Source organism: Anastrepha ludens, chromosome 5 (genome assembly GCF_028408465.1).
Source record: "Anastrepha ludens isolate Willacy chromosome 5, idAnaLude1.1, whole genome shotgun sequence".
NCBI lineage: Eukaryota > Metazoa > Arthropoda > Insecta > Diptera > Tephritidae > Anastrepha > Anastrepha ludens.
In genome coordinates this window covers 60,588,917-60,661,005 of record NC_071501.1, presented here as the reverse complement: position 1 = coordinate 60,661,005, position 72,089 = coordinate 60,588,917, and the positions used below count along the sequence as shown (strand labels likewise).

Sequence of the window (72,089 nt, the reverse complement as noted above, 5' to 3'; positions counted from 1 at the left end):
TATCGCGCGCTTCTTCCATTTTATGGTCAGTTTAATCGACCCACTGAAGCGGCTATTCGAGCTATTGTGACTAAATTTAGAACTAAATTTGCATTATCACATGGACATCAAACCACCAACACGCTTACGTAGAGTGCGAACTGAAGAAAATATCGCAGCTGTATCGGCCAGTGTTAATGATGACCATCAATTATCGATTCGTCGCCGTTCGCAGCAATTGGGCCTCTGTTCCTCAACAACGTGGAAAATTTTGCGAAAGGATTTAGGTGTGAAGACTTTCGAAATACAGCTGGTGCAAGAATTGAAGCCGAACGACCTACCGCAACGCAGAATTTTTGATGAATGGGCTCTTGGAAAGTTGGCGACGAAGCTCATTTTTGGATCAATGGGTACGTAAATAAGCAGAATTGTCGATTTTGAAGTGAAGATCAGCCAGAAGAATTGCAAGAGCTACCAATGTACCCAGAAAAGGTCACAGTTTGGTGCGGTTTATGGGCTGGAGGTATCATTGGACCGCACTTCTTCAAAGATGCAAAGTTACGTAACGTAACTGTGAATGGTGAGCGCTACCGTGAAATGATATCCAAATTTGTTTGCCCAAAATGCAAGAGCTTGACTTGCATGACATGTGGTTTCAGCAAGACGGTGTCACATGCCACATAGCACGCGTAACAATGGACTTGTTGAGAGGCGAGTTCGGTGAACATTTTATTTCACGTTCCCGTGAACATTTTATATTTTCGGCAACATTAAAGCATTTATATGTATATATGTGAGATACCGGTCGAAACATTGGAAAGAGTATGTCAAAATTGAACTAAGCGGATGGACCATTTGAAGCGCAGTAGAGGTAAACATTTGCATGAAATAATCTTCAAACATTAAATTATATGGAATGTAGTATCGATTTAAATAAACATTTCATGCGGTTTTCTGAATTTTACGTGTTTTTTTTTTTGGATAAAATTATCAATTATCTCAAAACTACTTTTTTCGGCCTGGTGTTGTCAAAAAAAAACAAAACTGTTCAATCGAATTACCGAGAAGATGTGAACGACGAAAAGCGTGCCGGACGCCCGAGCACTTCAACAACAGACGAAAAAATTGATGAAGTGAAGAAAATGGTATTGGCCAATCGTCGAATCACCGTTAGAGAAGTTGCTGAGGACCTAGACAAATGGCTCGTGCCATTCGATTTTTTTTTCAATGATTTGGGCATGAGACGGGTCGCCGCAAAATTCGTACCAAAACTGCTAAATTTCGACCAAAAGCAGCATCGCATGAGCATTGCTAATGAGATGTTGGACTCTGTCCGCGACGACCCAAATTTGCTCCAAAGGGTCGTAACTGGTGACGGATCGTGGGTTTTTGGTTATGACATGGAAGCCAAAGCTCAGTGATCTCAATGGAAGCTGCTTCACGAACCAAGACCGAAAAAGTGCGCCAAGTTCGGTCGAATGTAAAAGTGTTGCTTACCGTTTTATTCGATTGCAGGGGCGTTGTGCATTAGAAGTTCTTGCCACAGGGTAAAACGGTCAATTAGGAATATTACCTGCAAGTTATGCGCAATTTGCGTGAAGCAATCCGCCAAAAACGCCCGGATTTGTGGAAGAACAAAAATTGGCTCTTGCATCACGATAACGCCCCTGCTCACACATCGTTGCCTGTGCGCGACTTTTTGGCCAAAATCAACACACTAATGATGCCACAGCTACCGTATTCTCCAGATCTGGCCCCCTGTGACTTTTTCTTGTTCCCGAAACTGAAGAGGTCCATGAAAGGACGACGCTACGTTACGACGATATAAAGACGGCATCGAAGCAGGAGCTGAGCAAGATAAAAAAATGAGTTTTTGATTGGGAAAAACGTTGGCACAAGTGCATAATACGTCATGCGGATTTCTTTGGAGGAAACAAAATAAATATTAATGAATAAACAAAAAAATTTTGAAAAAACACAACATTCGCGATACTTTTTGAACACACCTCGTATTGTAGAAGAAGACTCAGACAATGATTAGCGTTATGCAAATAAGCCTCAAGTATTTTTCATTTCTGTTTACAAAGAACCATTCTGCTTACGCATTCAAACAGAATTTTATTTCATGATTAAAATGAAGACATCGCGATTTTTACACTCTACGGGCTTGCTTTCACTTTCAACTCGAAACAATTGATCGATAGCCGTCTAGTGGAAGTGAATAGAAAAAGGAATGATGAAATGAAGACAATTCACCAGAGGTATTCATTTTCCCTTCACCACTTGTAATTTTAAATATTTCATCCGTTTTTTGAGAATTTGACGTGCATAACGGCTGCCTCGTGTAAGTTTCCCAGATATTTGCTAAATGTGTGCAACGGTATTTATCTGCTTTATGCGTTTTGCCGCCATTCTTGATTTCTGCCAAATGTGTGTTTCTCATTTACGGATTGTGTTGTGGTTTTGTGGTTTTATTTCCTGGTATTTCTGCGGGGAACTATGAGAAAACAATCAAATACCATCAAGCGAAAGGAGCGAAAAAGGGTAGTTTTTCGATTATGCGGTTGCCCAAACAAATAACTCATACATTGAAATTGAATATTCATCACCTTCGAATGGTAATATATACATATATATAAATGTGTGTGTATAAGATGGTCTATACGTATTACTATAAATGTATATGAGTATAGATATTGGCGGGGACATCGTTTCTTAGGTATTTGACCGACCTTCTCCCCTAGTTGCGTGCAACACAATTGTTGTTGCTTCACAAATGCAGGTGCCTTCAGTTTTAGGTCGAGATATTGTACATTTTTGTTTTCTTTTTTTGAGGAAAATTGTTCATGGCACAGTGGGCATCGAACTATGAGCCCACCCGTCCGTCTACCGGTGCCGTGCTATATATATTACAAGCATTTTATATTCGGAAATCTGTTTAAAATAAAACGCATACGCAAATTAAAAAATAACATTATTGAATTTGAAACCCACAGAATAAAATTATTCGGCAGCGAATGAGAAAAAATTAATGTAAATGCTAAGTTACATAGGTCACCTTGCTGAACAAAAAATGTACCAAGGCAGCAGCAACTGTACGAGTAATAGAAAGTGCGTAATTAAACACAACACAAAGGTTATTTTTGTATTATTACACTTATGTATGCAAGAGATGGCCATTTGGGCAGTAACTTTAGATGCAATATCTAAAGTAACAGACTGAATATTTGGCGAAAAATGGCGAGGAACTAAAAACAACCTAGTATTTTCTGAAAAGGCCTGACAGAGTGGTAATAAAAGTCTTTTCCACAGAGAGGAAGTTATTTACGAGCCCTGATTGAGTTTATTAAGGAACACAATCCATGGCGACGGTATATTGTCTGCATGAGCATCGTCGACAATGAACTGTGAGCGTCTTGTTTGAGGGTGAGGATAGTACATAATATGTTCTCTGTCGCTGGCTTGGCATTCGGCAGACTTAGATTGTACACTTTTGGGTCGGATGCATTACGAATGGACCAATAACTAAGAAGAAAAGCGATTCATTGGGAATGCCACTACGAGAAAGTCAACTTCTCTCATTATGAAGGACCAAACTCTATAATAAATGCTTTTATAAGTCCTGATTACTTCTTTCTGTATCCAAAAATAGATTTAAACGATGCACTAAAAAATGCGAAAGCAGGTTTTCACTTTGTTTCCATACATAATTGAAACAGTTAATTAGAACTCCTCGCATTTGGCATACAAGGAGGTAACTGCATCTTATGTACTTATAGTTCATACGAATTCGAGTCCGACGAAGCTCTAAAACAAGATGGAATTCAAACTGAGCCGGCAAATGTATCCTACTATAATTAGCCGATAAAGCCAAATTACAATCAGAAGCAAAATTATTTGTAGGGAAACTGACTTGGATTACACCTGTCCCTTTTCTGCAAAGAACATTTAAGGACAAGGAGTTAAAACCCAAATCAGCTGATTCTATCAAATTCCCTCAGAAATAAATAACGGTTTGTTATTGAGCCCACCTTCTCAATTCTTTTCGCCATGCAAATGATTTTTTAATGAATTATGTAAAATATGCAATACGGCATTTTGAAAAGCCAAAAATACTGTTAGGAGACATTTTTATCTAATATATTTTTGCGAAAAATCTTTTATTGCTTACTAACTGTGATGAGTATTTTAAACTAAATTTAAGCCTGCAAAATTGGGCTTTTAATCTTAATTTAACTGGAAAGTATAGTTAAACGTTAAGCTCATACAGCTCATTGTTCCATCGCCTACAATACTCGCCGTTACCAACGTGCAAAGGTCAAAAAATCTTTTGCAGAATCTTTCTCTCGAGCACTCCAAGTGACGCCTCGTCGAATATTGTCATCGCCCAAGATTCTGCGCCATACGTTAGAACGTCGAGAGGGAACTTTACTACTCAATTCCCTACTTAGTCCAAAGTAGCACTTTTTGGCAAGAGAGATTCTACGTTTTATTTCAAGGCTGACAATGTTATCGGTGTTAATGCGGTTGTTGAAGCCTATGATGTCAATATCATCGGCACACGCCAACAATTGCACGCTATTATAAAAAATTATGCCTGAACGATTTTTTTCCAGCATCAGGTTAAAGAAATCACTCGACAGAGAATCACCCTGTCTGAAACCTCGTTTGGTATCAAGCGGCTCGGAGGGGTCCTTCCCAATAATGGCGGCGCTGCTGGTACTGAGCAGCCTTTTATTTCTAATATACAACATAAAAACTCGTTGAAAATTATGTAGCGAAGCAAAAAGTGAATATACTGATTTGTAAAAAATATGTATTTATAAATATAATATGAATTGGTTGTATTAAACATTCGATTTGTTTGGCATAGAAGGCGGGAACAAAGCTTTAATAGCCTCTAGTAGGCGTTTGGTGCGATAAGCTAATAAGTATCCACACGAAAATATTATTCTTGCAGCAGTTAAACCGGAATCTTAACCAAATTGATGGGCTGAAAATTTCATTATTATTAAACATACTTACCTAATATACATACAAAGACGCATAGGTAAATATAGAGCATTAACTGTCAATTACTAAATAATAAATTGTTGCTTTTAAAGACTTATAAGCATAAACAGATGTATATATGCATGAAATACTTACTCACATATAAGCACATATATCATAATTATAAAACCGATAAACGTTCCCTAAATTTCAGGCGGAAATTACCAAATCCCTGGTGAAAGTCGCTTGATGATTTGCGAAAATCCGACGATTTGCAATGAGCTGAAAGTAAATGGGAAATTAATGAATCCCAACAATAATATGTAGACACACATAAAATGTATGTGTGTATAAGCGCGACCAAATGCGAACCATATTTGCACACTTTAAACAAGACATCCTTACTCAATAATGAAATTAATTTAATTTTACTCCTCAAACATCATTCAAACTCTCAAAGGATGAATCGGCTAACAGAATTATTTAGTGTAAAGTGGATTGAATGTGTCAGAAATAAAGTATATTTTTGAAATGGGATTATTGTGCTGGAACAGGTAAGTCGAACAAGAAAAAAAGAAGCTGATTAGAGTAAATAGTACATCGGCCATGTTGTTTTATTTATTTGTATGTATTTACGTACATACTTATGGAAATCTGGTGGCAATCAAGACAGAGCTGAGGGGAAAATATTTGAATTTAATTAAGAGCATAAAGAAAATTATTTGAAATTTCTCAAAGGCAATTTTAGGGTTATACGTAAAACATAGTAATTTTAACAGGACTCTTGATTGTTGATATAGTTATTACATTAAAATGGAATAGCTTACAGTTATATAAGCCCTTCTGAGTGATAGTGAAATTTTGTTAAAAGCTTTGAATGCAGCAATAAATTCGGTTATTTGTTATTGAGCGCTGAAAAGCGATCCCAATTATCAGGGCTATATTTAAGTCATTAGCACAGGCGCCGAAGGTACCAAATTATGCACAACAAGAAACATCTTGTAATGAAATTCGGTTCTTATAAACTTTCTTAGTTGGCATTTTTTTATTTTTTATTAATTTTTTCCGTGTTCACTTCACTCGGGAGCATAGGGCCTCGACAAGACTCAGTCTTGCATTGGTTTCGTTAATCTATTTTGTTTTCTGACAGGGTAGGTGATTAGCCTGCCGCTACCTCTCAGATGGTATAAATGAAATAAAATTCATATGATAATAATAAATTCAACGATTACTCTCCTTCCATCCAGCCGACAGGAGAAGAAAGATCTCATTGTGAACGGTTTTTTTTTGTTTTGAGAGTTTGTTAAGCACCAACATCTGAAATTGGAAAAATTCTTCTGGTTAATACTATAAAAAGTAGTATACCATCGGCAATCATTCACTGAGTGAGGCCATTATCGTTTTCTTCGTGGGTCAAAGTGAGTCAAAGGTTCCTAAAAAGCATATAGAATATACAGCGATCCAATGCCTTTTAAAGAAATATTTGATACAAAATGTACACTGGTTATTTAAAATAGTAGAAAGGGTTTTTTTTAATAGAGGAAATTAGTATAATAGTATTTTTTTTAATTAACGATTTTTAATAACTTTTTAGGAGCGTTGTGAAATGGCACCTCGTATATAGAAAAGGATACTAATAAGCAATTTTCAATCTATAATTTTACTTGTTTTAAGAAACATTTTACAATATAATCGTTATTCGCTCTCCATAAGGTATGCTACCATTACTACGTTTTAATCGTCTTTGAGAAGAATTCAACCGATGAAAGCTGGATGCTGCATCGTTGACATTATTTTTTAGTCGCTGTTTGTGAGCTACTGCAAATTGCTGTGTTACTTCAGTCAGAGTTGGTATGCCAAGATTACGGCGAATGTCGCTATTCCTTAATAGTATGGCGCGTTTACTATGCTCTGAGGGATCTTGTTTTGCAGACGTTGGATAGAGGTGACGTACTTATGGCTGGCGCATCCCCAAAATTGTATACCGTAAGTCCAAACCGGTCTAAGTGCTTGTGTGTAAATAATTAATTTCTTGCAGATAGATAAGCTTGAGTGACTACTAATATAGCATATATCATTTCAAGTCAAGCTCGTCTTGTTTTTTTTTTTTGACTTGAGCTTTCCAGCGCAGTTTGAAATCAAGTGTTATGCCCAGATATTAGGCCTCGTCGACGTACTATATGGTATATTATCGACGCAGCAATGAAGATTTTGCTTTTTTTAAGGTGCTGTGTGCTGGCTTACTTTTTTTTAGCCATGTAGGAATAAAGTTCACGGCTTTTTGTAGCTTATTCGTTGCGATTTGGATAGTATTATGAACTGCAAGTATGCCAGTGTCATCCGCAAATGTTGCAGTTACTTGCTGATTTGTTGATGGTAGGTCGTGGGTATAATTATACAGGCGAAATGTAAAGGACCCAAACTGCTTTCTTGTGGGTTTATATTTTTTAGAGATGAATATGCATTTTTGTGTCTTATGCGAAAGTACATATCGTTAAGATATGACAAGAGCACGTCGCAGTATTGTATGGACTTGAACTTTTGAGGCATTCCTTGGTGCTATACTTTGCGGAAAGCTTGCGGCTAAATACACTTTTTTTCTTTTCCATAGCACTTTCTATGGTGCTTACGACTATATAGAGGTGTTTACGATTAGTGGAACAATAACGAGACGCACACCACAAATAAAAGGAGAAGCTCGGTCACACACCTGAGAGAAGTGTACCGGCCAAAGTATTGAGAGCAGATATGAAATGAAACTAATTTTTTTATTCAATATAGTCTCCCTTAATTTGGTGCACTTATTCCACTGGCCCTTTAATAATCTTAGACGGTACATGTAAGGATATTCAGAAAGTTCTGCAAAATACTCTTCTACAGCTGCAAGAATATCATATGCAACTATCGGAGGTATTTTTACGATTAACGGGTACTGTAGTGCATCGTAAAATATAGGAACTCTGCCTCAATGAAGACAATTCCATAATACGAACAAGTTTAATTAGTAACTCGAATCTGCACAAAAAACAATACCAAATGTAAACCTTCAATGCCCATCTGAAAGAACTAATTAATTGCTTCTATTTGTTTGAAGAACTTTACGCACCGGTGATGCGTTAAGAATACATTTATGGAGAAGAATACATTTAACGGACAATTACGAGCGTGAGCATAGACAACAAAAGCTGGTTTAACCACACACAATAATTCAAACAATGAAAACAAAAAAAATCATAGGAGCGGGTGGTCCATCGTCCTACTACAGTGGTTGGTAAAGCGAAAGCGTTTAGTACCGTGTCGACATTAGGTCAACGAGTTGCGGTTAACCCAGCCAAATGGCTTGTGCGGCTTGCGTGAAGGATTATTCAAATTCGGGCATGAATAATTCACTCGCTTGCAAAGGCGATGAAAGAGAAAGGAAAAAGTGCTCGAAAGCAGTGCAAAATGTGTAAGTGAAGGCGGTGCTTAAGTTGCCAGAGAAAGCGTACCGGAAATATTCTTACGGCTTGCAAGTGTTTATATTCAAGTGTACGATTCATTCCTTCGTTTTCTTTGTAAAAACATTCATAAATATTTTTAATTATTTGTTGCATTACATTTATTTAAAAGTGCCACATTATATTCGGAAATATTCAACGCTAGGATAATTTCTTTTTTTCATGCATATCAGCGTTTTGGTTTTCTTAATTTCAACTTTGAAACTTACATCTCTTAAGCTAAAATATTTAGTAACCTGATTTTGAATTAAATTGCTAACAAAAGTGAGAGGTGACCATTAAGTTGGAGAGTTGGAGAGGCAGTAACAAATGAACGGCTGCACTTCGTCATCCTTTGAAGTTAAATACTGAATAGTTTTAGGCTGTATGTATAGAGAGACTAAACTCTTTAAAAGTGTGCAATCTCATTCAACTTGTACGGGTTCCGGGCCACAATGGCATAGCAAAATAATTTCCTATTGGAATTTTTTTCGCAATTTTTTTTACAGATCACGCGTGATTACTGTCAAACTAAATACATAAATTTTTTCCGTATTCAAGAGACTTGCGTCTCAATAAAGTTTGTTGTTGTTGTTGTTGAAGTGGTTGAAATAATCCTAATTAGTGACCAGCACCGTTTTACTACCACTGTCCTCGTGTGATGATGTCGTTTTTTTTTTGTTTTTGTTTTTTTTTTGTCCTTCCAAGTCAAGCTAGATACATTTAGTGAGGTCCAAGTATAACAGCAAATCCTTTATCTCGACGTCTGAGATCTCATTAATTTGCTGCAAGGAAGGCTTACGGTAAGAGGAAGTCGTGCCCTAGCTAGCCCTGGACATTCACATAAGTAGTGGAAAAGACTATCCTTCACTCCTTCCGCTTGACAGCTTCTGCAGATGGGATTGAAGGGGAGATTGAGTCTGGCTGCATCATCCCCTACTTTCCAACGACCTGTAACGGTAGCAGTGATGCGTGAGATGTTTGGTCGAGAACATCCTAACAGGTGATTCGTCCTTTGGATTTTGTATGACGGACATGTGTTTTTGGTTGTAACACATGTAGTTAATTGTTTCCATCTTCTTTCGGCTAAAGCATGATGGTGTGAAGCAATGGATGCTTTTATTGCGTTCAGTTGGGTGGAGACTGCCAGGAGACTGGAGTTGGAGTCTAAAGCCTTGATAGCTGCTTGACTGTCTGAGAAGATAGCTACTCTTGCATCAACTTCCTTGTAGAGTTTTAGTGATTTGCATGCTTCACTGATCGCTAAAAGTTCTACCTGGAACACGCAGGTATAGTCAGGAAGTCGTATTGACTGAGATAGGCCCCGAATAGAAGCCAGCTCCCACACCACAGTTCATCTTAGAACCGTCAGTATAGATTTCGATATCGTCTCTTTCAATCACCTTCCCTTTTCTGCATTCGGCTCTCCGTGGAAAACGTACTGTAAAGTCTTTCTTGAAGTTAAGGTCGGGGACTGTGTAGTCTGATCTATTTTTGAGCAGCGAGGGTCCCTGTAGAAGGATCTTACTGTGACCATACGACCTTGTTGTCAACAAAGTTTACAAATCGTACAATTGCATTATGAAAATCGAAGCTCTGTGAAATGTGTTCATCGCGCGCTCAGGCCAACGTCAAAAAGCAAAATTGCCGTATTTGGGCTGAAGTCAGACCAAAGTCATTCAAGAACAGCCGTTATATATATAAGTATAATTGTCACTTACACCCTTTTCGGGTGTTTGGCCGAGCTCCGCCTCCAAATGGATGAAAGGATTCTGCCGATGAGGAGCTTTTTCATGACAGAAATACATTCGGAGGTTTTCCATTGCCTGCCGAGTAGCGACCGCTATTAGAAAAACTTTTTACTTCAATTGGTGTTTCGTACTGGAGATTTTGAAGTGCTGTGCACTTCCGGAAGGTAGTCATGCATCAAACCATTCGGCTACGGTGGTCCCCTAAACAGTTGTCTCCTAAACAGTATAAGCAATAGGCATCAAATAAAATAAAAATATCATGTCTTTGAGCTCACAAATTGCTTTTATGTAGCCCCTCTGGGCTGAAGCCCGTATACTAAACTATAAGAGCAATCAGAAAATAATTGAAAAGGTACAAGGGCCCGCAAATCTTGAGTAATAAATCTTAAATTTTTAAGAATTAAAGGGGAAGACATGTTCAAATCGGAACTGAATTGGGCGCTGACAGGTTTTATGTTTCAACGGTTTCCAAGCAACGGATTGAACCCGGTTTCCAAATTAAACTACGTTAAAATACGTATAAAGTAAAGTAAACCTTAGAATATGTTGAACTAAATCGTTCCATATTTTTATTATGTCTCCTCGGTAATAATTTTAGAACCAACCGTTATATGAACTTATTTACAATAAGCCATTGTTGGTATTGTAACAGCATACGCAAATTTTTCATAAATTTCCAGTGAATGCTGTTAAAGCGACATCCCTATACCGGGTGTAAACCCTGTCCTAGTGTACAAGACCCTAAAAAAGAGAAATTCTTAATTAGGTAAATTATGCTTGAAATTCTAGTATTGATTGTTTCCGTTGTACAATCAGTGGTCAAATAGATTCAAATACGCGGTCAGTAAGCGAAGCGCGATTGTAATTTATATGGGTATAACGATTGCATCGTCTATTAATTAACAGAATCAGCAATTTTTATACATACACAGGTATGAGCATAACGGTCAAATGATCTTTATTAACTGTAAAAAATCTAATTACAATGGCCCTTTAATATAAAATTTGTAAAAGGCTTCGGCGCAGAAAGGTCTGCATAGAATTTGTACAACACAATGGCTTACACAACACCTACTTGCATACATAAACATAAGCCCGTTAAGGTATACAAAATCACATTACAGTGACTCTCAAGCACGTTGGACATCAAGGCGAAAAAAATCTATAGTTTTTAAAATTCAAATTTATAATTTATTTAAGTCATTTATTAAAGAACAATGTAAAAATTATTTAACTGAAAATTAATAAACCACTTTACGATATTTTATTCGAACCACTGTATGTGTGCATTTATAAATGTGAGTATCTACCTGTAAACATCAGAGTTTACTTGCACAAGGTAAATATTATGCTGGAAAATGTTACATAAATATTTTCGTTCACAAAGCTTCTAAATTGGCTCTTGACTGAGATGGGTTGCTCATACGCCCCTACAACTGCTTATGGCAAGCACACAATAACCATGCGTGTGTATTGAAGCGAGCCTTTTCACGTACGTGCAAATATGTGTGCATGCATACGAGTACAAGCGTGTGTGTATGTATATGCTGCAGCAAAGCACGTGCTTCCTTGGCCTTTCTTGTGCACACTTAAGCCTTTCATCTAGAAATGTGCAATAAGTCTTTAGAAAATCGATTTTTTGCCACTTTTACTGGTTGTAGGTTAAGGGCAGTGCCCCTTACTGGTACAAATCAGCAAAGGTAAGCAGTAATCAAGGTTCAGTGGTTTAGTAATTTAACTTCAATGATGCACGGTTGTAACAAGAAGCCAATTTACATGCGAGCGGTTTTGCTTGGTGCTAAGTATCAGAGGTTATATGAGAATATGTAAATACATACATATATAAGTTTGTGTATATAACTGTAGTTACTGCGGAAAATATATTAAGCATTAGGGGAATCTATTGTATCATAATATCATACAAATTGTAAAGGTAAATACATTAGCCTCTAAAGAAACCATCGCCACTCCAAATAAACCAAATACCTAGAATGAATAAATTCCTGCTTGTTAATTATCTCAGGCTTTTGAGAATCTGCTTACTTTTAATTCAAATATTATGTATTCAAAAAGATGTATAGTATCAGTCTCTTTTCTGCATATTGTTAATTAAAGCTATTTCTCATATATAGTATATGTATCGGGTATTTTTTAAGCACTTGAGAACTGAAAGTTACAATATGAAACAGAAATATTGTTGGAATGAATTTTTTTATTACAATGTATTGATAATTTCATAGCATTTATTTTTTGAATACAATGCCCGGCATATATCTACCACGGCTATATGGATCAATTTTTGACTACTTTTTCCAATAAATCTGAATAATAATCAGCAAAACGATGGTTTCGACGCAAACGATGGTCATTTGGCTTAAATTCTTGCACGATCCTTACGTATAATTTTCCATGTAGTCGAAGGGCAAAGGCCAACAAGTTGAGAATGACAACGAATCGACATTTCCACAATTGGAAGCGTTGTTCTGGTGTTAAACAATTCATGATGACTTGCCACACGTACGCATGCTTACAAACAAAAGCTAAGATAAGCGCTCGTTGTAATTTTGTCTTTTTATGTTATCACTCTTTCACATTCACATACAACCATAACCATTACCATGAGCTTAATATTATTAAGTCATGTTCTAAAGCGTTTTGGCATTTGATAAAATCCACCAAGACCTGGCCAGTGTACCAACTGCTACTCAGTTTTTTCAATCAAACTTTATTCGTGACAATGGTGACTCTACTGGGGACATCTCAGATGGAATTTTAGCCTTGAAGCCCTCATTTCAGCCTGATGTGGAAGGTCTTTCGGTACTTCTCTTTGAGAACAATATCTAAAATCAGCATTTTCGACGCCTGGTCTTCTTTGCTTCTCATCGTGGTAGATATCTTAGGCGAGTCTAAAGCATCGAAACGGTTTGCAAAGTTCAAAAATAGCGGATCTTGCCTCCTGTCAAACCATATGAAGGGCGTTACCTTCTATAACCAAGAGGCCGTTAAAAACTGGCTCAGCAACATCTTTGACACCAGACCAGGCGATTTTTGGCGTAACGGCATCAACAAATTGGTCGAGAGGTGGAAAGAGGTTATAAACACCAACGGCGAATATATAATTGATTAACTTATTGCTATAATTACTGTTTTTGTTTAAATAGAAGGCTTCGGTAAAAACGCTACAAACTTATTCCCCAACCTAATACGTTGCCGTAAATCGATGTACATATGGTATAATGATTTTCACTTATTAATGTTAATTCTTCTTTTAGTGCCCATTTAGTAACACTCACATTTGCGATTCATTTTCACTCTATCTAATTTTATTTTAACAGCTTCGCCGAGAATGAATTTTCCCACCTATTTCTCTGTTGCTAATGATTCTCACCTTTACACCGCATACATACACATGTTTATACTACATACAAGCATGAATAAGAGTCATTTGTTAGAGTTTATTTTATTGCGGCAATTATTTTCGTCACAGTAAATTTATCACCATTTCATTCAGATTTTATTGGGTAGTAAACCGAAAGTTATACTCAATATGAAAAGTATTCAAATGTTTGTATGTGTGTGTGTGCATGTAACTGTTATCTAAGGGAATCAAAAACATCTTATTCGCACCTATTATTAAACTTCGAGAACAAAATAGCTTTAATATCTGCTCAAAAAATTAATTTTAATGTTCCCTTTCGCATTTTCCATTGTAATGATCTGTTTGTTGTGGGTATTGCTAAAACTTTTTATAGGATGGGATTTATGCTAGATCGAGCTAACTTTATTCCTCAATAAATAATCCTTGATCACTTTTAAATTAAGACTGTGATAGGGAAGGACGTTTTCAGCCACCACGAATCCTGCCATAGCCAAGGTAATCCTCGCGATTATAATTATGCACATATACACACAACAGAGTATATAAGCACAGCACATATCCATATATTTTCATTTTCAATAAAATGCTAATCTATTGCTTTCAATATCTTTTTTCTTTCATACACAAAGAACATTGGGGCGACCGCGAGAACCTGATCAACGTTTTCGTAGCCAGTGAACATCGATAATTGAAGAGATATATTTATTTTGTTGTTATAAATAACCTATCGTTTTCTATAAATATACTGTAATGTATTTTACAACATTTCATTATTAAGTGAACATTGATATCTCAATCAAAATCTGAAAAAGTTCTTTCGCGGAGTGTTATTTCCTACAGCATAAAGCAACGAGAGGGAACGAGTTTTTTGTCCAACAGAGAATTTCCTTACTTCCCTAAACAAAACAATATGCGCTCAATTTTTACCTAGTCTTGACTGCCCATCCAACTAACCCTCCTTCCTAGCTTCATCCGAACATCTTAAATAAAACATTTCTAATTTCATTTTAATGGCGGGGCATACATAAAGTTGAATGTCGACAATGGCAAACTTCATCAGTCTCCTAACGAAAATATTATTTCAATTTAAGTCATATCTTATTTCGCAAGTTTAGAATTGTCTCTCTGTGCCCATTTTATGAGAGGGTGAGGTGGAATCATCTCAGTATCTTCTTCTCAGCTATACTGCTCTCCCGCTGTTAAATTTTAGTTATATTGGCTATCACTCCTTTTCGGCGCCTGCAAATATTGCACGCCTATATATTAACACGTTCCCTCCGGCATGTACCACTAGTGCTACATTGAGGCCTGTCCCATTGGATGGCTTGCACCACTGGTGGTACATACGCAATTGCCGCGGTTTTCTGAGAATGCTGGTAACGGATTTCTGACCAAAAATGAGAGAAATATGATAGTTTACATTAGGGATGGGCAGCAGAGCGTGTTAGCAAAGTGCTAGATGGGGGGGCGACAAACTTACATCAGAAGGGTAAGCAATAGGCGTGTACGTATATTAATCACGTCTGAGCAATGCATATGTGTTTGTAAAAAAGAGAGTGAAGCTTTGCCAATAGCAAAGTTACCAGATAAGGGGACTTCATTCCATGTTAGGGGATTTCGAAGTGTTGATCGTTCATATTAAATAATAAAATGCTTTTGGTTTTTTTTTATTGGAAACGCTTCTTTGAATATTAGCATCATCTTTGCAAATTTCTATTTTATTTACTTTTATAATTTTTGTAATCAAGAAGCATTGGCGATTTTATAATCAAGAAGTTTGAACATTCGCATGTCAAAGTTTCATAGTTGCTAAACTATGTTGAGAAAAATGTGTACTGACAAATCGGTGTATATTTTTCTGAATGAAAAAAATGTCTTCGTTTACATATAGGTATATATGTATATCGTATGTTTTTATGTTAGTGCATTTTTTTAAAGAATGCTGGTCACAACAGCGAACAGTAATCTCAACCAGCCTTGTTTTATTTAAACAATGCATGTTATAAATTTTATGTTGTTAAAAAGGACAATTTATACATGTTTCCACTAAAAAAATAGAGGTTTTTTTTCAAAAAATATTGAGGAAATTATCATAGCAGAGTGGGTATTCTTGGTGAGTACTTAGATGCTCTCAAATTCAAATCACACGCATATGGCAATGCGCACAGTATGACAAAGTACACAAAAATGATTAGAGAAATTTGTTTGCATCCGCGCATGGATTTCGCACCATTGGTCATTAATACATTGAAATAAATCTTCACCTTTAGTCGTCCCTTTCATTGGAATAATGTCCAAAAGTTATTCACATATATTTAGGTGGGCATCAACTCCTCGGATAAAAATCGCTAATTGAGCTATGTCGGATATATCTGTACTTTTGTCAATTGCCAATGAAATCGCTGTGAATGATTTTATACGCTCTGTTAACTGCGATTCTGTAATTTCCGCCATTTCATCTACTCGTCTGCTTATAGTTCTACGAGATAAGGGGACAAAATTCCTACTGCTTTTAATATACAAGACTTCACCAATTTGCCATCCGAAAATGCACGATTCTCACGAACAAGGTTTAACGCGATTTCATAAGTTGCACGCTTTGCATCTACAACGTAATCTTTGCTTTCCTAAGAAATTAAAAAAAAAATTAATAATTTGAATTCTTCCGATCTTCTGTAATTTGGCACATCGAATCGGGCTCTTCGTTTAGACTTAAGGATTTGTATATACTTTTCCTTTCTTCTCCTACACATTCATCATATTCACTCCTGTGCAGCTCATAATGTCTCTTTATGTTAAAAACCTTACACACCACACGTTTTTCACATACAAGGCATTGTGATTCTCCGTCTACATATTTGTATAAAAAAGTTACACTCCACTTCGGATTAAAATTTAACAATGTTCTTTTATTTGAGGTCATGCTGGACCAAATGTTTTATATTTAATATTTTATTTAAAAGTTAAAACAGAGTAATATATTACACATTAGAAATAAATTTATGTTTTTGTCGGCAGTTGAACACTGTGCACTTTGTTTTGACGTTCGCCGTTTCAAATTTTCAAATAGAATTTTCATCACTTTTACTGCATCCACACCATACAAACACACTTAATATTAGTGGTTTTTTATGCGACAATAATATGTAACTTACGGTCTCAAAAAATATCGTCGAAAAATGAAGAAATCACGAAAAAACTGATTTTATTTATGAAATGTCAAAACTTATGAGTAAGAGTTGCCGCAGTTGTTAAATGTGGGAATCAATTTTGGAAATTGTTGATTTTATTATTCATGATTTATATACATAAGTACATACTATTGGTTATTTATTTTTATTTGCAGTTGTGCATATCAGAGTGTATTGGATTTAGATGGGCGAAATTATTACACTTTTTATGAAAAATATAAAAAAAATGGTATCATATAGTAGCTAAAAATTCTGAAACATTTGACAAACTTCGGTAGCTGAAGAGAGTTTGCAGTTTTATAAAATAATTTGCTAAAAAATTTGATTTTCTGGATTTCTTAGCTCAATTCAAAAAACATCAATTTAAGAAAATATATCCGATCTCAAAAACCATTTAAGTAATCATAAGATAAGTGTGAATAGTTTACAGATTCCTCAGTATATGCAGTGATCAATATTATTGAAGATTTAACTGTCATTGCTTTCCAATACGAAAGATTTTAATTTAATCTCAAATTAAATATTTTCAGAGGTCTTAATCTTCTTTACATCTAGCAATTAAAAAACAGTATTACGCGAACTTTGGAAATGTTTAATTGCTTGTTTATTGTTGTTCATTATCTTAATTCATTATTATAATAGAAAGTGTAATATGTATTAAATTTAGCTATTGAAGAAAAATCTACTAAAAAAACCTATTTTTTAGAAATTTGTTGAGATGAAGTTAAAAGTTGGCATCCCTGGTAAGAATTCATGAATAATTGCTTTCTCATTCAGGATACAAACACAGACACAACTCGCTCAATTTTTCTGTTTCTTCCCTGTGCTTTGCTATCCCCCTTCACCTAGCACTTTTACGCACGCAGAAGCACACGCTGCTGCACAGTGCAAATGTGCTGAATTTGCCCATCACTAGTTTACATCTAACGCAAGCATAGTCAGCAGCTCTCACTGAGCGATATACAATTACGGTTACAACAGCGCCGTCAAATGAAACAATCTTGGAGATACAGAGCCGCCAGATGCCGAGAACAACAAATTCGGTCGCCGGCGGGTATGTGTTAACCGCCTGATTAATACCATCAGCAACATGAGGTGGTTGACACAACCGTGATTAATCATCGTTTGGTTTTTTGTTTTTCATAACCCTCAATCCTCCTTCCCCTTCTTATCTTCGATATGTAGGTAAGTTTGACAGCCGATCGTCAAACCAACTCCAAACGTTGCAGATCCATTGTGATACCTATTTAAACCATTTTATTTTAAGTGTAAACCCATTGGTCTGGCTGAAACTTATATCCCTAAGGTCATCAATATCATTCAAGAACGAAGAACTAAAGTATCTAAACCTCGTGGCATGCCACATGGGACCGTAACAGAGAAGATGTCTGACGGACTCTTCCTCCTCATCATTCTTGCAGCTTCTGAAATAGTCGAAATGAGTTACGTTCAATCTTTGAGCATGTCAACATGGGAGACAGTGGACTGTGATCAAAGCTACTAGCGCAGAGACGTTTTTCCTTTTTGTAGCACTACATGTCAGACGATCAACCCATCTCGTGTTGGCTAAAGTGACAAATGTTACTTGTACCACGCAGTTTGTTGATTGAAAAGGGTATACCTACAATCAGCATACCAAGAGAGAGGCAAGTGGTGGTGCCACCAAATAAACTTTGTATGTCCACCAAATAAACTTTGTCTGTGGACAAAGTAAACTATTAAAATATGCTGAGTCCAATATCTAAAGTGTACCATTGATTAGTTGCGGCAAGCCGAGCAGCAGTATTACCTACATTTGTTTACCAACCACATCTAGGGGAGGTAAGAAGAAAAGAGTATTCAGAGCATCACAGGTTGTGGTTCTAAGAGCGCCGCTGATACATATGTACATATGAACGTCATACGTTGAACTTTCTCAAGCTTGTTTCTAATCGTGGTTTTGTAGAGAGCCATCCACCGGACTAGAATCCCGTAAAGGAGGTTAAATCTGATAACGATCATATACAGCCAGTGAGTGTTATTCAAAGAAATACCCTTCCTTTTTGCATGAAAATAGAGCTACAGTAGCTTTCCTTACCTTGTCTTCTTCATTCATGTTCCAATTTAGTTGCTTGTCGAGAATCATACCTAAATATTTGGTCTTACATCCTCCTCCTAGCTTTGCACCATTAAATGATGGCTTCACAAGTTGTGAAATTTTATATTTTATTTTTCCTTATCTCTCTTTCCTGTTATTTCTCATGGGCAACCATAGAACCTAACCTACCTAACTAAGTTAAAGTTTGAAATACTCGCACTTAATTGCTTAATGACTACTTTCCTATTTACGCTTTTAGATCAAAACACGGAGCCAAAAGCATTCGCTTACTTTCTTAGAATGTTTTTCCAGCATGTTTCATAAACACACATACCTGTATAGATAAATATGTGCACAAGTATGTATGAGCTATGTTTTTGTATTTCATACTCACATTCTGCTACTTAGTTACAGATGGTTGAACTTATGTGCAAAACATTTACATTGGCATTCATAGAATGCTAATAAGCTTACGTGCACATATGTGCATATGTATCTATGTAGGTGTATGTATGTATGTACGAGCACCACATGCACAAATGTTTAAACTAAAATTTACCATTCAAAGCAACTGGTTAAAATTAAGTTGAGATCTACATATGAATAAAATCACGTGTGAATTGAAAATAAATGTAATGCATTACTGGATTGCAATTGATTTCATTTGTTTGTGTAGGTGCAGTGAAAGGTTGGCTCGATTGGAACCTATTTTAAAAGCAAAATAGCAAAATGAATGAGTTTAATGCATGCAAATGACTGTGGCTGCGAATTTGAAGCACGTTTTTGCACACATTGAATGATTAAAAATGAAGTAAACCAAATCAAATAATCGAAACAAACTCAACATGCTGTTTTTAAAGAAAGCGGAAACTGAATGCTTTACTGCAATTGACGCTTTGCCTACTCTTAATGCCTTCAGGCAGAAAAAAACTGCAACATTTTTAATCAGTGCTTAGCCCTCAAAGGGTGATGAGGAAAAGCAAAAATTCAAAACATACCAACTTCACCGAGTTGTTACGTGCAGTGAAGTATTTTTCCATTTATTTACTATTTATGCTGCAATTGAAAATGGACTCATTCATTTTTTTATTTGCAACATTACTCACAAAGTAAGGGCGTGTAATTGTTTGCTTTAATACAGGCAGCTTTTAACATTTAGCCATACATATGTATTAGTTTGGAGAAGAGAAATCCATTATTTTTAAGCAAAAGATTTAAAGATGGGCGATGCTACAACCACTAACATGCCGGTGAACTTCGATTATTTCAGTGGTTTTATTGAAATTTACGACATAACCGACATTTTCTTCAACATCAAAAATGCCTGAACGGAATGGACGAAACCAAAATTGCACGTAATTAGCTGTTACAGTATCGGCATCATAAACACCATTCACAATTTCAGTGGTCTGGCTTGCATTTTCGCCTCTAACAAGAAAAAACTGTAAAATGTACCGAATTTTCTCTTTGTTAACTTCCATTGTTAACACCCTGTCACTCACAACTAAATGGAGCAAACAAAAAAGAGCAAAAAAAATGTTGTTAGTGTGAAATGTCACCTTGACAACGAGCATAAACTTTAAATTTGTCGATCGATACTTTATGAGATACCGATCACTACAGCTAGTAAATAATGGATTTCTCCAACCTAATATATTAGAGAAGTAAAAAGTTCTGGTCGTTTTCTTCAGTTTATTTCGATAATAAATTTTGCATAGTTAGAGTTGTTCGACGTAGTGGTACTCAGAAATGTATCGAATTTCTATTTTGCTTTGGAAGGCTGTGAGACACAACTGGCTTCACCTAACACAAAACTGTGATTTTTGCTCGCTGAGAGCACTTTTCAATTGGCCTCTGGTGACGATACAGCATGCTTGACTGCGCTTTGTATGTGTTAGTGCAGTCGGGTGGCGTCGTGTCACACATACTTGTTGTCGGTAAAAATCAAAAATTTTAGATATTAGCGTCAAGCACCCGACACGCACACATATAAAGTTCTTGTCAAACAATGCTTGACCGTCACCAGAGGCCAAATAAGACGATTTACAGGAGCAGTGACAGTGGCCTATGTAACAAGCCAGAATTCGAGCTGTGTAAAAATATCATCGGGAATTGAAAAATAAAGAGAGGCATTTTTTACGTAGTAAAGAAGAAGAAGTGCATTTGAAAGATGCTGGTTGACGGGAAAAGCGCCCGAAAGGTTCGGAAAGTATAAACTATAAAAGGTGTTCTTTACTCAATGCCCATTACGTGGAACATAAATAGCTGAGAAGAATTTCACCAGAAACGTAATATTGCAATCAGCGGCCGCATCCTCGATATTAGCTAAAAGTAACCTCCAACTCTGGCGAACATCCTTGCCTATTTTTTATCCGTTTACCAATTGTGTTATTGAGTTCTTTGTCGCTTCAAAATCATTTTAATGTTGTGAAATGGCATGTAACTGATTTGGTCAATCAGCTGCTTTGGTCATAACAGTATTATTTTGGACTACCACTGAACCATCCTGATATTCACAGACAATAGATTCTTTGTCGATTTTAAAGCCATTGTTACTACTTAAAAATATCCACAAAATACATTCGGAATGTAAACTAGTACAACCAGAATTCGGAACCATGCCCGGAGTCATTAGATATCACCACAGCTTCTATGAAGAACATTGAAAATACTGTAAATTTATTAGTCGACAGTTTGCAGCATAAGATGAAAGCGGGAAAATTAAGGGGGTTAAGAATAAAATGAAGGAATTTTCTTTGAGCCCCTTCGATTCACGAAATATCCATTAGGCTCAAGTTGATTGACGCATATTTTAATTTTGAACGTACTAATGAGTTAAAAATAATTTTTCTACAATAGTATAAGGGAGGAAATTTCTCAAGGACAGGGTAGCATTTTTAGGCAGTTAACACCGAATTTCCCCGAACTCCGTACAAATCTCTCTATCCGCAAACTGAAATTTGAGGGTCGTGCCAGAGCAATCTTTCCAAGTAGGCGGGATTGGAACGAGGAGAAAGTCTGTACCTATGCTGGTACTGCTGTCTTCACTGACAGTTCCAAGATGAAACTGAGAGTCAGAAAAGTAGTTTTCGCTAAATCAGTCAATTTATCTATTTCCTTTAAACTGCCGAATACTGCTAGTGTTTTTCAGCAGTCTTTGCAATTCTGCAGGCATGCAGAATGCTTAAGGAACATAGGAACGAGGAAGATATCAACATTTTTTCAAATAGTCAAGCTGAAATCAAAACACTGACGACGCCATGGTACAGATCCCAGCTGATCAACTCCTGTAAGGCGGAGATCAAATCTCCTGGGTGTGCAGGTAACATTTCTCTGCACTGAGTTCCAAGACATAGGAACATAGAGAGAAATGTAATTGCTGATGAGCATGCCAGAAAGGGGTCGACTGAATTGGTGTCAGAGGTCTCCTCCCCGGTCATCGCCATCCTCCTTATTGTTGTTAAAGGTACAAAGTACACAACTTATTTCTCAGAAAAGTGCAGAACAGATGGAGCTCCATTTCTTCGTGTGCTATTTCGAATACCCTTTAAAAAAAAAATAAATAATTAATTGGCGCGTACACTTCTGTTAGGTGCTTGGCCGAGCTCCTCCTCCTATTTGTGGTGTGCGTGTTGATGTTGTTCCACAAATGGAGGGACCTACAGTTTCAAGCCGACTCCGAACGGCAGATATTTTTATGAGGAGCTTTTTCATGGCAGAAATACACTCGGAGGTTTGCCATTGCCTGCCGAGGGGCGACCGCTATTAGAAAAATGTTTTTGTTAATTTTGCTTTCACCGAGATTCGAACCAACGATCTCTCTGTGAATTCCGAATGGTGATCGAATACCCTTTAGCCCCAGTAAAATAGGCGCAGAAAGTTCTGGGGACTCCTTGCATTCAATTTCCAAACTCATAGCTGTTTTTACCGATCATTGGACGATCGGGACACACGCAGAAAAGCTAGGTGTACACTAGGTTGAACACTTTCTCTGTAAATGTCTGTGTTTGGCAGCTGGACGATTAAGGTCACTGGGTGCTCCTTTATTCGACACCCTGGCGTAGTGCTCCAATCTAGATCCCATCAACCTTATTCATTACATCAACAGTTCTGGCTGGATGTAAATATCTGCCTATTGGATGTCTCAAAACGGCGCTTCAGTGCTATTGGGGAGCGCCAGACTGGTTCTTCAACGATTTTATCTACCTACCTATAGAGCCAATAATGTTCTTCATGCAATACAAGGAGTTATGTATTATATTTCGTAGAATATTATGCCCTATCTGACATATGTATTTCCTTTAAACAATTTTCATCTATTATCAGTGGTTCTCTATAGAAACTTATTTCCATCAACCTCGCCAATATTATTCAAGTTTGAATACCAAAAACACAGATTCTTTATAATTCTTCAAATATCTTAGGAAATCCTTCATCTAATCCGTTCACTATCAGGATATATCGCTGTGCAGCCGCTGTTCTCGTATCACTCGAACACTATATAGACGTAACTCTGGAAAGCTACGGGGTCAAATTCGAAATACATTTAACGAAAATCGTATTGCGCATTGTGGAACAAGACCAAGCGCAAGGAATTGAAATACCAAACTAACCCTTTACAATTTCTCATACGAGTATCTTCACAAAACACATATTGGCTAAATAACGAAGCAACCCAAAGCAAATGTTATTTTTATTTTGAACGAATTGTGTTGTTAGTTTGCCTCTCAAGTCAACTCCTTGCAATGTTTATTCGCGTATATGTACATATGCGTTTATGTATGTATGTACATCCTTGTTGTTGCAAGTGCTGACATTCATGTTCATGTCCGTATTCACACATTGCATAGATTAGAAAGACAGTGAGTAAAAAAGTTTTGCCATTGTGAGTTTTTACAATATTCACAATTTGTATAAAAATATGCAGGGTGGCTCAATCAACCTATCGGAAGGTCTTATAATTTTTGCAAATGGCGTCGTATGTCAATCATATTTGCCACGTGGGAACTAGACAGCTACAGCATACAGCGAGAGAGCAATAATCCGCAAATGCGTGCAATAATTGGGTATATTTTTTTAACTTATGTATTATCGGTCGGTGGTGCTGGCGCAACGTGAATAAAGACGTCGATTTTCTAATCGTATCGCGTCAACTGGGCAAAAATTCCAGCGCTTACCTACTCGACTCGAACAAACTGGAACCACACGAGGCCTTGCAGGGCGTGACCAGACTGGTCGCTTGGACGAGAATATCGTGGCTGTACCTGTTGACGTCGCTGAGAACGAAGAAACATGAATCAGATGACTGGCAACGCATTTGGGCATAACCAGACGGACCCCATAGCCAATCTTAGTGAAAGGCTTACAAATGTTACGGTACAAAGAGCAAACAGTGCATCAGTTAATGCCTGCCTCAGTCTCAACAACGAAGGGGCAATTCTGTGTCGAAAATCATCATGAACGACAAGGCGCATTTTCGCTTGAGCGGTTACGTCAATAAGGAAAACTTTCATTGCGCCGTGCTTCTCCTCCAATTTGTCGAGTGCGTTTTGATGTTGTTTCACAAATGGAGGAACTTATTGTACTTTTTTACGCCACCTCCAAAAGCCAGATATTTTCATCGTTACGCTTTTTCATGGCGCAAACCTTCGAACGCCATTTTCTGCGGTGGACTGACCGTTATTAGAAAAAGTATTTTATATCATTCCGTATTTCATGCTCATGGCTTTCGAAAATATAAAAAAATTAAGAATTCGAATTCTGATGCAAATTTCATGAATTTTCTTCAAAGCTGAATAAAATTTACATCTTTAAAATAGGTTGCTTATTATGAACTATATTTTTAAACTGAGCTAACAAAAAAATTGGCATGAAGAACTTTGAGAATATTGTAAAAACTCTCAGTGTATAAAATTCCTTTGACTCACTGTATCCGTACGCTTTTATATTTGCTCATGTGCAAAACGTTTTGTCCCAGGAAGAGAAGAATAAAAATTTGTATGTTTTGGACCTACACGCAAAGGCAGACAGCGAAGGACTTAACAAAATATTTTTGTCCATTTATATACTGACACAATAACATGTAAAACACATTCAGTTGTGTCTGTTCTTATGTGCATAAAGGCACATGCCTAATATGTATTACAAAACAGTGAATAAATGGCAACACTTAACGTGAATTTCATATGCATGGGACAACAAACCTCATATACCCTAAAGAATAATATCCAGATTTCGAAATGTGATGAGAGATCTCGAAATGAATTCTACTTCACACGAATTTTCCAGTGCTCCTCAAACTGTCAAAATTGTGAAAATCGGTTGTAAAACAAGCAAACTATGAAGTAGCGAAAGCACTTAATAATTTCGATTTTCCCTGGATGACCATGACTTCCATCGATAAAAGGGCTATTACTCATCCAATTTTGCTCAAACTTCTGGCACAAGATAGAAAATTTTCCAGTGCAGGAGATAGTGAATTTTTCACTGCTTCTCAATCTGTTAAAGTTATGAAAATCGGAGCTAAAAGAACAACACTACGAAGTAGCAAAAGTACTCAATAATTTCGACTTTCCCTGGATGACCATGACTTCCATCGATAAAAATGCTATTACTCAATAAATTTTGCTCAAACTTTTTGCACAAGTGCACGCGATAGCGAATTTTTCAGTGCTCCTCAAACTGTCAAAATTATGGAACTCGCTGGTAAAGCAACAATACTATGAAGTAGCGAAAACACTTGTGCATTACTCACTCAATGTTCCCCTGATTTTGTTCAACTTTTTGGCAGAAGACAGTAAATTTTCCATGCACGTGACAGTAAGTTTTCCAGTGCATCTCACAGTGTCAAAATTATGCCAATCGGTGGTAAACTAACAAAACTATGAAGTAGCGAAACACTCGATAAATTCGTTTTCCCTGGATCACCATGACTATCATCGATTAAAATGCTGTTACTCACTCAATTTTGCTCGGATTTTGATCAAACCTTTAGCACAAGATAATCCAGTTTCTAGTGCACGAGATAGAGAATTTTCTAGTGCTTCTAAAACTTTTAAAAGCTATGAAAATCGGTGCTAAACCAGAAAAACTATGAAATAGTGAAACACCCAATTATCTTAATTTTCTTTGGATGGATGACCATGACCTCCATCAATAAAATTTTGCCCTGATTTTGTTCAATTTTTTTAACAGATCAAGTTCGAATGTCTTCTATGATACATGTATAATTTTCATTTTTCCTCTCATTTTAGCCTATTCCCGACCCTTTCGGACGAAATTTTTTTTATCAAGATTTTTAAAATTTTGTGTATCTTTCCCTACTACACTTAAACATGCAATGTTTCTTATAGGGAATTGTGTCAAAACTGGTACCTGCTCAGATCAAGTTTGTATGCTTCTGAATATGTAATTTTCATTTTTTCTCTCATTCTAGCCTATTCCCGACTCATTTGGACCACTTTTTTAATCGAGATTTTCAAGATTTTGGGTATCTTTTTGAAGAAAGTGAGAACGTGGCTTTCCCTTCGTCACCAATCGTAGAAAACGTAAAACAAATCGGTGCGTACTGCGAAGCTTTTCCCCAAGTACTAAATCTGTTTACATCTGGAGTTATTTCTGTGGTCATAACCAATGAGTTGTTAGCGAAATTCATGTGCTGTAGAACCTCCACTGTCTCTTCGCCATGATCTGGAAATTGCATAACTGGCCAGCTTGACTCTCGTTCTCGTAGGAATTCAGGTCCACTGAACCAGCGTTGGTTGTCGTCGAATTCCCGGTTGCTGCTCCATTTAGTTCTTTTGTCCGCAATATTTTCATCAGATGGCAGCCACCTCCACTACCTAATAGTAGAACTCTCGAGGATCTCTCCGATTCTCAGCGCCACGAATTGATGATATTTTCTCGTGTTCGAACGCTGTCAAAACAACATCTTTTTGGAGTCTGTCCAGAATACTCTGCGATTTACTGTGATGGACACTTCCTAGCTGAGAACATTCTCCAGCCTAAGTCCCAAAACAACAGCTAACAGCTCCAGCCTGGGTATGGAAATGGGCTTCAATGGCGCACCCGAGTTTTCGAAGCCAAAAGTGAACAGGATATTTGCGAGCCTGATGTAGGCTACCGCAACGTAGGGTTTTATACTTGCATCTACAAAAACGTGCAACTGATTGTTTTGGTATTCGCAGGAAAGTGAAAAACAACGAGGAATCTCTATGCCGTTGATCGCAGGAATACGTTTCACCCAACAAAATCAGATGTAAGGTTTTTCTTCTTTAATCGGTTCATCATAACCTACTCCGGAGCGCCAGACATCTTGTAAAATGATTTTCGCCTGTATAATGACAAGACCGAGCAAACCATAGGATCAAAAATCGTCATTATTGTGCGCAGATTTTGTTGCTTCGACAATTCCCAAAATGATGGTCAAATCATAATAAATTTTCCAACAGAAAATTCAACAGCTGATGCACCAGGTCATGACAGAATGAAGCCACTTCCTTGTAGTGATGACGATGATCAGCAGACAAATTCGTTCAGTGATAGTATGGGGAGTCATGAATAAGTCAGCGCAGAGGAGTCAGGACTGGTACACAGCCCTGGTATGACAGGGCGTCCAAAGAAATATTACAATATCATATACGCAGTACAAACTAAAGAGATACAGTTTCCGCAAACATTTGGTGAGGCATGTAACAGTACTCACGGTTCATATTGGCAGGCAGACATGGAGGCACTGGTGACGTTTGTACAGCTTATCTTAATAGCGAGTTAAAAGATCTAGTCTATATGAGGCAGCCGGAGGAGTATGCAAACAAGACTTTTTTTGTTTTTTTTTGCAGAGGAGGTTAAAATCGAAAATGTCAGAAACACCGTCACACCAGTGGTATGTGGGGCATGCTCCCACTAACCCTATAACATTCCCCCCCTCTCGCCTGATTTCACCCCGGGACTGCTAAAAGCAATTTCAGACGCCTCCCGTTACTATGTATCTTTTTGGGCTTTATTCTGTACTGTAAAACAGGACTCGCCGGCTTAGATAGCTGCTAGTGATACGAATCAGATAACGCGGGATTGCGAAGCTTCTGAGTGCGGAGAGGATGCTCTTCCAGTTGGCAGAGTTCAAGGCATTTTTTACGTCGAGGGTAATTACTGCGCATTTTTCCGCATTTAGGACGGCCGCGGAAGAGAGAAGGGAATTTGTCTCCTTTGTTCTTCTTATTCGTATTTCTTATCTTAAATCCTATCTTTCCTTGACAATAGCTTCATTCGTTTTCTTCTTTTGGGGGAGAAAGTCCTGAGTTCTATGTTGGTTTTCAATCAAGCGGAAGATATCAACGATGACAAACATCCGAACGCTGCTTGGGAAATGCAGGATTATTTGCTAGTAAAGTCGGTTTAATTTATAAAAGTTATGGGACATGTTTACGTTGAATTCTAATTTTTCCCCTGATTTCTAGATACTCAAGCTAATTTTAAGTTAATTATTTATATGAAGTATTTTTAATTTAATTTTTTTTTTATTTAAGTGCAAAAATGTATATACATATATAAATAAAAAAAAATAGAAAGTTATTTATTATTTAACCAGTTTGCATTCCTCATTGAAATATTCAAGAAACTGTTGTCGAACGCTCTCTGCTTTACATGTAAGCGGGTTCTAGAATATATCCGAACCAGACAATGCTAAAGTATTAAATGTCAAAATGTTGCCGAAAACAAATTTGCACGTGTGACCGCGAATAAAAAATTAAAAGAGAATTTCCAGTGTCTCCCTTCCAGATGTCTCGGCACTAACAGATTGTCCTCTACCATTGTCGAATGTGTGACTACCGGATCGTTCAGAAGTACCATATTCATGCTCGCGAATGCTTCTTCAGTAGCCCTTCCTTTTGCGTTGGTGTGTTTACTTCCCCATGTGGTAGACCAAGCGTTGAAGTCTTCAGTAATTATTATTGGTCGTTTTCCGCTTAGCTCTGTTTCTATAAGTTAAAGCATTCTTTCAAATTGTTCCATTCCTCCATTCCTACCTAGAGGTTTTGTACCTTAACCCAGGTGAAAACCTCGCACTCTGCCGTCATCCTATATTGAGCACTTTTGCCTCCGGTTACCCAGATCACAGCAAAGTTCTTTTTATCTGCCGTCCAATTACACGTATTTTCAGGTGCTACCTGCTCCGATAACAGCACCGCATCAATCCTTATCTCCGTCAACAATTGGTCTAAGAGGCCCTGTGCCGTTTTGCAGTGGTTGATATTAAGCTGCATGTGTTTCATGGTCTTCGTGTTCTCACAGCCTCTTGGTAAAGCGGACACTTTCCACTTCCGGCTGCATGTGCGCCTTTGCATAATGCACATTTCTGTTTTTTGCTGCAGTCTACGGCTTTGTGACCTCCTTCACCGCACCTTCTGGACTGTTTAATGTGGCAACGTGTCCATATCCCCAACATCTATAACAGTGCTTAGGCGGCACTACTTCCGATACTCGACATCTTATCAAGCCAACTCTTAAATGCCCCAGAGCAAGGGGTCCTCTTAGCATCTTCTGCCGAAAGCTGTATGTAAACGGCGTGCGTACTAAAGAGTACCAGTGCACCTTGGTCTGGCCTCTTAATATGCGCTTGCCAATAATTCGTCTGTGACCACACTGTGACCATGTGGGTACGCAGATCGACCATAGCCACGTTCGCGAGAGTTTTTTCAATTACTGACTAATATTTGGAGGCATTGGTTTCACTTCGGCGCTTTAGCTCTATACGGAGTCGTCCTTTCTGTGTTGGCCGAATCGTTCTCACCTCTTCGCTAAATTCCTTGAGCTCAGAGTTGGATTTGACTGCCTTCAATATGTCCGCGTAGGAAATACCGTGAGACTTTTTTGCGATTATAAAGGCATCTGCCCTTGGTTTTATTGCTGTTGCTTTTTTGTCCTTCTTCTGTCTGCGAACTTTCGTCCACTCTTGCTCCTTTTGTGTTACCTTACCAATTACTGTTGTTTCTCCGCTGAGACTGCAGCTCTCCTTCTTTTGCCTGCGGAGTCTTCTCAGGGTCTTGCGAGTTTTCCTTGGGACTTGAGCCCTGAATCATTTACCGCTTTGGGGTAGACTTTGTGTGGCTATGACACGGCTGTTGTTTGGACTTCCACCGTCTTGCTCATGGGAACAGAACATAATGTCTTCTGCTCTGCCTCGACTTGCACAACTAGCTCCGTATGCCAGCGCTTAATTATGCTGCACCGTTTCTTGATACCGCCATGCACGTGGTGCCGCGGTTCACAGAAACGGATGAGCCCATCTATTTCAGAACCCAACTTGCCGACGAGATCTCTGAGCTTCTTATTTTGCGTTGGTAGTACCAGACAAGACCTGTGCCAAAAAGTATTGAGGTTGAGTGAAGCGATTTATGGTTTAAAACAAGTAGGAAGGGAGTGGAACTCCAAGCTGAATGCAGCGCTACTTGAAATTGGGTTCACTCAGTGTCAGAACGAGCCATGCTTGTACAGCAGGGAATAAAAGGTAGTCTTTGTTTAATACTAATTTATATAGATGATATATTTATAACATACAAAAAGAAGAAGACAGTTTTGATACAAATCAAAGCAATGTTTTCAACAAAGTTTGAATGCAGCGATAAGGCCCATTTGGAGATGTTCTTGACTATGCAGATCCAGCGCGATGGCGATGTGGCGACATATCGATGAACCAGTCACTTTATATCAAAGATATTTTACACCGTCACAGCATGCAGCAATGTAGGGTCGCAGCAACGCCATTAGACGCAGGGTATCAAGTAGCATGTGACAGTGAAAGATGCGTGGTAGAAGATCCAACGGCATATCAATCAGCGACCGGTGAGTTAATGTGGCTAGCTTTGACTTCCAGACCAGATATTTATCATTCAGCTCTGAAGTTACCACACATGAACAAGAATACACATAGTGAACATGTCGCAGGTGTGAAGCATGTAATTCGATACCTAGCAGCTACAATAGATTTGAAGCTGAATTATCGTGCATGTGGGCATGCGCGTGATATAAGTAATCGCAGATCATACACGGGATATGTGTTTTTTCTGGCCGGTGAACCAATTTCGTGGAAGTCCGAGAAACAGGGATCCGTGGCCTTGAGTAGCACGGAGGCTGATTACATGACATTGTCATCAGCTGTGAAGGAAGCGATGCATTTGAGACGCTTAATGATTGAAATTGACTGTGGTAAAGCTAATACACCAATTGTCCGCTCAAAGCCTAGCTAAAAATCCAGTATACCATGCTAGATCAAAGCACATCGACATCAGACAGCACTTCGTCCGAGAGGTTGTTTTGTTCAGCATGGCGATATAAAATTAAAATACATTTCAACTGAGAACATGATAGCTGATGTACTAACTAAAAATTGGTCGAAAGCAAAGCACTCTGACTTTGTAAAATTATTGAATTTATATTAACAACTGTCGAATTTTAATGTAAACAGATTCACATTGAGGAAGGGTGTTGAAAATAAATCAGATTCCAATGCGACTCTGCAGTAAAGAGAGAATAAAAATTGTTTGTGAACATATACACTAACATATATGTATTCAAATCCATATTGTCTTAACTTAAATAAAGCGATTTGAACTAAATTCAACACGTGACTAAATTTTAAACTGATTTCACCTGCATTAAAGAGTATACATATTTAACCATGTTCATGCATTTAGACAAATTAATAAAATGACGGCAATAAGCAAATTACTTACAACGAATATATAACCTGATTTACTAGAAGAATATCGAGGTTTGCAAAAAGGGCCCTAGCAATACCAAAACGCTTATGTAATACACTTATGCAGCATTATATATTTTAAAGATCTTCCAGATTATATACAAATGTAGGCATTATTCGCGTTCAATTTGCTTTTGCTAGTTCTTTCATGCGGTTAAGTGCGCTACCCGCCTTAAACCAACCAATTTGCAAATCATTTAACGAATGATTGAGCTTGATTTTTTCGACCTTACTGCCGGTTTTGATTTCGCAGTCGATGGGCTTTCCAGGCGCCAAACTATCTAGTCCAAGTATGGAAATTTTACTTTCAGGTTGGATCTATAAACAATGTAAATTAATTCATTAAAATTCAAACTGCTTATAAACATATACCTTGTCATAATCAGCTGGATTCGCAAATGTTAAAGGTAACAATCCTTGCTTTTTTAAATTCGTTTCGTGTATGCGAGCAAAAGACTTTACTATAATTGCTCTACCGCCCAGATGACGTGGTTCTAATGCTGCATGTTCACGAGATGATCCTTCTCCGTAGTTTTCGTCACCGACAGCAACCCATTTAATACCATTGGCTTTGTAATATCGTGCAACATCAGGAACACCTCCCCATTCGCCAGTTTTTTGATTTTTTATCTTATTCATCTCGCTATTTTCTGAGTTAACAGCTCCAATAAACATGTTATTTGAAATGTTATCTAAATGCCCTCTGTATTTAAGCCAAGGTCCAGCAGCAGATATGTGGTCCGTTGTGCATTTTCCTTTTACTTTAATAAGAACGGTCATATCTACCAAGTCTTTACCATTCCATTTATCAAAGGGCTCTAAAATTTGAAGGCGTTGACTCTTAGGATCCACTTCCACTTTCACAGCTTCCCCACTCTGGAATATTATTTTATTTTAAAACGATTTTTATTATTTTATTTTTTGGATAATGTGGAAAATATACCTTTGGTGGTGCGTCAAATGTATCCATTCCAGGGTCAAATCCTTTCGAAGGTAATTCATCACCAAAGGGGGCTGCCAATTTAAATTTCTTCCCATCAGACCCGGTAAGTTCATCGGTTAATGGATTAAAGTCTAATCGACCAGCAATAGATAAAGCGGTGACTAATTCAGGGCTAAAAATATACAAATGTCAATCAATATGCTCAGTGGGAAGTACTTTTAGTAGAATGTACAAGCAGCAAAAAATTAAAAGAAAATAAAAAATTAGAGAATTCAATTCATAAATTTTGTTGGATTTGGGGTGTATTTGAAGTGAGAAACCTTTATCTTATTTTGATTCATATATTATATTAACAGAGCAAAATACCATCTGAAATCTATTGTTTGTGTGCCGATAGTGGTTTGTAAAAAAGTTTAAGAGCCTACGGGCTCTATCACACAAGTCATGTTGACCAAGCCATATAGCCACAAGTTCAAAAATTCATTTCTCGAGAAAAAAAAACATATCTTATAATTATAGAATTTTGTAATGAAAAGTTAATTTCAGCAGGACTACATTTTATGATATAACATCGGATTCTAGCAATGTTGACCACTTGTTTCTCATCACCAATAAAAAGAAAATATTGATCGAGCAAAAACTTACATAAAAAGTTTTCAATTACGAGGTTTATTTGTTCTTTTTCCAGTGAGTTGGAAAATTCACAAAAGATGGAATTAACTCATTAAAATATTCGCTCTTGAAAATTTTTATGCGATGATTTATTAAGATTTTCGACGTAGATTATCGAGACAGGCGTGCATCGATCAACTTACTTACAACACTCGGCATTAAAGCACCTCTCTTAGCCACTGTGAAATGCTGGTATGAGTTCCAACGTGGCTGTCGATCCTTGCAGTACGAATTTCGTGAAGCCCGTTCAAAAACAGTTGTTGTATAGAAACAATCGATGTTGTGCGTCAATTGATAAAGCCAGATCGTCATGTGACATATCACGATGTAATGGCATCTTTGGCCGCTAGTGGGATCAGCATAAATTTAATATTGCATCAAAATTTTGTCGCCCCGAAGATTTGTTCTTCTTAGATAATTTATAATTTAACAATTGCCCAAAAATGGACTTGTTGTTTTGTTGTTGTTGTAGCAGCATAAGCATTCCCCATACTTACATACCGGTAATGCTGCTGGAGTGACAGTCCTTGACCGGATACCGGGTCGTTTCGGCAACATAGAACCGACTGTCGTGGAAACGCGTGGACTCGTGTCGATTAGTGTAAAACATTTTGAAGAAATTCAGCCGCGGTGGTTCAAAAAGCACGTTTCTGAATCGTGGATCTATCCATATGAGCCACAAACAAAACAGCAATGGAGAGTATGAGTGTTCCCCGACGAGCATAATCCAACAAAAGTTGTTCACGTTAGAAGCACCTCAAAGCCTGTCTTTACAGAAAATCTGTCATGGCACAACAGTACCTCTAGTGAAACTTAAAACAATCAATTCTAAATGGTACACAGCCAGAATAAAGGAAAACCAATCACCGAAGTAGAATCATTCTTCACCAAGACGATTCGAGCACTGACGTATCGGCCCACACAAGAAAGCTTTTGAGCACTCAGAACATCGGCGTAATGGGTTATCCGCCCTACAGTCATGCAAAAAAAGAAGAAGGCCTAAAATTCCGGATAACATGGAAACCGCTGCTCTCGTTATCACACTGAAAAAAGGTTTGCATGGGATAAGGCAAATTCAGAAGGGTATTGGGCAAACGTAGTGATCACGATTGAATAATTAAATGTTACTTTTGGGTTGCATACGTAGATCCTGGTTAACTGCTGATAATCGACACCTTCAAGGAACTGTTAAGCATTCAGTTAAGGTTGATGTTTGAGGCTGCTTCTCTGAAAAGGAACATAGTTTTGGCGAATAAAATTTACCAAAAAACATTATTACGTCAGCCGTGAAGATGTTTGGAAGCCAGCCAATCTTGAATTAGCCAACCTTGAATTTTACAAGAAGACAACCATCCCAAGCATCAAAGCAGAAGTTGTATAAGAGTGGAAATAGGAAAATGGGATTGAAATGTTGGGTTGGTCTTCACAGTCGACAGATGCCAACCGTATTCAAAATGGTTGGGCATTAGTTAAGGCCGGCGGGCCAATTAGATGTCCTAAATTCAGTAGTTTTCGCGAAGCGTTGTAGGATGAGAAAAAAAACAATTAGCCAAATGAAGTTTTGGGGATAGTTTAATATATATTTGAACTAAAAAAAAAAAATTTGTACAATCTCCAACAATATATTGTAAGCCGAGTTATCAATAGATTCCCAGAGCGCCTTGCCACTGAAGTATCCAACTTCTGTACAAGATACAACTTGCAATTTTCATCTGAAAACAAAAAAAAAAAAGATTATTAATTTTGATGTAATTATCTTCGATGTGAACTAAGGAAATTGGGAGAAACACGTAAAATTCGAATTTTTGGGGAAGGTAGAAAAAAAGTGGTTTTTCAAAGTAAAAAAGTCGCTTAAAAAAAGTTTTTGGATGTTTTTTTTAGTTCACATAGAGAGAAAACAATACTGAAGATAACGCATTTTGAATGAAATGAATAGCTCGCTTAGTTTTTTTGCAATCGTGTACATAAATTAGGTAAAATCGTGAAAATGAAAAGCCGAGAAAACGCGCTTCAAAGTTTTCGATACACTACAACAATAAGCGCACGGTTGCTCGGCGCCGCACTACGCTCGGCTCTGTAGCTCTGCAAATACTTGGAATTTAACTCTGAAAATTTGTGTCTAATGTTCTTGAATATCTAAGCTATTGATTTCAGGAAAAAAAAAATCGCTTTTTTTGACCTTTTAATTGGCCCGCCGGCCTTAAGCGGAAACTCAAAGGAAAACAAATGAAGACGGTAAAACAATTTTAGTTATCAAGACAAATTCGGCTAATTTAGAGCTGATTACTTTCACAACTTGGGCAGAAATAAGAAAAAAGTATGACTCGAAGCTCCTTCCCTCCTATCTCTTTCCACCGGGCTGGAGGCCAACTTGGCTGGGAGCCCATTCCTTCAAATAGTCCAGTCGCAAACGGAGTATACAGAATACCTGCCGACCTAGGGAGGAGTGGACCGGGGGCAACACCTGGGGACAGGGCCTCGTTAACCTGTTCACGGATGGCTCGAAGTTGGACGGTAGGGTTGGAGGAGGAATATTCTGCAAAGAGCTCCCCATCAAACTCAAATTCAGGCTACCGGATCACTGCAGTGTGTTCCAAGCAGAGGTGGCCGCAATTAAAGAAGCAGCTGACTGGCTACTTACTTGCGTAACAACTGTTAAGAGGGTAAATATTTACTCCGATAGCCAAGCGGCCATCAGGGCCCTAGGCTCTATTATGGTGCATTCGAAGCTGGTCAGGGAATGCCTGGTCTCACTCTCGATTGCATCAGAATTCTTCGACATAAAGATAATTTGGGTACCTGGTCACAGTGACATTGCAGGAAACTGCAAAGCCGACGAGCTGGCCAGACAGGGGACCTGTGAGGCAATGTGCCCGCGAAAGGAGAGGATCGGGATCCCCTTGACAACCTGCGCTCTACTCCTGGAAGGATGGGCTATGCACCAACTCAGCGAACGCTGGGCAAGTACACGAACGTGTAGGGTCGCGAAGTCCTTCTGGCCACGTTTGGATAGGAGGCGTTCGAGGGATATCCTGGGAATGACAAAATGTCATCTCTCAAATTTCGTGGGCATCATCACGGGGCACTGTCCGCGAGGTACACATGCCGTGAGACTCGGAATCACTTCGAGTCCTTTTTTGCGACAGCTGCATGGAGGATGAGGTGGAATCATCTCAGCATATGCTCCTTAGCTGCCCAGCCTTCGCGGGACTAAGATTCAAGTATCTTGGTTCTCATTTCTTTTCTGCGCCTGCTGATATAGCAGGTGTTGATAACAAAAATCTGATGAACTACATCAGCAGCATAAAGAGGTTAACACAACCGCGGACTAGTCACCGTTCGTAGTCCACAATCACTCACCACTCCCCCATCCCTTCCCTTCCTCCCCCTTCTCTGTCCTTAAATGGTATCACAAAGGACGAACCAAACTATTTCGTCCAAGTGGGCCCTACTCTCTGGGCAACCATTATAACCTAACCTAACCTAACCTGCCGACCTTATGTATTATTCTTCCTTACAGGAGACTGTGTGCGAGTGGACCATCCTTTACTCTGCACTCGTGGGTCCAAAAATGGAATTTAAAAAAATACATTAAAAATACAGTCCTGTTCTCCAATTCAGCTTCTGCCAATGCTCAATCTCTGCGATGTGGCGCTACTAAAGCTTTGGTAGGACCTCGCCTGAGCAGCCGAAAGCGTTAGGTCCGACTATTTCTGCTCGTAGTCTTAACATACAGATTGCGAGTTCTGCCGGGACAGCAAAAACCGGGGAGGCACGTTTTGATAAACACATGCGCCCAAGATAATGAAGCGGTCAGCTTGTCGCATTCTGCATAGATTCGCGGCTGTAGTAGAGGATTCTTTATCAGAGATGTATAAGGCCTCGCGGACTTGGGCAAAGTCCGTCGATCTCGATGGGGCTAGCACCTCTCGTGTATCCTAGGCAAACACCGAGGGACTAGCTTCTAAACGGCAGAGGTCCTCTGACGAGTAACCTGCAGCTAAGAGACATAAGCTATCTGAGCATATTCAAGGGCCCCTATGGTTAAAGGGGGAGGCAAGATGTTAGGTATCGTGGATAGCGTGAAGGAGGACTGTGGTTTTCCTAAAAATCAGTGCAGGAATAACGGATTTATAGTTTTAAATGTCTTCGTGGAAAGATATGTTATGCTGCACTAACGGTATTAACTGTACATTCAAATGGTATTAGGGTACCAATAAAGAATTGGTATTATTAAAAGGTTATTTGAAATAAAAAAATATTGTACCTTAACATAAGGTACATAAGGATCGGTAAAGTTGCTTTTCGAAATTTTTAAAACTTGTACTCACCTGGTAACAAATGAGTGCGTTGCAGGGTTGGCATCATTTCGTCCAGTGAAGTTTCGGTTGTACGACGTAACAATTGTATTTTTATCCCCTTTTTTTATATCTTTGCGATCCCATTGCCCAATGCAGGGCCCACAAGCATTCGCTAAAACGGTGCCACCAAATTTTCCAAAAACTTCACCTATACCGTCCCTCTCAATGGTTGCACGAATCTGTTCAGATCCAGGCGTAACGTTAAACGGTATTTTTGACTTGAGACCATGACTCATCGCATCTTTTGCTATATTGGCACAGCGACCCATATCCTCATAGGAAGAATTGGTGCAAGACCCAATAAGACCTACTTTGATATCCAATGGATAACCATTTTGTTTCGCATTTGCACCCAATTTACTTATTGGGTGAGCCAGATCAGGCGTAAAAGGCCCATTAACATGAGGTTCCAACTTATCTAAGTTAATTTCGATTAATTCGTCATATTCACAATTTCCATCTGGAGTGAAAAGTTGTTTTTTATATTTATTTGCTTCGTCAGCAATGCTGCCTCGGCTAGTAGACTTCAGGTATGTGGCCATACGATCGTTGAATGGAAATACTGACGTGGTGGCACCGATTTCAGCTCCCATGTTACAAATCGTTGCCATACCAGTACAAGAAATAGAATTAACACCGTTTCCGTGATACTCGATTATAGCGCCAGTGCCACCTTTTACAGTAAGAATGTCAGCTACCTATAGAAATGTACAGGTAACATTTAAAAAATAGATAACAATGCAAATTCCTATAATATTACATTTATATACTTATATAAGGTGGATAAATCGGAAACGGAACTTTTAAAAAATAAAAATTCAGAGCATTCGCAGACAAGGGCCCCATACCAAATAGGAAGAGTTTTCAATTTCTTTTAAAAGCACTATGTCACTGACCGCAACGCTCCAATTTAGAATAAGATAAAATTTTATATATAAACTTCGCGAACTCATTAATTTTGTTTATATCAATATCAGCATTCGTTCAAAGTTTCGTACGTATTTTGTTTATTAAACAAAGAAGTTGCATTAAATTTTGTTTTCGGATAAAGGTTTATTTATTTATTTAAGATATGCGGGCGTATATTTAAGACTTTTGTGATACATCTATTGTATGGGCTGGAATGGAAGCTCCAAAATTTCAAAATTTAAATCCAAGACAATAAAGTGCAAACTTAAAACTAATTGTCAGATATATTAAGGCAATAAGACTAAATATAGGACTTTTTTCATGACGAAAATACAATAGGAGGGGCGGTAGCCCTCATTCCCTGCCAAGGGGCTACCGCTATCAGAAAAAAAAACTTGTTCTATCAATTGGTGTCGCGTGCCCGGGATTTCCAAAATAACAATCTCATACATTATTTTAAAGTACTTACAATATATTTATAGTGCCTTATTGCTAATGCATAATTATTTTCTACTACGTTGTCGCCAACGGTCTCACATATCAGAATACTTATTGCCAAAGTGTTATCGCAATACTTGCTAAGTGTCGTCGCACTCATATTGAGTTACTTCGACAACGCATTGCGATGATACTTTGATGAGTAGGGTAAATTTATGCTGACCAATTAACTTCGACTTTGTCGATTGAATGGTCAGGTGATATGTTTACGGCGTAATGGTTGAGTGACGTAACTTGCGTAACATTGCACAGTTGAGGAGCGGAGGCTTGTTGTCAATCTTCGAAAAAAAAATTGTACAAGCAACATACCCAGCTAAATAAAGGATGATTTGAACGTGCGGTGAACTCCGAAGGATTCAGCGAAGTTAATTACATATTATATAATTTATAATCCGCAAAGAAAGGGGCTTCCCCAAAACTTCAAGCGTCCTGAAAAGGTCCATACAAGGTAATTAAAAAGATGAATGATGTGGTGTATCGCATACAGCAATTCAAAACTCGGCAAGGGAGAGTCAAAGTAGTTCATCTAGAGAGATTGGCTCCATTTGGTTCGAAGGATTTGGTGTCTAATCGGGACGATCAGACCGCGAAACTATGCAAACGCACTGGCATGAATAGCGAGCGAATGAGATACTAAAACAAAACATGAATTCGCCGTGGCACAAGGTGGCGAGACAAAACTCGCCAGAAGTTACGAGTTGCCAAATCTAGAAATTACGATTGCTATTTAGCACGTTATTATGATATAAGCAGGGATGCACGCGTTTTAATCGAAAAGTAAAGCATTAAAGCAAGTTTTGTTGCCATTAATTTGTGACTTTTAACCTTAAAACCTAACAAATTCGTAATAATATGCCATATTATTTGTATTGTTTAATTTTTCTTCACAAATCTTTTAGCTTGCAAATTGAACGCAGAATAATGAAGTGCTGACAAATATAAACACAACAAATCAATTGTTGATTTATAGTATTCGCAAGTCGCTACTTATAGATAAGGGTTTATGAATGGAAAATTTAAAATAAGAGATTATAAATTGAAAATCGCATATACAAAAATAGCAAAATAAAACAAAGCAAATAAAAAAATCGTTTTCACGTGCAATCTTATGATCATATGTACCTTTAATATAACGTCCTTCGGTGAAGTCCATCCGCTGATTTTTCCTGTTAGATTAACTCCGATCACTTTCGGACACTTTAATTCCCAAGGAATGTCAGCCATAACATCAACAGCATCTGCTCCACCTACACCAATGCAAAGCCCACCAAGGCCGCCTCCATTTGGGGTGTGCGAGTCAGTGCCAATCATTAGCAGTCCAGGAAAAGCATAGTTTTCCAAAATGATTTGATGAATGATTCCACTACCGGGCTTCCAAAAACCGAGACCGTATTTAGCGCATGCTGAAGCTAAAAACTTGTATACCTCCTTATTGAGATCTTTTGCTCGAGCTAAATCCTCCTTTCCTCCAATTTGAGCTTCAATCAAATGATCGCAATGCACCGTTGATGGTACTGCAACCCTTTTCAAGCCTGAAGAAATAAATTGTAAAAGCGCCATTTGAGCAGTAGCGTCTTGCATAGCTACGCGATCTGGTCGAAGTCGTAAATATGAGGTTCCACGCTCAATGGGCTGGTTGCTCGGGTCATCCAAATGTGAATATAATATTTTCTCAGATAACGTCAGTGGTCTATTCAGACGTTGCGATACAATCTTTAAAGTTCCAGTAAGCTTCTCATATGGCAGGAAAACATCAGCATCGAATTTTGACATTGCAACTTTTGAAGCTGTGCAAGTTGATGCGTGGAAATGTCGGGAATGAGTATTGGGAGCATAGCGGGCTATATTACGCACCTAAACAAAATAAATAAAAGCAAAGACATTTAGGAAATTATCAATTCGGTATGAAATGTGTACGAGTATACCAATTCAAATAATCTCGATGAAAGATTATTTATACGAGTATACTAATAATTAAAATCTTTGAAATAAAATAATATTTTATTATTCTTGTAAAAATATTATTCGTATAGTTCTGATTTGAAATGGCATTGAATCTAGATTAGGTTACAGTGGTTGCCACTCTCCATGAGGGTGCGAGGGGTCCTGCAGGTCCATTGTGATACTACTTGTTTGGGTTCAGGTCTCTCCTTCTAATTATAATGTGCAATAGTGGCATTTGGTCTGGATTTTATGAACTCATTAGATATTATAAATAAACCAAAAAAAAAATTTAAATAAATATTGTCCGTCTTGGAATTTTCTTATTATCCCAAGTAATTATTTGCTATGTTCTAACAATCCAACAAAAAATACCTGAGCTCTGATTTAAACTTAAGGAAAATGTACAACTTGTATGTTGAAAGGTGCGAAGAAACCCATACAACAGTTCTCAGCGAGCGAATATACAGGAATATGTTTAAGGATAATTGTAATTTAAGTTTTCATCACCCACATAAAGATACTTGTCAAAAATGCGATGACTTAAACATGAAAAATAAAACTACCCTGAGCCTAATGAAAAAAGTAGCCTTTTAGAAGAACATAGCCTACATTTGAAAAATGCAGAACTGGCTAGAAAAGCTTTAAAAGAAGATCACAACTTATCGTTAACGAACCCAGATAAATATTTTGCATTTTCCTTTGATCTGCAAAAGGCCCTTCCATATCCCAAATTAACAGTTCCTGTGGCTACTACAGGGTGGGCCATGTAAAATTTGCTTTTTGATTCGGCTATAAAAAAACAAACTAATCAATATTTTTTCAAACTTTTTTTTTTATTTTGAAAATTGAACATTGTCATTTATGAATGAAAAATAATATCGTTCAAATGACTGCCACGACTGGCTTTACAGTAGGACGTTCGATCAACCCAATTTTTAAGCAAATTTTCGATTGTTTGGGCTCCATTTTCATGAATGGCAACTTCGATTTCGTGTTTTAAAGCATCAATCGTCTCTGGATGATTCGCATAGCATTTGTCCCCCAACGGCTCCCCACAAAAAATAGTCCAACGGGCTTAAATCACAGCTCCGATGCGGCCAATTTCTATCGGAATTTCGGCTGATTATTCAGTTTTCAAAAATGGTAGCTAAAAGTTCGAGTGTAACTTTGGCAGTGTGACAAGTTGGACGGGACAGGACGGCTGTTGAAACCAAATGTCGTCCATGTCATCCTCTTCAATTTTTGGAAACAACTCGTTGAGCATGTCACGGTAACTCTCGCCATTTACTGTAACCGCAGCTCCCCGCTCATTTTGAAAAAAATGGCTCGATGATGCCGCCAGACCAAAAACCGCACCAAACAGTGACTCGTTGTGGATGCATTTGCTTCTCTACAGTAACGTGTGGATTTTGTGAGCCCCAAATCCGACAATTTTGGTTATCGACGTAGCCACCGATGTGAAAATGAGCTTCATCATCAGAAGAAGAAGACTCACCACTTTGGAAATAGGTTTTCAATATTTCCCAATTTTGTTTTGTGTTACCATTCTCAAAAAAATAGGTGGTTCAAAAAGCAAACGCTATATGGCCCACCCTGTATAAGCAAAACATGTATGTTCTTAATGAAGGCTTTCATAATTTTCATGACAATAAAATTCATATGTATGCATGGGATGAAACTACAGCATCTAGAGGTGCAGAAGAAGTAGCATCTTCCCACGACAGTCGGTTCTACGTAACCGGAACGACCCGGATTTATATCCGGCCAAGGACTGTCACTTCAGCAGCATTCCCAGTATATATGGGGATTGTTTATGCTGCTACAACAAGTAGCATCTTGCTGTCTAAAGCATATTCAGACGATAGCAACTCAAGATCATGTCATAGCATACAGTGACATGTGTACCGGACAAAATCGCAATACTAAGCTCGCACTGAAATGGTTAAAAATTGTTCAAGCAGACGATAATAACATAAATGTTATTGACCACAAATTTTTACTGTCAGGTCATCATTCATTTCTTCCAAACGATAGAGATTATGCAGTTGTGGAAACAGCCTTAAAGAAAAAGGTCAATTATACACTGCTGAAGACTATTATAATGCAATAAAGACATGCCGTAAAAACAGCTTTATTTTGTATGAAATGAAAAGAGAAGACTTTGTCTCAACCAAACCTCTTAAAGAGGCAACACTCGTATCAAAAAGAAAAAAAAATACGGACGGATAAATTGTTAACTGGCTTAAAATATGTTGGATGAGGTTCAATAGGAACGAACCTCACAAAATATTTTATAAAATTAGTATGGAAGAAAATGCTCCATTTAAAACAATTTTTTTAATTGGAAAAAGAGGAAGACCAAAAAATTTCAGAACAATTGATATGTTACAACTTTATGAAACTTCAAGGAGCATAACTAGAGAAAAATATAATGATATTATAAGTTTGTTACCTTACATAGCACCAATTCACCATAAATACTACAATACGCTAACTGTAAAATAAAACTAAATATAATTCTTCTTTTTTCTTTTTTTATTTAAAGATCTTAATGAAGTGATTTTCATTTTTATATTTTTATTGTTAGTGAAATAAACTTCTAATAAACTTGGTTTTTACTTTTTACATAAAAATCAATTTCAGGTAAGCTTAATGTCGATAAAAATATGTACTTTAATTTAATTTGTTCTAGTTTTTATTTTTTGTAATATAATATTTTTTAAAGTGGTATAAGTCCATGTGGAGTTAAGAAAATGGTAATTTCGACAAATATTTTTAGTAATTATTATTTAATAATAAAATTTAATACGTTTATAGCGTAAAAAACATCTCTAGAATTTATTAAAGTTGGTCAGTATTTTTAAATTGATTCAAACGCAAATTCAGTTAGGTCCAAACACGTTTTTTTTTGTTTTAGCCCACAATTCCTCAAAACCTCGGTTGCCTCGGAAGTGTCAGAGTTAGCCGGTCATATGAGGTCTGTGAAGGCACATAATTTGCTATGGAGATCCACCGATACTAGCACATGATATCTATATTTTCTTTTCTCGTAATAATTTTGCATTTCTTCTGTTCAACGCCAATGCTATAAAATTTCTAATTATTTTCACAGGTTGTATGTTCTTTTCTCAAAGTGCTGCACTTTGACCAGACAAGAATGCAGCATTTTCTACCCTCTAAAAAAGCGGTCGATTTTCGGTTTCCATATTTCCCCTTTTGTGGGGTGAACTTCAGGCCGGGCCTACTACTTATGGACTGCAAGGATGAGAAGACCGCGGAGTGGTTAGCAGGCGTGGCACCCAAGCTTGCGGCGTGGAAAGGCCCGCAGTTTGACACGAAAATGGGAGGCGATATACCCCCTGTGCACAATGTCACAGTGTACTTGCCGCGGGGCGCAGACAAGTCTGCGAAATATGCAGTAGCATTATGCTGAAAGCGCAGAACAGCAGCTTGAAAACTGAAGCGTATTCTGAGCAGCGATGTTGAGGATGCACGGCTCAGGCTTATATAACAGGCTGGCATATTTGGAGTTTGCAACTTAAAAATGCAATTTAATTGTTAATTTATGGTATATGTCAATAAAAAGTGTTAGCGACGTGTGTGTATGTTACACTGTTTTAATAATTATTAAACTAAATGTGAAAAGTGCACTTATTGTATCAAAATTTGGTGAAGGTAAAAGCAAATTTTATTAACAAATAACTTAAAAACTATTAGTAACCGAATAGTGTTGGTGCTAGTTTTAGCAAAATAAGCACCAAATCAACATCTCCTGTGAGTTTCATTGGAAAATTCGTAATATTTCTCACAAAACAAGTGACGGTCAATCAGAAGGAGTCTTAGCCAATTAATTATTAATTCCAAACTAATAATAAAACTAAAAATAAAGAAATTCACTTCCTGATGTATGCTGCAGAAACTTTTCATGAATCAAAATAGATTAGATTCCTCAAGAAAAAACCATCGATTTTATCCGGCATAAAAAATATAGTCTTAAAAAATTAACCACAGCAATATACAAATTCGTATTGAAGTTGAGTTTAATACGAAACCAAAGTCATGGCTTAGATTTTTTTAATGAAGTGAAATATTCTTATGACAAAACTTGTTTAAGCGAAAAGTGCAAGAACCTTTTTCCTTTTGAAAGGTTATTTCATGGTTAGATAACCATATCCTTTGAGGTTATGACAAAGATTGCAATCTTAAAACGACTGAAAATAGGTGCAAAGTAAAGCAAACAGATTTATGGGATTCAGCAGTTTTAACTGTTACGAAGCAAAGATAATAAAATATAATTAAAAACAATTAAGACCAAAAATGTCACTTACCGGGCTGTTAACATATCTCAGAAATTGTGTCATCATGAATGTCCTTATAATAACAGCTTTTGAAATAGAGAAACGAAAAAGTATGACAGTAATTTTCTTCAAGTTCGAATAAAACAATAATTTATGTAGATTGCCACAGCTATTTCGCTACTCAAATGTTACCTCACAACTACAAAACAAAATACCCCAACAGAACTTAGCAATGCAATTGTTAGGGACACAAATTCAATACGATACTATTTTCTATTTCCTATTACTCGATACCGATATCAATCGTTCGATAATTTTGAAGTGTTTTTTATCGAACATTTTAAAGTACGTTCACATATGAGTAATTAACAATAAATCCACAAAATTATTCTACCCGTTCACATATGGCAGATTACCTTCATAATTGGCATTCAGCTGCAAATACTATTTTGAAAGGTTTTTCGGCTAGGTATACTTCTGATTAACCGTTTGCTTCTTTTGTGAGAAATATTACGACTTTTCCAATGGAACTCACAGGAGATGTTGATTTAGTGTTTATTTTGCTAAAACTAGCACCAACACTATTCAGTTAATAGAAGTTTTTAAGTTATTTGTTTCTAAAATTTGTCTTTTAATAAATTATATCAAATTTTGATATAATAAGTGCACTTATCACATTTATTTTAATTATAATTACAACTGTGTAACATAGACACGTTTCTAACACTTTTTATTTATATATACCATAAATTAACACTTTAAATAGCATTTTCAAGTTGCAATTACCATATATGTCAGCCAACTTAACAATAACTAAATAAATATAATAATATAATGAAGGTCTCGCGATTTTTTTCCGAATTTTCACCAGCAGCGCTATTTTTTTGTTAAATAATACCTACATAAATGTATATATATAACATATATTATATTAATTTTTTTTTTAAATAAAGCATATAAATATGTATATATACATATCAAATATGAATAATATAGTAAAAATTGGATAAAAAATAAAAATACATATAAAGATATGTATGAAAAATTACTATATAAATATATATGTCAATGTTTCTAAATATATATATACACTTAGGCAAATATAATATAGAAATAAACCGTAAAATTTTTATCTTCTAAAGAGTTTTAGATTGTTTATTTTTAAGATGTCTGGCTGCACTTCTGCTTGTAGAAATAATCAAAATAGGAGAATTGTTGGTTAATTTTACAAATTTTGAAATCAAATAATATAAAAACTGCAGCCCACCTGATGGTGACCTTTTTTTTAAATCACGGTTAACCAGATGGAAATTTCCCCGCAAGAAACAAATAAAAGAATCAGATTATCTCCTGATGCGTTTAGATTGTATTTTAACAAACTCATTAATTCTATGGACAAACCAGTTACAGCTAAAGAAATTATTTCAATGCTAAATAAAAAACAAATGGGAGAGCACCGGACTTAGACGGGATTCTATATGAATTTTTTCGAAAATGCTAATATTGAGTTTTTTGACGACTAAGCCAAAACGTATAGAAGGCTATAATTAGTCCTGCCATATGTTCTGTTCCAAGTTAAGTCCGTTATAGATATGAAATTATAATACTTTTTAATAATGTTAGTTTTATTTAATTTTGCAAATATAATATACAAAAAAAAAAAAAATAATTTTGTTCCGAAATGGCCACCATTTTCTTTTACACAAGCCTTGAAACTATGAAGTCATTCACCCTTGACGACTTATAATACGTTCACATATAAGTAGATGATCTACTTGTTCGTACTTAACTCCCGATTTGTATTTAAAAAGCAAGATTTCCCATACAAAATTTCTCTCTCATAATCTGAGACTATAATATAATCTTATAATATGTTCACATATGAGTAGATGACCTACTTTTTCGCGCTTAACTCAAAGTCCGGAATTAAAAAGCGCGACTTTCCATACAATATTTCTCTCCCAAAATCTGAGATTATAAAATAATCCTAGACAATAACGATACTTTTCGACATACAACCCTGTGTTTTCTGCGTTATCGATAAATATTACTACGAATATAAGGAGAAACAGCAAAATAAAATGAACGCCGCCAAAGAAAACAAGTCTGTAAACATAATTCTAATAAAATTTTTGTTATATATTATTAATTAGGGACTCATTTTATTGGAAAAAGCAATCGCATTGGTATAGAGAGGCGGTCGAGTTTTTTTGGAGTTGTGGGAAGAGAAGCTGCCGCAACTACGAGACTGCAAAAGAAATACGCATGAATATCCAGACATGGCCGTGCAAATGGCGACAAAAGGCTTTGTGTTCTAGTCAAGGTGATAAACGAATTATTTTTATTTTAAGTTTACAGAATACGAATTTTAAGTTTACAGAAGGAATTGTTAGTACTTTAAGTAGGTTTAATTAATTTAATAATAAAAAAATGAATTGAAGATAAAAACGAAGCGATTGATTCTCGAAATTTTCCCTCGCTGACGTTGTGGTCTTGAGTATAGTACGTAGGTTCTGGTTGATCTCGTTGATTTACGAATTCGAAATTTGTTTGGCTTTGGATCCATTCGTTGTTAATGCTATCACTACGTTCATTTACAAAATTGTGCAAAATACAGCAACATTTTATTATTGACGATGCATTTCTGATGTCATTATCAATGCCTTTACCAATTTTTTTAAACCTTGCTTTCAAGTGGCCCAAAGCATTGTCAAACTACTCTTCTAGACTTGGAAAGTTGGTAATTAAAAATCTTTTCGCTGTATCCAGCCGTTGAGTTGTAAGGGTAAGGCTTCATTAGAAACTCTCTAAAGCGAAACTCTGAGTCTCCTAGCACAACGACTGGAACATTTGCACCAAAAATTGGTATCGCTGGGTAAATACTTAGGGGCGAGCTTATCCCAGACCGCTGAACAAGAATCCTGTAAAATATTGCATACTCTTCCTTTTGATACTCGGAACAGTCTGCCCATAGTCCTGTATTCAGCTGAAGAACCAAGCGCATATAGAGCAATCGCGACACGTTTGTCTAAAGGGATGTATTTCCTATACGTTATATCAGTTTTTGCAATGGACATGACTTCGTTACATAAAAAGGCAAAGGAATCCCGGCACATCCTAAAGCGCTCCTTAAAAAACTGGTCTGGTCCGCAAACTACCTGAGCGGTCGGCACTCGTCAGTGATTTTTCGAGACCAAACATCAAAGCAGAGGAAGATTAAGCAAGGTGTACCGCAGGGTGGTGTCCTTTCTCCTTTGCTGTTCAACTTCTACACCTCGAAGCTCCCCCAACCACCAGCGGGAGTTTCCCTAATCTCATACGCTGACGACTGCACGATAATGGCGTCGGGCAATGACATCGATGGTCTCTGCTCCAAAGTGAACAACTACCTCACCGACCTTTCTCGCTTTTTCACTGCGAGGAATCTCCAACTTTCTTCCACCAAGTCCACGGCGACCCTCTTTACCTCCTGGACAAAGGAGGTCAAGCTGTCCCTTAAGGTAAAAATCGACGACACACCAATTCCGACGGTAAATAACCCCAAAATTTTGGGTGTAACCTTTGACGCTTGCTCTCCTTCTCTGCGCACACAACCGCAATTGCCACTAAAGACCAAAATCGCAACAAGGTCCTAAAATCGCTTGCCGGCAGCACTTGGGGCAAAGACAAAGAACTGTTGCTTTCGACAATTAAGGCAATTGGTCGGCCGGTTCTGAACTATGGCGCAGGCCTGTCTGGTCGCCTGGAACTAGTGAAACGCAGTGGATAAAGCTACAGACATGTCAAAATACCGTCATTCGGACAGCGACCGGTTGCCTCCTGATGTCTCCCATTCAACGCCTGCATAACGAGGCACAAATGCTCCCAGTAGTGGAGCACAACAAACTGCTCAGCAAACAGTTCCTGCTAGGATGTTACCGCAGGTTTCCCCTCTACTTGAGCCTGAGCCGCCTCCAAGGCACGTCAGGAGACACCTTTTAGACTATGCTGACGAAATCCAGGACAAAACTGACCGCAACCTACTGGACCGGACAGTATTTAGACAGTCAATAAACGACATCCACCGGGAGACCGTCACCACCTTCTTAAGCTCCCGTCCTGTGAATGCCGTAATCGGAGTCCAACCACCATCTATTGCAGACGAAGAGCTCCAGCTTCCCCGTGAGACTCGTGTAACGCTGGCACAACTACGTGCTGGATACTGTAGCAGGTTAAACTCCTACATATCCAGAATCGACCCCGTCATTCCAAACACATGTCCGGCATGTGAAGGTACCCCGCACGACACTAACCACCTCTTCACATGCCCCCTAAAACCGACTCATCTAACACCCCTCTCCCTCTGGACCCAACCTGTCGAAACAGCATGTTTCCCCTAGATGAGCTAGACGAAGATGACCGGTGATATGCCCTACACTGACAGGGCTACCATTACTGTTAAAACAACAACAACAAGTGCTGTTGAAGTGGCAGCCCTTAGCTGTATTTAAAACTCAGAATTGAAGCGATGTATGTACTGCCGTCATTTTGTGTTAAAAAATCAAACACTTTTTGTTTCATTATGTTCCCTTTGACTTAACCGAAACAACAAGATAATGATATTTAAACAGTTTATTTATACATACTGGATTTAAAAAACCATTTAACTTTGAAACTAAGTAAAAAAAATGTATTCTTCTCAGCATATAAATTGTTTACTCTAACAGGAATAATTAAAAAAATTCAATCATACGACTCAATACAAACATGTTATTTTCCTTACAAATAGCTTGGTGCTACTCTCGGGTCGTGGTATCTTTGCTTTTAATATTACGGGGTAGTCCATCTACCGTTTGGAATCTGAGCTAGATTTTTTGGCACCATTAAGGATAAATTTTACGCCAGCATTCGAAAGACGATTGAAAAGTTCAAACCAGAAATCGAGGTTACCATTAATAAGTAGCTACCGAAGCTTGGAATAATGTACTAATAAAATTTGGTTGACAGAATGAGCTACTACTAGGCGTCGAAATTATTGGACTGAAAGGTGTTCCAAGTTGAATGAAAAGGTTTAGCCTTTCCAATAAAAAAATAATAAATACACATAGGTGTTTCATTTATAGACAAAATAGACTCCAAACGTTACATTGACCACCCTGCAAAAGGAAGAACATTAGAAATGTTTAATAAAATCCACAAAATATTTTAATAAGCCGTTTCTAATGAATATAGAGATTTTAATAAGTCATATTTAAAATACATACATAAATAAAGGATTGCATTTTCAACCACATATATATATGTTATAAAATACACAAGCAAGCAAATGAAGCATTGTGTCAAAACTAAATGCGCTCTTTTTATTCCCATTCGGTTGTACCGGGAGGTTTGGATGTCAAATCGTATAGAACCCTTGAAATGCCGTCTAGTTTTGATATCTCGTGTACAATATTGTTCAGAACCTTAAAAGAAACGAAAAATAATTTTAATTAATGATTTTAATAAAAATATATAGGTGAATATATCTTATATATTTAGTATAGTTTACTGTTCGCCAAAAATTTCTACTTTTTTCGAGTTTTTCTCGACGCAAAAGATACCGCTGTGGTTAAAATTTTCCTTCAAATATTATATAATAAGTGTCCAATTTAGTTCATACTCAGAGTACATATTGGTTATATATATTTGTAAAAAGGAATATTTTTAAAAACAATGGGCGAACTCAATGTAGAAGATTTTCTAAAAAGTTGTATTTATTGTCCTATTTAGTTCATGTTCAGAATATAGTTAAATACTATACAAGCAGTTCTCTGTCCGCATTGGGCATTCTAAAGAGGTGTCCAAGCCATCTTATCCTCTGTGAATTTTTAAATTGTAGAACAGTTTCGTGTTTTGCTAAAAGTTCCGGCTCATGATTATACTTATTCGATAAGTACCGTCCTGCAGTCTTATTGGCCCATAAGTTTTTCGTAAAATTTTTCTTTCGAAGACCATTAGCTGATTAATGTCAGCGGGCATAGTTCACAACCATAGGTAAGCACAGGGAGGCATAGGTAACTTTTGGTCACGAGATAATAACTTTGACTTAAGCAGTTTCAAATTAGAGTAACAAGATTTATTTGCTGCTAAAACTCTGTCATTTATTGTCAATGAAATATCCTTATTAGCTGATATTTTGATACCCAAATAGGCAAATTCTTGCACGTTCTCGAATGCATAGTCTCCGATCAGCACAAACTTCGTTTTTTCTGTATTAATTCTTAGCCCGGTAGTTCGTACTTTTTTTCTAGTTTCTTAAACGCACTCTGTAATTCACTCCTGCTTTTCGCCATGATAAGTATATCATCTGCATTTGCACAAAGCAGGAACGGCTTGTTGTATAAAGTGCCATTGGATTTAGTTCAGTAATTGCTGCGTGCAGGACCAGGTTGATAAAGCGTTTCTCTATTTAACTCCCGATATAATGGGAAATGATTCAGAACACTCTCCTTGCACAATGACCGTTTCCGTGGTATTTGTAAGCGCCAGCGTTGTAGAAAGCTTAATTAGCTTTAGCAGGATGCCTATAGACTGCAGAAAAAATTTGATATGCCTTCTTCTCTATGCTGTCAAATGGTTGTTTAAAGTGCACAAATAAGCAGTAGAAGTCAATGTCATATTTGTATAACTTCTCGAAAGTTTGTGTCACTAGAATGTCGTGCTTACTAAGAATAAAAAGAATCGCTGAGAAATTCATGTTTTCAAGACTTCTTCCCGGTATATGTTTAGTCAATGTAACTTATCAAATAAATTTAAACTCTGCCCATATTTGCCCTTTTCTTAAACAACCTAACCGATTCAGAAACCGATGATGGCTTTAAAACGCATGACGTAATTGCTGCACACAAATTCAAAAAAAAAAAAAATGTCATAAGACACTCTAATTCCAACTGGCGTAATACTTTTGTCATTCGACAGGAACTCTCTCCCAGAAAAAATCGACGTTGCTTGGAGGAAAGTCTCTGTTCGTCCATACTATCCAAACCCAAAGCGGTGTAAATCATGTCAATTCCTTGGTCATCTTTAAAATATTACAAAAATCTCTCCACCTGCGGTATATGCAGCTTACCACCATATGTAGGGTCTGAATTTTCTAGAACAATGTCCGCAAACTGCGCTGGCGACCACTCATCATTTGCATGCAACTGCCCAAAGTTCGTACAAGCAAAAGAAATACTTAAAATTAAAACGATAAATAAATCCAGTCAGTATGCACGAAACAGTAAAAAAATATAATGCCTCCACCACCGCCTCAACCTTCTCTCAAATCATCACAAATTCATCTTTTTCTGCAAAAAGCACAACTATGCAGCAAAGCAAAGAATTGATAACTGCCAATAATTCGATAACAACCCAGTCTTCTCTTGCCACTGCTTTCACTAATTCGCCTCATCCCACATATTCTCAAATAACCGCAAACACAGCTCCCTCAACCAAAAATTCAAATATACAAACTCCCAAAGAATCTACAGCAACACAAAATTCAATATCATCCCAATCTTCTACTTCTATAGTTTCTACTCTTTCATTCCCTTAACATACCCTATTCAAAGCTTGGAGTACAATTTGGGTTCCGCGTAAACCAACTCAAGAGGCGAATGTATCGAAGATGTTTTAATGTCCTCAAACCTTATATGTTTAAATGACGGGTCTGCAAACGCTAAGTTTATTCTAGAAGCAGCCGATTGGCCGAAATTATGTTAATGTATTCTTTTGTGTGAAACTTTACGTGCTTCCAGCAACGTCAACGAAGAAGCAGCCAATAATTAAAAAATTATTCGAACAGCACCACATCAGGTATACCAAAAACTTCACCAAAAAGTAGTAAGAAAACTATTCCTTGATGGAACTCTTAATTATCCCAACTTCTTGTATACAGACAGAATAAATGGCACGCATACAAATGATTTCACACTATTGCAAACTTGGCAAGCTACAAAAAGACAAATGCCCTTTTTAAGCACGTCGCCAAAAATGCCAAGCGTAAGAAGCATAAATCCTAATACCAATCCCCGAAAAATATGGCATGATATTAAAATGCTCACTGGTTTAGGTAAGAAAACTACTTTCGACCACATTAACTCCACAAATGGCGTTAGCAGTTCTCTACTCGAAATAGCCAATTATTTTGCCTCCTTCTATGCTTCTACCTCAAACGACGCCAGCTTTTCAAGCGTCTTTTACTCGCCAAAATACAACTGTCTAAGCAACCAAGAAAACATCAAAAACAATTTATCACCCGCTGCCAGGACAATTGAATCGAAAATCACTATTAATGACGCTCTTTGCCGTGAAAGGCAAAACTCCTGGGCTTGATCGAATTTCTTATCCTATGATTCAAAATTTACCCAGTTGCATGAAATGCAGACTAATTAATTTGTGTAACCATATCCTTGACTACGGCTTTTACCCTCAAGCGTGGAAAACTTCCTATATCGTACCAATTTTGAAACCCAATAAACCTCCTACTTCTGTTGAAAGCTATAGGCCCATCTCTCTTTTATCATGCTTAGCTAAACTAATGGAAAAACTGGTTGCAAATAGGTTGATGTGGTATTATAAGAACAACAAAGTTATTAGTTCTAACCAGATTGCATATAAAAGGTATTAGTGGCACAATTTATGCCCTTTTGTACCTTGACTACGTCATAACAAACGTACTCTTCTCAAGAAACTATGTTTCACTTTTAGCAATCGATTTGGAGAAGGCTTTCGTCCAAATGGGAGTGGCTATCATTTTGAAACAATTAACTAAGTGGAAGGTTGGATCCAATATTATAAACTTTGTTAGAAGTTTTCTCACTAACAGAAAATGCAGATTGAGAATCAATGGCTTTGCCTTAACCATTGTAAATCTATATAATGGAACGCCACAAGAGTCACCACTCTCCGCGCTTCTTTTTATAATAGCTTTCGATGAAATTGCCAACCTGTCAGCGAACTATCCCAGTATAGAATGAGAGCCCACAATAACCAAAAATATTGTATGAAACGAGCCATACATCCCGAGCCATGCCGACATCCTCAGCAACTTCTATAATTGTGATTCGACGATTCTCCATAACAATTTTCTTCACTTTCTCAACATTTTCATCGGTTGTTGATGTGCTGGGGCGTCCAGAGCGAGCGTTGTCATTCATATCTTCTCAACCTTCTTGTACCATTTGTAAACATTTTTTTGACTCAGTGTACTCTCACCGTATGCCACTGTCAACATTTCAAGTGTTTTTGAACAATTGATTCCATTTTTTACACAAAACTTGATGACACTTCTTTTATCCATTTTTTTCCGATAGCAGAAAATCGCCGAACACGCAAAACACTTGTCTTATTTATGCCTCTCACAAACAAACTAAACAAGCTGCATATATTGCTAAAACCGTGAACATATCTTCGAGACGAGTGTACCAACATAAAAAAATAATAATAATCAAAAGTCGAGAGTACGTAGTCCGCGAAATTTGAAACCTTCACCTTATTTTTTGAACACATCTCGTATGCATGTACCATAGTTATAGTCGAATTGGGTATTTTCATTTGATCATTTAGTTAAAGTTTGAATAAAAAAAAAAATGTTAATGAAATAAAATCTGAAGTGATTAATCAATTTCTCAGAAACTATTAAGCCTACTGAAAAGTGAATTACACACTATTTATTTTGGAATTTCTGTAGCTGTCATATACTACAATTGAAAATCGTTCAACTGGATATACGGACCCTTTTCCGCTGAATTGGTAAATTGCGGAATAAGTGAACGGATTCTTCATAGGAAATGGATAGTGGCACATGGAGCGAAAAAAAGTTAAAATTTGTGAACCAGTGTAATCTATGATTTTTTTTTATAACTTACCTGGGTAGGCAATTGAATCGATCCTGGTATCACCGGGACACCTGTCATAAAATCATTTGTTAAAAAGGGCCTTAAGACAATCGATCTGCAGCATGAGGGAGTTCGGTTCGTCGGATCCCTATCGAAATGTACGGGAATCAATATGATCGGCATTTGTGATATCTTACAATGAAGACCTGCCTGCATTATTATCTAAAAAATTATCAAAAAAATTAGAGAATGAACATTACGAATTAGTGTATGCGCTTTAATAATACTTCATTTCCTATGGAGTCCGCTTCTCGCAATTGATTCACAACGTAATTGTTGAGTGTAGTGTGAGTTACGTCTGTAATTTGATACTGAACGGGATCACCAAATATAAAACAAACACGATTAACATTGTGCAGTATACGTGGTATTAATTTAGCCAAAAACATTAAATCATTCCAATTTGGTTCAGCATTACTAGAAAGGCCTACAACATAGCTGTAAGTTCTCTTATCACCTAAAAATAAAAATTGAAGACTCTGTCATATATTACTTTTATATTGAAACAGAAAATATGGGCAACAAGATATTTCCTACCCTGTACACCAACAGACCGCAACGGCAAAACTGTCGCTTGCATTTTAGTGCTTGATGAAATACGCTTCAGTTCCTTTTGTTCTGATTCTGAAGTTGATCCGATAACACGATTAATCAATGCGTGGTTTTTTTGTAGTTTGCTATGAAAGTCTACTATAACTTTTGCGATAACCTATAAAAAAAATTTATCATCCGAAACTTGATACATTGGAAAGGGACTTACCTGAGTTTCTGAGTAATCCTTTTCTAAAAACGGCTCTTCAGCACAAAGAATTCTTATCGCTAAGCCCGGTCCTGGAAACGGTTGGCGTTCAATTAAATCGGCGGGAAGACCTAAATCTCTCCCTAATTCCCTTACTTCGTCTTTGTGGAAGTCACTTAATGGTTCAACCACACGACCAGCATAACGCAATTGCCTTAAATAATAAATTAAATTTAACAAAGGCAATCGAATATTTTCGATAATGTACACCTTATTAGTTCTGTATCATTATGATGAGTTTTAATAGTCTCCGCGGTTTGGCTAACTAGATTTGATGCAGATTCAATTAAATCGGGCCGAAGCGTACCTTGCGCAAGTAGTACATCATCAGGCTTTAATTTCATTTCTGCGATAATATCGTTCGTTATTTTCACAAAGATGTCACCTATAATTTTACGCTTCTCTTCAGGATTGAATGTTTGAAACAACATCGGAGTTTCTACAATTGAGAACTGTCCGGGGCGCTTTATTTGGGTAGTTCCTTTTAAGAATCGATATGCCTCTTTTTTTACTATCACGTCAATACCAATCTCACGTAAAGATTTTTCAACTTTGTCACTCTCTCCTTTACGCATAAATCCTTAAAATAAAAAAAAATAAATAAAATATTATAAACAATAATTGAAAATGTTCACTAAATAAATTACCGTTATCGATGTGAACAGCAATAATTTGATTCGGTTGCAAAGCATGACGCAACAAAGCAGCACAGACAGTTGAATCAACCCCTCCACTAACAAGCAACTGCAAAGGATAAATAAATTTGAGTACTTAGATACTAACGAACAGTTTTAAGGTTTAGGCGCAAAAACGCGAAAACATTTGATCACAGTTAGTGTCAACATAAGCTAGCTGAATAAATAACATACTCGTACAATATGGTATTGATGGTGGAGCGTTACTTATAAACTTATTTGTTAAAAAATTGTATGTGCGGATATAGATAGATAGATATATTCTTTTCTTTATTATGAAAATATACATAAATATCTTAAAAACATTAATAAATGGGCATCCGACAATGCCAACCCTAAGTACTCTCAAGGACTTGTTATTTCCAGAAAGCCCGTCGACACTTTAACTTTTCTAAATATCTTACTTGACGACATTGCTATCAATTATCTCGGAATTATTTTTAACCAAAGATTAACTTGGGATAGTTAGGTAAATTTAGTTGTAGGGAAGAGCGTCGGAATGTTTCCCGCGCTCTGTACTACGCAGCACTTTATTCCTCTACGCATTCGCATCCTAATTATTTAAAAATATGTTAATGTCATCGTTATTATATGGTTGGTGAAATCTTTGTAAATTGTGGTTTTGCTTAATGTATTGTTTAATAATATTACTCGTTATGTGTTCGGGATCGAGGCAAGAGACCACGTTTCTCATATTTCTGACACAATCAACTCCATGTCCTTAGATAAGCTTTTTCAGCTTACTTTTGCTCAAAATCTACTACTCGAAAGTGCGGGTACCTCGCCCTCAGAATAACTGCCACGAAGTCAGTGAAAAACTCTAAACCTTTCGCTGCTAGATACAAAACGCTCCCATCAGAAAGACAATTCTTGGTGATGTCACTCGACTTTGGAATTCTCTTCCCCAAAATTTAGGATCTATAAGTAGTATGAACACATTTAGACGCGAACTTCATATATTAGCACTAAGAGATAATACCATAAAAATTGAAAACTATTGTGACCAGCACTAATAATTATAAGGTTTATCCTGCTGAGTTAGGATCGAATCATTGAATAAATAAAATAAAATGAAAGTCGATGATACACCAATACCGACCGTTAACAACTCTAAAATCTTGGGTATCAACTTCGACAGTTTGCTCTCCGCCATCACCACTAAAACCCTATACCGCAATAAGGTTCTCAAATCGCTAGCCGGCTGACTGGTTCTGATATATACTGCTCCCATTTGATCGTCTGTCACTAGTGATAAAATCTCCAGACCTTTCAAATACTGTAATCAGGACAGCCACGGGATGCCTCCTGATGTTCCCCCTGCAATATCTTCACAACCAGACTTCCATGCTCCCGTTAAGGAGCACAGCAAAATGCCCCGCAAGCAATTTATACTTGGGTGTAGCAATCTTCCCTGTAGACATTGCATGAGCCACCTCCCAGGCGTGTCAGGAGACATCTCTACAACTATATGAGATCCAAGACAAAACACAACTGCAACTACTGGACCGGGTAGTATATAAACAAGCAATAAACGACATTCATCAGGAGACTCTTACCACCTTCCTACACTCCCGGCCACCGAATACCGTTAACGGAGGTCAACCACCACCTATTGCAGACGAAGAGCTTCCGCACACTCGGGAGACCCGCGTAACTTTGGCTCAATTACAGTTAGGATATTGTAGTAGGTTCAACTCCTAGTTATCCAGAATAGACCGCTTCATACTCAACATATGTCCTATTCGCATTCCCCCTTAAGTCCACTCATGTAACACCCCTCCTCCCTCTGGACTCAACTTGTCGAAACAGCAATTTTCCTGGGCCAACCGTTACATGGGTTAGATGTTGTTGTTGTTGTAGCAGCATAAACATTCCCCATACTTACTTACGGGGAATGCTGCTGGAGTAACAGTCCTTGGCCGGATATAAATCCGGGTCGTTTCGGTAACGTAGAACCGACTGCCATGGGTTAGATGACGACGATCGGTGACTACACCGCCCTGGTAGGGCCTTGTAAACTGCTACAACAACAATAAAAATCGCTGTAAGTGTCTGGTCCAAATTTTGAGAATCCGTGCTTCTCACATGGGCATGCTTCTCTCATACGGACAGCTTGCGCGTCGGATAACCTTCATATTTACTGCCTGAATGCCTGTTTTCTTTTTAGAATTGATTCGTTTTTATTTCGCTCGAAATGTTTACTCAAAGAATTTGCGCAAAATTTCACATAGCACTTCGAGACCCTGCTGAAAGAAGTGTATGACATTGAATTTTTTCGTGCGCACATGTACGAGGTGTTTTCAAAAAATAAGGTAAAGGTTTAAAATTTCGCGGGCTACGTACATTCCACTTTTGATTATTTTTTTTTTTATGTTGATACACTCGTCTCGAAGATATGTTCACGGTTTTAGCAATATAGCTTGTTTAGTTTGTTTGTGAGAGGCATAATAGAGTTAAGAGGATAGAATCCATAGCTAAGTCACAAATGAAAAGAGGTGCCTAAAAGCTAACATCTGTAGTTGCAGCAGTTTTTTTTTCGCTCGCACACTTCGCAAGTCTTGAAAGAACTTTTCAAAACTGTCAAAAATCTAGATCATGAGCTACTTTAAAAAGCTCTTAGAGAGGCACCAAAGGTATGGTGAGCAAATTCCTTTTTCATACTATCGCTAATATCTCCCCCCACCAAACTTGCAAAAAAGGGAAAACCACGGAGACTGTGTTCAATACTTAGGCTACATTCAAAGTAGAAGTAGCGAACCGTGGTGAGGAACCAAACTCGAAAAATGTTTTAGACTTAACCTTCACGAATAACGTTACACAGGTGGAAAATTGGAGAGTGTTAGTACCACCATATTTTTCCGATCACAAATAAATAAATTTTAGACAAACAAAAGAGCAATACTTTCAGAAATCCTAGAAATACAAACTGGGATCTGTTTAGGAAATTGCTATTGCAAAAACAATTGAAACCTGGTAGGTTCAGCTCCTGTGTTGAATTGGAAAAAAATGTTAAACCATTAACAGGGGTACTTAATAAAGCAAACCGCGCAGCATGCACTCCCCTACGCTTGAAGCGCAGATTAAAGCCCTCTTGGTGGAACAAGGAGCTGGAAGCAAAAAGCCGCAGTGTATTAAAATTCTACAAGTTGTTGCAGCAAGAGAGAGAAGCAAGGGATGTGTTTATACCGGAATCAGGTAAGAACAACGCGATACTCTCAAAGGAATATAGGCCCATTAGCTTGACCTTATTCCTTCTGAGAAGTCCTTGACGCCCACATCTGTCAAAGTGTCCTAAATCTTATTAGATATAAAATAAACAACAGCCTTTAACACCAAAGAAAAGGGAAAATTTTGATACGAATAGAAATACTTTTTCAATAAATATAAAGTCTCTTACAAAACTGATGATGATTTTAGATACATTACTGTTCAATACAAGCAAACAAAATAAATCTTACCAAAACTCTATTGTTTCCAACTTTTTCCTTGATGTATCTAATGCATTCATCTCTTCGATTATTCAGTGTAAAATTAGGAGTTGCTTCGCAAATGTCGAACAAAAAGTTTGAGAGCATTTGTTTGCCATTAGTTGTAAGATCCACCTAATTATGTAGCAATTCAACAAACCTAATTATATTTAATATATAGGTACCAAAAATATACAGGCATCACTTTACCTCAGGATGAAACTGCACGCCGTATATTCTCAAGGCCTCGTTATAAATTGCCGTTACAATGCGATTCGATGACCAACCGCCTACTTTCATTTTATCTGCTATACGTTCTACGCTATCACCATGTGTTAGTAACACTGATTGTGTTCGACTTAGGCGACTGAAATTGAAAAATCATAGTTAGCTATGGAGGCTTTAAGTAAATCATACAATTTACTTATTTGCTTAAATTTATAATTAATTAACTAGTATAAATCTGACTAATATATTTAATAATCATATTCTCCTACATATGGTTCGGCCTATCAGTCACTGTTGCCTATTGATCAATAAAAAAAAATCCACATAGCTATACTGATATGAAGCAAATCACACGCGAAATCGAGGATTGCAAGGACGGCTTTAGCATGCTTCCAATAAAAAACTGCTCATAATAAAGACATTGCAATTAAAAAGATAAAGCGATAATACTGCAAAACACCGTTCTACGAAACTCTAGCGTACGTACCATATACCATATAACGTCCGTTTGCAAATTGATCGAAGCGTCGCTACGTGTCAGGGGACGGTAACTACAGGAACTCCAGTCTGAGCCACTCATTTGGGATAGACGTGGAAGGTGACAGTCCCAAAGAAAAGACTCAGACGGTTCCTGTATCGAGAGCCCATGGCATCACCACTGGCCTCATCCACTCGCAACACAAGAGAAGCCCCTTCCTTTCCTTCCCGGTTGCACGCAGGCAGGACAGGACATCCGCTGTGGACAGATCGGGATCCGGAATCCAGCAGATGGCCTTCCTGAAGGATACACTCTCCTCGCTGTAGGCCGCGAAGCGAGTGGGCCTCATGGGGGCACGTTATTGACAGCGGTCCTGATCCACTCGAAGTTGGCCGGAGACGCGCACGTCACCCTTATGGTGCCGTCCTTTGTCTCATAGCCCTTCGCGTTGGCTTCAGGCCCGGAGGCAACAACCCAACGCATCCGCCAGCTTTTGCAGCATTTAATTTCTGCATCAGTCAGCTGATGGTCAGGCCCCAACTTTCCGATCACAGCCACAGGTCGGGGGCCAGCAGCTTTCTCGTTATAGGATGGCTTGGCCACACCCTTGGATGTGCTCGGGCGAAGATCCAGCTCGCCATGCTCCACTGACGAAATTTTCGCCGGGCAGACAGCTGGGTTGGATTTGTTGTCGAGGCGGCGGTTAGACCGCGGCTCAGTAGAACTATCACCCCCCACATTGACTGGCGCCGATATCACGCTCGAACCTTGGGGGTCGTGGCGCGGATATCAGCATCAGCCTCAGGGCAGGGATGTGTGCTGCTTTCAGCCACTGCCTGCCTCCGCTTATGTAGAGAGCGAGACAATTTGGAAGCGCCAGTGCCCATCGAGGACCCGGTGGCCTCTGTGGGTGTCACTTCCGCCGATCGGGCCTTTTTAAGGACACATACGCAGAAGGGGCCTCCAGAATCCATGTCCCTGCCGCCGAAACGGGTGGATTACCACTTGTATGTAATAATACTGAGTATTCTAATGAAATACTGCATGATTCAAAATTTGAACGCACAAATGTTATTTGATCCTTGCAAATAAAAGTCTGATGGCAAAAATTAATATTTCGAATAACCAAATTTTTTTGATTTATTATGTAAAAACATCCGCGCATGTGTATTGATGGATGACACTACTAATTTTTTCAGCAAATATATTTGGCTTAATAGTCGCCGTAACCGAATGGGTTTGTGCGTGAGTAGGTACCATTCGGAATTCAGAGAGAGAACGTTGATTCGAATCTCGGTGAAACACCAAAATTAAGAAAACGTAAAAACATAAAAAATATTCGCCGTTCGGAGTCGGCTTGAAACTGTAGGTCCCTCCATTTGTGGAACAATATCAAGACGCACACCACAAATAGGAGGAGGAGCTCGGCCAAACACCCAAAAAAGGGGTGTACGCGCCAAAATAAAAAAACATAAAAAAATAAAAATAAAAATAAAATAAAAAAATATATAACGTTAATTGGATTTTTAAAACCACCACTCATTACTTTCCAAGCCAAATTCTGTAGCTTTTGATTTTTATCTTCCAAACAAACTTTGGAATTGTCTCTATCTTCCAAACAAACTTTGAAATTGTCACTGTCATATAGGTAAATATGAACTATTATCATTAAATATTTTTTTTATAGTTTATAAGAATCTAAGAAATTCTAGATATACTAAATAAATAAATATAAGTAAATATATGCACTTTGAGGGATCATAGTCACGGTTGGTTGAAACGTAATAGGTACTGTGAACCCGGAAGTTAATTTAAGTCAATTTTGATCGTCCATTTCCATATACCCTTTGAATGTCGATTAAATATTATCATAAAGCAACATGCGGAATCGTCTTTACCGATATATTTCATTTTACAGTCAACCTTTTTGCCACAAAAATTGATAGAGGCGCTTTTGAATCTAATTTGGCTCCTGCTGAACACACGCATTTTTCGGACTTTATCAAGTTTTAATACAAACTTATATACATAGCCCATAAAATCTGCGTTCACCTTACAAATATTTTAAGTTTATTAAAGCAAAAAACCTTTAGGTTGCTATATTTACATGTTGCTGCAATTAGTTACCGTTATGTATAAAATAAAGTTTGTGTTTTCCTTTGGTAACTAAAGAAGTAAATTAATCAAATACGTTTTATTCAACTTAAAAATATTTCTTTTCTCAAGGAAACATTCTGGGACATATATTGTATGTATGTAAATTAGTGGAGCCCTATCTAAACTATGCTAATCTATGCACTGATTTGAATCCTAACAAGGCTATATGATTTAAAAAAAAAATCAATTGACTATCCCACGAAACTATGATATGAATTATATTAAAATTAAATTACCCAAACTAAACTAAAATGAGGCATGATTTTAAATTAACAGCCCATTCAATGATGCCATATATGTATATTTATACATAAATATTAGCTTACTTGAATAAGGGACAACCAGTTTCGATCTCAATATTTTCTTGTCCATCTTCACGCACATCTTTTTTATGCACGGTACCGCCAAATTCTTTGTTTATAAGTTGCATGCCATAACAAATTCCAAGTACAGGTATTTTTATTTTAAAAATATCAGGGTCATAAATGGGTGCATCTTCAGCATATACTGAGTTTGGTCCTCCTGATATTATTATACCAATATACCCCTTCGTACGTAATATAACAGCGGGAGTGTCCAGCGGCAAAATTTCTGACTCCACAAGTAATTCTCGTACTTTACGATCTATCACCTGCAAATAATAGATATATTTATTTACTTATTTAGGGTCTACCGATTACTCTTCAGGGTGTACGCGCCAATTATATATATACCTATATACAGCGTGAACGATATGAAGTGTTACCTATTCAGCGCATCATACTGGCATATTTTTTAGTCCTCACCTTGCTCTCCAAAATGGACCAGATGGAATAGTCCATCGGATTTGCGTCTGGCGAATTCGAAAGCCATTGTGTGGACGAAATGAAGTGTGGAACATGACTTTTTAACCATTCTTGGTTCATACGAGCTTTATGAGACGGTGCCGAGTTCTGTTGGAACGTCCATGGTCCTAGACCGAAATGTTTGCGTGTCCACGGCTCTAAAGCAGCTTCTAAAACATTTTCCCGATAAAAATTCGCATTCACTTTGACACCAGGCTCGATAAAAACGATTCGAGAGCGTTCATCAGCGGTCACTGCGGCCCAAACCATTACTTGCGATGGGAAATTGCTTCGAGTGGCCATACGTAGGCTCAAATTCTCGTATGAGCGTGCGGTCATGTAAACACGATCGTTTTGAGTGTTTATGAACTGCTCAACTGGGACATTTTTTTCATCAGAAAACACAATGTTAGGAAATCCGCCACGTTTGTGCAAGCGCAACAACTCCTTTGCTCTTTCGCACCGAACTTTTTTTTTCCTGGGGTGAAAGATCGTGTGCTTTTTGGAACTTTTAAGCCTTGACCTTGAGCTCAATTTTCAATATGCGTCGAATGTTGTCTTGCGATATTTTCAGCCAATTTTTCTTCCACTTCGACGTGGATTTCGTTCAGGTCGAGCCTTCACTTTCCGAACCTTTTCTGGCGTTGTTGCGGTTTTTTTTTGGTCCACCTCAATAGCGTTTTGCAATACTACCAGTATCATTGTAACGTTTTATAGTGCGATACACAACCATTTTATTCACTTTGAGGTGACTGAGCTCACGAACAATGGCTGGTTGTGATTTTCCAGCCAATTATAATGCAATCACACTATTACGTTTGAATTCCATCACAGCAAAAAAACAACAAAACTGAGACTCAAATGCTTTTGATGGCTTATAAACAATATATTGAACTGTCATAAGAACAATTTTCACGTTGATGTCATGAGCAGTTACAGAGAAAGCGTTTTTCAATAGGTGCGCTTCAACTTTTTTCCGATAGGGAGGGCGAACGACGCAATATTTTTTATTTTTAGCTTGTCATTTGTAAACTTCATTAGTATACATTTCATCATGGAACGCTACACACTTGAGCAAAGATTGGAAATTGTGCAAATTTTTTATGAAAATAATCGTTCTGTTGCTGCTACTTTAAGAGCAGTACGGCCATTTTAGTGATGAAGCTCACTTTTGGCTCAATGGCTTTGTCAACAAGCAAAATATGCGTTACTGGGCAGAAAGCAATCCACACGTGATTCATGAGGCACCGTTGCATCCCGAAAAAATCACTGTTTGGTGCGGTTTACATGCCGGCAGCGTAATTGGCCCATATTTTTTCGTTGACGAGAACGATCGCCACGTTACTGTGAATAGAAATCGATACCGCGATATGATAAACGATTATTTTTGGCCGCAATTGAATGGTATGGACTTAGATGATATGTGGTTTCACACACACGGGGCCACAAGCCACACAGCACACGCTACAATTGATTTGTTGAAGAGTAAGTTCGCTGAGCGCATTATTTCCAGAAATGGACCGGTCGAATACCCGCCGCGCTCGTGTGATTTGACGCCTCTAGACTATTTTCTTTGGGGTTATGTGAAGTCATTGGTCTACAGTAACAAGCCGGCGATGATTTGTGAGCTCAGAGCCAATATTGAACGCGAAATTGCTGGAATTTCGGCCGATTTATGCAAAAGAGTAGTCGAAAATTGGGTTCAACGATTGGACTTCGTAAAACGTGCACGCGGTGGTCATGCAAAAGAAATCGAATTTCATACTTAAATGTATATGTTCAAACTCGATAATAAAAAAAAAATTAGTTAAAAAAATCAAACCGTTTGTGTTTTATTCAAAAAACAAGTTGATGCGCTCTTACTGAAAAACGCTTTACAAGCAATGTGAAGTTGGTAACACTTCATATCGTTCACCCTGTATATATATATTGTATATATATATATATATAGATTACTCTTCAGACTAAACATTAGTTAACAGATTTTAAACAAATTTAACTTTAAGCTACTTATATATGTATAATTGTATACATTCTGTCAAACAAATATCGGGAATTGTTCATTTAAAAAGCGCGTGTTACACATATGTCTACATTTTTTCGCAAGAATATTGGTACAACTGTCCTCTATAGTGTCGTAGAGTTTGAGCGTGATCTGTCAATCTGTTTGTTTTTGGCATTTAATTATATCAGTCAACTACAGGTGTGGGATTTTCACTATGGATAAAAATATCGAACAAAGAATTTGTCTTAAATTTTGTGTGTTTGAACGGGATTTCGTGTGCCGAATCGTTGAAAATGTTGCAAAAAGGCTATAGCGAGTGTGCTTTATCAAAAACACGGGTATACGAGTTGTATAAGGCTTTTGCAGAGACTTCTCATCGTGGTAGATTTGCCCCGATCTGGTCGCCCATCAACGGATGAAAACGTCGACAAAGTCAAAGAAATGGTGCTGGAAAACCATCATTTAAGTTTGAGGGAGGTAGCCGTGACCTTAGAGCGTCTCACGAATCAATTCGCAACATTTTACACCATCAGTTGGGCATAAGACGCGTGGCTGCTCGACTCGTTCCAAGAGAGTTGAATTTCTTTAAAAAAATGCATCGGAAGAAGGTTGCTGAAGATATGCTTGAGCAAGTAAATTCGGTCCCATCGTTTATCCAGCGCATCAAACCAGTCAACAGGCGGTTGACTGGCGCTATCCACATGATCCGAAACCCAAAAAACAACGTCAAAGTCGGTCAAAAGTGAAAGTCATCCTACTTGTTTTCTTTGATTATCATGGTGTTGTGCACTCGGAATTCGTTCCAAATGGTTCTACGGTAAATAAAGAATATTATTTGGAAGTCATGGTATGTTTGAGAGAGAATTTGCGTAGGAAACGGTCCATTTTGTGGAAAGATAACTCATGGATATTCCACCATGATAACACACCATCTCACAAGGCTCATATTGTGAACACTTTTTTGCCCAAAAACTCGACAAATATCTTTTCCCAAAACTTAAATTGCCACTGCCCGGACGCCGCTTGGAGGCGATAGAGGCCATTAAGGAATTCGTTGGAGGAGCTGAGGAAGATCTCTTGAAACGCGTTTAAAATATGCTTTAATGACTGGACTAATCGTTGGCATATGTGTATTGCTTCGAATGGAGCTTATTTTGAAGACGACAAAATAGATATTGATGATTAAACAATTACTTTGCGTTTTATTGAACAATTCCTGGTACTTTTTTGATAATAAAGGTATTATTTACCTTTCCATATTGTGCACCAGCATCCAGTATTGCTACTTTGTCATGGCGCATACCGTTCTCTGCCGATAAAAATTTACTAGTTACATTCATGTTGAGTTCTTTCTGTTACTGAAAAAGATGAGATGAGATTAGGTTACTGCGGTTTTGAAGTATTGCATGCATATAAATATATTATATTTAAATATTATATTTTATTTAACAAGTTTTTATGACATCTGTTTGCATTAAGGGAGAATGGGGAGTTGTGAGACGGGTTTTGTTTTTGGACCCGTATTACTCAAAATCTTATTATTCTGCATGTCAACGATGGAATCTTTAGTCAATGAGTACTGGAAGCTATTGGTATGGCCTATTTAACAAAACTACAATTTTCCTTAAAATTAAAATTGTATATAATAATATAAAATATAATACAAAATACAAAAATGTGGGGAGTTGTGAGACACCATGGTTTAAATCAATAAAAATTACTTATTTTAGTCGTTAGTTCTTTATTAAGATGAAAAATAAAAAAGAAAAGACAATTGTTATAAAAAAGTGTATAAAAAATGCAATGCCATCAATCTGATGATTCGCAGTGAGAACATGTATAATAACCAGTTCGTAAATTGGCACACTTTAGGTGCACAGCTCGATCGCATACATTGCAATGGATGGAGTTGTTTCTGCTTAACTTTTTCGGCATTGCACCTTTACAGATGATATATATACAAACAATGCATGAATATTGCGAGGTACTTATGAAAGATGCGTTAAAACGTCGAAAAAAACGGTGTCTCACAACTCCCCACATTTGTTGTCTTACAACTCCCCAAATCGTTTTTATAAATGGCCGCGTAGTCATAAACACATCGAGCGTTCATGCCCAAGTGAATGTGTAAATTCAAAGCTAATAGGACAATTAATAATTTGTATATATTGACATTTGCAATTTGCTATAACAACTGATCGAATGTATCGCAAAACAAATGATGAAAAAAACTTACCGAGACATTCCAAAACACAGTAACTGGAGAGACGCGTCGAATGCGTGTAAATATGACCAAAGCTAGCTGAAAAGTGAGATTGCATCGAGAACACTTGTTGACACTTAAAATCGAATGTAAACAAATGAATAATGCCAAAAGGTAACAATGTCTCACAACTCCCCATTTTCCCCTATTATTATTTGAATTTAACTGATTTTATTAATTTATATGTATAAGTATATATAAGTTAACACCAGCAAAGGCGCATCCGACCAAAACTTTATTCTCACCAATATTGCTGACCTTGCGTCTAAGGGTTCGCACGTGACAACAACAAGAATAATGGGCAGCAAGTGGTAGGGTAAATTTTAGTATTAAAGTACATATTTAGACACAATTGTCGCAACGAACTGTCAGTTGTATTAAGTCACCGGGCACAAACGACGCACTCGGTTTCGCGGGAGAGAGAGCAATTGAAATAAAATATAAAAAGAAATGAAACCCAAAGAGTTTTAATAACTGGCGCTTAACGTAGGACCACGCGATAAATCTTTGTAAAAAGCGAAATTATTCTTATAAAAGACACGTGGGTTCAAACCTAACTTAAGCTTCTATAAAAAAAACTTTGTGAACTAATTTAAAATACCACGTATGGTAGTTTGAGTGAAATCGCCAATTAAAAAAAATATATTTATTTTTGGAGGCATTGCATGCCACTCCGAGGCTTTGCCAGCGAGGGGATAAAGGAGAATAAGCCGCGCAGACAGCTCTCACCAAACCTTCTAGCCTAAGATGGGAATATTCATTTAAGTAGAAGGTTCAGCAACTACAAAGTAATCTTAAAATTTATAAGAGGCTAGTTAACGTCCTATCAATAGCGTCCTATCGTCATTCAACACGGTCCCGAATTTCCATGCAATTATTTTAAAACTAGAATTCGCCTATGCTGAAAAAAGACCTTTGCATTTGATAGAGCAGGTGAACATTTACCTTGAGACAGGGTATGGTAATATGGTTCTACGACGAAGTCGAAATGAAGTTAACCCTCATAGTTAATAAAACCATTATGACTCACGGGGGCAATGCGACAATAATAGAGCCACTCAATAAGAAGTTTCGCGAGGACACTTTTCGCATTTTTATTTCAGGATTCAATCGTCCCTTGTGTGACATCCTTCTTCAGTAATCTTCCTTCCGCATTGGCCTTAGCAGAGGAGCTGGAGGCAAATCAAGCTAGGCCCATGTCTTCCCATTCCTTTAATAGACAAGCCAGTCAGGGTTAGGGTAGATTATTTAGATTATTATAGACATAAAGAGTGGACTTTCAAGTTGTGACGATAGACAAGGAAGCAGGAAAAAAATTATTATTGTATTGTATTGCCCAGACGTTACATAATAAATGAATGGAAACGGATAAAAAAATGGTGAAGGGAAAGTTAAATATTTCTGCGTTGTTGCAGCGCCACGTTAGGGTTTTCGCTGATTCTCAAGAAGCGTCTCCCTATGATATTAATATTATAGGAACAATAAGGGCCATATCCCATAGTATCATCTAAGTTCGTCAACAATGTGATATCGAACCTGACGCTGTGAGTTTTAAGTAACCAAAAACGGCATTTTCGATCAAATATGGCAAATATTTTGCAGACTTTCTTTGATTTCAACAATGTGCACTTTTCAGAGGACCATTGACGACGTGCAAAAGGAAGAATCGGTAAAATATGCCACATCTACTTAGTCTTGTAACAAATTTTACAATACATACGGCGAGAACAAATTCGTAGAAAACCCTACTCATAAATTATACTCAGTTTCGTGGCAAATTTAGCTTATTAACAATGAAAAGAAAATCGCATTACAGTGATTGTATTATTAAATGTGGTAAAAGTGCAAGTGAGATTTACGAATTGCTGAAAACACTTAATATTTCGAGAATGTTTGTTTACAGCACGATCAACCGTTTTTCCCAAACGTTTGAAGTGCAGCACAAGTCGTTCAAGGTAGGCCGGGAGGACGCCTCGTCAACAATTGGACCCTTCATCACGAGTATGCGCCGGCGCACACCGCCTTCCTCTGCATTGGCCAAGATGAGGGTTCCGGTGCTTCCCTACCCTAGACCTGTCCCCTCCGGACTTCTTCTTGTTCCCGTGCCTGAAAAGAAAGCTGAAGCGAGGCGTTTCGACTCCATCGAGGCGATCCAAAAAACTGTGTCAGCCGAATTGAACGGATGAGTTTAGAAAATGTTTCCTGCAGTGGAAGGACCGCTACCAGCGGTGTATTGACGCTCAAGGGTCCTATTTGAAGAATATTAGTTGTATAAGCCAAAAGGTTTAATAAAACTGCTTAAAAAAAAAAAATTCTCATTACTTTTCAATCAAACCCTGTATTTTGATAATGCGTTAGACTTTACCATGAAAATATTATTTTCACAGAAGAGAAAGTTATCGCTGTTGGAGAAGTTTTTAATAAGCAAAATCTATGCTAAAACTTCTAAAGACGCAAAAATGTTGCTCCAAGGGTGCAGCGTAGCACCATCCAGTCCCGTAATGGTTTGGTAGGAAGTGGATGCATTTGCTTCTCTACAGTAACGTGTGGATTTTCTGAGCCCCAAATCCGACAATTTTGCTTATTGACGTAGCCAACGATGTGAAAATGAGCTTCATCAGAAGAAGAAGACTCACCACTTTGGAAATGGGTTTTCAATATTTCCCAATTTTGTTCAAGCGTATAAAGTCCCATTTCGTAAATGTCAAACCTTTAAGTAAATGATGAACACATTTGACATGTCATTTGTGTTACAATTCTCAAAAAAATAGGTGGTTCAAAAAGCAAATGCTATATGGCCCACCCTGTACTAAGAATTTCCCACCGATAAATATCACAGAACATCGTAGTGACTAGAAAATCTCCTAAAAATTAATAAAAACCTGTAAACCACCATTTTTATGTTTAGAAAGTGGGTCTTACACTCTCCTTTACAAAATCAACAGTTACCCTATTTAAAACATGGACAAGAGGCCAAATGGTAGCTTCTTATATTCTTCCAGACGAATTGGTCGTATTGGCTATCTGAAGCCCCGCACTATGCTTATATCTTGTCCTGCCATCATTCAACCACAGCAAGAGAACAAATTTCCTAAATCTACCGTTAATTGAACTTATTACGACTCCTAACACAGCAAAACGGCACCATCCCAAATTCCCCGAACATGTTTTTACGGAATACACTAAACAAGTCATCTTTTACCTTATATCGTTTCCTCAAGCCGCTTTACAAAGTTTTAATCGATAAAACAAAGATTTTGCTTTTTTGACACTTATGTTTTTTAAAGCGGCTAAAACATTAAGTTAACAAAAGTGAACGAAACTCTTATTTATGTTGAGTATTGCAATTGAGCACATTAAAGAAGCACTGAAATTGGAAATGCTAATATCTTATCGATATATTTCCCTTTCAGTGAACAACTCACATTTAGCTATAAAGTAGGGGTTACAGCACATAGTAAGGATGTTACGGCAGCCAAATTAATAAGCGTTTTCGATTAACCAACCGTTAGCAAGTGGCGAATAGGTTCATCAGAATGGAAAATATATTATGGTTCTACTTTTGCCATACTGCAAGTGCAGCGAAAATGACATCTGCAGAATGGAAACAAATTCTGTATCGCACAAATTTTTATCAATAGTGTTTTTTATTATATCAAATCAAATACAGAAAATAAATGGAATTTGAGTTAATTGAGTCAGTCAAATGCACCCTTATATTTTAGATAACAGCTTGAAAAGGTAGACAAAATTGTCCTGAAAAATGAATGAGCGTCCCTATCTCGGAGTCGTGCTCGTTACCTCCGTCTCCAAGAACCATACATATTATTAAAAACCTCTTTTGCTTCCATAAGCATTAATTTTATACAATACATTCTCTGTTAATGTACAGCGCTAGGCAGAAAACGGATGCAGCACCTTTGTTGTACAGCTGGGCCTCTATATAAACTGTGGAGCAATAAATCCCCGAATGTGCTAAAATTTTTAAAAACCTCAAAATATAGGGCACCTTAGCAGGCTTTGCACAATAGATCTACTTTGGTC

The 72,089-nt window shown here is 37.5% G+C and overlaps 2 protein-coding genes and 1 long non-coding RNA gene across 6 annotated transcripts; 1 reads left to right on the top strand and 2 right to left on the bottom strand.

Moving 5' to 3' along the window:
- Window positions 1-31,659: 31,659 nt before the first annotated feature.
- LOC128865287 (probable aconitate hydratase, mitochondrial) lies at window positions 31,660-45,499 on the bottom strand. Of its 2 annotated transcripts, XM_054105458.1 has the most exons (7): window positions 45,423-45,499; window positions 45,261-45,316; window positions 40,111-40,842; window positions 37,552-38,279; window positions 32,549-32,720; window positions 31,978-32,481; window positions 31,660-31,923 (listed from the first exon to the last, which is right to left on the bottom strand). In XM_054105458.1, exons 2-7 carry the CDS (start codon window positions 45,294-45,296, stop codon window positions 31,729-31,731), a joined length of 2,367 nt encoding a protein of 788 aa, XP_053961433.1. In that variant the 5' UTR covers window positions 45,297-45,316; window positions 45,423-45,499; the 3' UTR covers window positions 31,660-31,728. The 2 variants fall into 2 exon arrangements, with proteins under 2 accessions (XP_053961433.1, XP_053961432.1); XM_054105457.1 differs by having other exon boundaries at window positions 45,261-45,467.
- A 1,664-nt stretch (window positions 45,500-47,163) lies between these two features.
- LOC128864592 (uncharacterized) lies at window positions 47,164-47,596 on the top strand. Its single transcript, XR_008454715.1, has 2 exons — window positions 47,164-47,334; window positions 47,406-47,596. It is a non-coding gene; the product is annotated as an uncharacterized LOC128864592 (long non-coding RNA).
- Window positions 47,597-49,823: 2,227 nt separating this feature from the next.
- LOC128863103 (GMP synthase [glutamine-hydrolyzing]) lies at window positions 49,824-71,424 on the bottom strand. 3 transcript variants are annotated; one of them, XR_008454575.1, is made up of 13 exons: window positions 71,248-71,424; window positions 67,033-67,140; window positions 63,280-63,584; window positions 60,301-60,457; window positions 60,082-60,225; window positions 56,576-56,672; window positions 56,139-56,508; window positions 55,890-56,082; window positions 55,667-55,838; window positions 55,357-55,586; window positions 55,100-55,291; window positions 50,474-50,671; window positions 49,824-50,365 (listed from the first exon to the last, which is right to left on the bottom strand). XR_008454575.1 is itself a non-coding variant. In XM_054102043.1 (12 exons), exons 2-12 carry the CDS (start codon window positions 67,120-67,122, stop codon window positions 50,570-50,572), a joined length of 2,052 nt encoding a protein of 683 aa, XP_053958018.1. In that variant the 5' UTR covers window positions 67,123-67,140; window positions 71,248-71,424; the 3' UTR covers window positions 49,824-50,569. The 3 variants fall into 3 exon arrangements, 2 of the variants coding, with proteins under 2 accessions (XP_053958018.1, XP_053958019.1); XM_054102043.1 differs by having other exon boundaries at window positions 49,824-50,671; XM_054102044.1 differs by having other exon boundaries at window positions 49,824-50,671; window positions 67,033-67,134.
- Window positions 71,425-72,089: the final 665 nt, after the last annotated feature.

Coding starts and splice junctions, on each gene's coding strand:
- LOC128865287 (XM_054105458.1), bottom strand. CDS start 45,296: ATGATGACACAATTTCTGAGATATGTTAACAGCCCG. Junction 32,721..37,551: donor ACGCACTCATTTGTTACCAG/GTGAGTACAAGT, acceptor GTATATTTTTAG/CCCTGAATTAGTCACCGCTT. Junction 32,482..32,548: donor CATTTGACGCACCACCAAAG/GTATATTTTCCA, acceptor ATAATATTCCAG/AGTGGGGAAGCTGTGAAAGT.
- LOC128863103 (XM_054102043.1), bottom strand. CDS start 67,122: ATGAATGTAACTAGTAAATTTTTATCGGCAGAGAACGGTATGCGCCAT. Junction 56,673..60,081: donor TTGGAAACAATAGAGTTTTG/GTAAGATTTATT, acceptor TATCCTTTGCAG/TTGCTTGTTAGTGGAGGGGT. Junction 55,587..55,666: donor GCGGTCTGTTGGTGTACAGG/GTAGGAAATATC, acceptor TTTTATTTTTAG/GTGATAAGAGAACTTACAGC.